The sequence below is a fragment of the Barbus barbus genome (assembly GCF_936440315.1).
Source record: "Barbus barbus genome assembly, chromosome: 3".
Lineage (NCBI taxonomy): Eukaryota > Metazoa > Chordata > Actinopteri > Cypriniformes > Cyprinidae > Barbus > Barbus barbus.
Genome location: NC_136731.1, coordinates 8,485,924 through 8,558,012, shown reverse-complemented (window position 1 = coordinate 8,558,012; position 72,089 = coordinate 8,485,924). Strand labels below are relative to the sequence as shown.

The 72,089-nt window shown below is 38.7% G+C and overlaps 1 protein-coding gene across 1 annotated transcript; it reads left to right on the top strand.

The window, feature by feature from the left end:
- The first annotated feature begins 29,767 nt into the window (after positions 1–29,767).
- Positions 29,768–54,043, top strand: LOC306855069 (stonustoxin subunit alpha-like). The gene is made up of 4 exons (XM_079393501.1): positions 29,768–29,861; positions 45,363–47,066; positions 50,553–50,585; positions 50,754–54,043. The coding sequence occupies exons 1-4, from the start codon at positions 29,771–29,773 to the stop codon at positions 51,263–51,265; spliced, it is 2,340 nt and encodes a 779-aa protein (XP_079249627.1). The 5' UTR covers positions 29,768–29,770; the 3' UTR covers positions 51,266–54,043.
- The last annotated feature ends 18,046 nt before the right edge of the window (positions 54,044–72,089 follow it).

The window sequence follows — 72,089 nt, the reverse complement described above, 5'->3', positions numbered from 1 at the left end:
AGCGCCCGGGGAGCAGTTGGGGGTTCGGTGCCTTGCTCAAGGGCACCTCAGTCGTGGTATTGAGGGTGGAGAGAGCGCAGGACATTCACTGCCCCCACCTACAATTCCTGCCGGCCGGAGACTCGAACCCGCAACCTTCGGATTACAAGTCCGACTCTCTAACCATTAGGCCACGACTTCCCACATGACTGCTTGTGAAGAGGCCGCTTGTGAACTCCCGCCCTGTCCTGTCACGGCCAAGGAGGCCGTCTGTGAACTCACGCCCTGTCCTGTCGCGGCCAAGGAGGCCGTCTTTGAACTCACGCCCTGTCCTGTCACGGCCAAGGAGGCCGTCTGTGAACTCACGCCCTGTCCTGTCGCGGCCAAGGAGGCCGTCTTTGAACTCCCGCCCTGTCCTGTCACGGCCAAGGAGGCCGTCTGTGAACTCACGCCCTGTCCTGTCGCGGCCAAGGAGGCCGTCTTTGAACTCACGCCCTGTCCTGTCACGGCCAAGGAGGCCGTCTGCGAATCCTCGTCCTGGCCAGTCACGGCTATGGAGGCCGTCTGTGAAGCTTCGTCCTGTCCTGCCACAGCCATAGAGACCGTCCATGAACTCTCGACCTGCTCGGTCACGGCTCCTGTGACCATGGGGACTCTCTCTGTGGTGTCTGTCACTGTTCTCCCCAGATCCCTGATCCTGTCATGGCTTCCTGACCAGTCCGCTCTGCCGTGGAGATACTCTGCCCTGTCTACGCCACACTGGTGGGCTCCGGCTCCGTCTACTCCGCCGTGGTGGTCAGTTGTCTGGCTCTGGGGGTCTCCTGCTCCGCCCAGGTGGACTCTGGTCCCGTCCTGCCCTGCAACGAAGACTCTCCCAGTGTTGTCTGTCTCTTCTCTCTCTGTGTTGTCTGTCCTTGTTCTCCCCAGATCCCAGTCTCTGTCATGGGTTCCTGCCCTGTCTGCCTCCCTGTGGTGGTCTTCTGCTCGGATCTGGTGGTTGTCTGCCCCGCCGTGGTGGTCTTCTGCTCCGGTCTGGTGGTCCTCTGCTCCGCTGTGGTCTTCTGCTCTGGTCTGGTGTTCCTCTGCTCCGGTCTGGTGGTCCTCTGCTCCGCTGTGGTCTTCTGCTCGGGTCTGGTGGTTGTCTGCCCCGCCGTGGTGGTCTTATGCTCGGGTCTGGTGGTCTTCTGCTCCGTCCTGGTGGGCTCTGGTCTCGCCTGCTCCGCCCTGGTGGGCTCCCGTGCCGTCTGCTCCGCCCTGGTGGGCTCCCGTGCCATCTGCTCCGCCCTGGTGGGCTCCCGTGCCATCTGCTCCGCCCTGGTGGGCTCCCGTGCCGTCTGCTCCGCCCTGGTGGGCCTCTGCTCTGTCGGTCCTGACCTGGCCTCTGGCTCCGCCCTGGTTTCCTGCTCTGCCGGTTCTGCCTCTGTCCCCGGTCTTCCCACTTCCTCAAGGACCTGGCCCTCCGTTCCCTCCCCCTGTTCCGCCTCCGCTCCACCGCCCTTCCGGACAATCACCACCAGATGTCACTCACTCACCACATTGACTCTCACACCACACTTCTCTGGACTGCAATACCCATCATCCAGTGCACGGATCACAGCTGTCACCATTCACTCATCACACTGAGCACACACATCTGATTCTCATTATTACACACACTATATAAGCCTGGGACTTGCTCTTGCTCGCTGCCGAGTATTGATCTGCATTTAGTGCTCTCCTAGCGCTAGCTGCTTTACCGTGCCTTTCCGTGTTTCTGTTCATTTCTGTAATTGTTAGCGTTTATCACTCGCATGGCGATAGCTACTCTACGGAACCCTAGTCCTAGTCTTGCCTAGGCTGTTTACCTGTGTTTTTGATACCTGCCTTTGTTTCCTGGATTTACCCCTTTGCCTTGCCGTTTGGACTCTGTTCGCTCCCCGTTTGGATTATTGCTCTCGTCTCTGGATTATCTCTCTGCCTTGCCCCTTAGGATACTGTTTGTTGATCGTTGACCCACGCTTGCTCCACGGACTGCTTTGTCTTGCCCTTGCCATACCTGTTTGCCACTATCTGACCCTGTCTGTTTACTGACCATGTTTTAGAATAAAGCTTTGCATATGGATCCGCACGTCTCACGTCTCGTCAGCCCCGTAACAAAAACATTGTAACAATGTTTCAAGATAACAAAGAAAGAACATTCTCTCAGCCACATTAGCAAAACATAAGAACATCATTGAGGCTAGAGGTGGTGGAATATTTTTAAAAAACGTTCTTGTAATGTGACGTATTCACAAAGCTAGAACATTTGACCTGCAACATTTTAAGGATGTTGTTGAGGTAACTGATTATATAATGTCATCAATAAAACATTGGCACATTGTTTCAAGATGACAAAGGAAGAACATTCTCTTAGCCACATTAGGAGAACTTTATACAGTGCATCCGGAAAGTTTTCACAGCGCTTTACTTTTTCCACATTTTGTTACGTTACAGCCTTATTCCAAAATGGATCAAATTCATTATTTTCCTCAATTCTACAAACAATACCACATGATGACAACGTGAAAGAAGTTTTTGAAATCTTTGCAAATGTAAAAAAAAAAAAAGGTACATAAGTATTCACAGCCTTTTCTCAATACTTTGTTAAAGCACCTTTGATGATGATGCTACACGCTCGACACCTATTTTTGGACAGTTTCTCCCATTCTTCTTTGCAGGACCTCTCAAGCTCCATCAGGTTGGATGTGCACTGTTGGTGCACAGCCATTTTCAGATCTCTCTAGAGATGTTCAATCGGGTTCAAGTCTGGGCTCTGGTTGGGCCACTCAAGGAATTCACAGAGTTGTCCTGTAGCCACTCCTTTGTTATATTGGCTGTGTGCTTAGGGTCGTTGTCCTGTTGGAAGATGAACCGTCGCCCCAGTCTTAGGTCCAGGTTTTCATCAAGGATGTCTCTGTACATTGCTGCATTCATCTTTCCCTCGATCCTGACTAGTTTCCCAGTTCCTGCTGCTGAAAAACATCCCCACAGCATGGTGCTGCCACCATGCTTCACTTTAGGGATGGTATTGGACAGGTGATGAGCGGTGCCTGGTTTCCTCCAGACATGACACTTGCCAAATAGTTCAACATTCGTTTCATCAGACAAGAGAATTTTGTTTCTCATGGTCTGAGAGTCCTTCAGGTGCCTTTTGGCAAACTCCAGGCAGGCCGTCATGTGCCTTTCACTGAGGAGTGGTTTCTGTCTGGCCACTCTACCATACAGGCCTGATTGGTGGAGTGTTGCAGAGATGGTTGTTCTTCTGGAAGGTTCTCATCTCTCCACAGAGAAACGCTGGAGTTCTGTCAGAGTGACCATCAGGTTCTTGGTCACCTCCCTGCCTAAAAGGCCCTTCTCCCCCGATCTTTCAGTTTGGCCAGGCAGCCCGCTCTAGCAATCCTGTCTACAGACAATTCCGTGGACTTCATTGCTTGGTTTGTGCTCTGACATGCACTGTTAACTATGGGACCTTATATAGACAGGTGTGTGCCTTTCCAAATCATGTCCAATCAACTGAATTTACCACAGGTGGACTCCAATCAAGTTGTAGAAACATCTCAAGGAGGATCAGTGGAAACAGGAGGCACCTGAGCTCAATTTTGAGTGTCATGGCAAAGGCTGTGAATACTTATGTACATGTGATTTTTATTTTTTTATAAATTTGCAAAGATTTCAAACAAACTTCTTTCACGTTGTCATTATGGGGTATGTTTGTAGAATTTTTAGGAAAATAATGAATTTAATCAATTTTGGAATAAGGCCGTAACATAACAAAATGTGGAAAAAGTGAAGCGCTGTGAATACTTTCCCGATGCATTGTAAGGATGTCATTGAGGCCGGAGGTGATGGATTTTTTTTTTGTAGAGCTTTTCTTTAATGTGACGTATTAACAAAGCTAGAATATTTTATTTGCAAAATTCTGAGGATATTTTGAGGATGTTGTTGAGGTAACATTATACAATTTTCTCAATAAAACACTGGCACAATGTTTCAAGATAACAAAGGAATAACATTCCCTCAGCCGCATTAGGAGAATGTTATAAGGATGTCATTGAGGCCGGAGGTGATGGAATGTTTTTTATAAAACATTCTTGTAATGTGATGTAATAACAAAGCTGCAACATTTCACCTGCAACATTTTGAGGATGTTTTTTTGAGGTAACAGATTGTACAATGTTGTCAATAAAACATTGGCACAATGTTTCAAGACAACAAAGGAAGAGCATTCTCTCAGACACATTAGGAAAACTTTATAAGAACGTCATTGTAACAGCACGGCCAGGCTCCCCCATCACTCAACTCCCAAGATCTGCCTCACCTGACTTCTAATCATGCACACCTGCACCTCGTCATCACCCTCATCACGGACACTTCATAAGCACTCACCCCAGTCACCACAGTTGTCCGATCTCGTTGCTACCTACCGGACTCTACTCAGAAGCTCTCCAGTTGATGAGTATAATCTCTGATTACTTACCTTGTGTACTAACCTCCTGTTCTCCGTCCCGTCCTCTTCTCTGTCTTCAGACCCGTCTGTGTGTGATCTACAAGTCTGAGATCTGACTCCTCTCCGGCCACGTTCCACCCGCCTGCAAAGCAAGAAGACACTATTAGCGCTGTCATCCGACACCCGCAAGATTCACTACAAAGAAGCTACTCACCTTGTCTCACGATCACCAGCACCCTAGTCCTGTAAATAAAGACACTTTTATTGCACCTACCTTTGAGTCCGTCTGCATCTGTGACAGTCATAGAGTGATGGAATGTTTTTTTAAAAACGTTCTTGTAACATGTCGTAGTAATAAAGCTAGAACATTTTACCTGCAACATTTTGAGGATGTTGTTGAGGTAACAGTTTATACAATATTGTCAATAAAACATTAGAACAATGTTTTAAGATATCAAAGGAAGAACATTCTCTCAGCCACGTTAGAAAAACGTTATAAGTATGTAATTGAGGCCTGAGCTGGTGTAATATTTTTTTTTTATAAAACGTTTGGGAATGTTCTTGTGTTTACAAAGCTACACTCTAAAAAATATGGTTCTTTAAAGGTTCTTTACAGCTAGAAACAGCTCTTTTTATAACCATACTTTAACTGCTGAGACGGTTCTTTGCTTTAAAGTTTAGGGTTCTTTTTTCCCACCATTTGTTTTTCAAATCTGTAACTATCAAAGCTGCTACTGGTTTTCTGGAGCTCAAGACAGACTTTCAACACACTCTTAAGAGGTAAATGATTAATTTCTTAAAATTTCTATACATTTTACCTTTCAAATTGTAACTAGTTTCATGCCAATCATGTCTTTTTCTCTTTTTAGTTGAACAGAAAATGTATGTGACCAGCTCTGTTCAGTTAAAGATACTTTCTTTCTCTTCACTATGTAAATCGGCCTAACAGAAATGTTGAAATAATGATCCATTAATGATTTGAATTACTTTATACATATACACCCAGTCATAAATAACATTCAAGTTATCCCAAGACCTTATATCAAATTTTCTTTTAACATTATAAAGGGCTCACATACTGTCCATTTTTTCTAATTGTTTTACATAAATAACTGGACACATTATAACTCTAAACTCAGCTGTGCATTCCAGAAGCCGTCACATCCTACCATCATCATCATCATCATCAGCAAAGAGAAACATAAAGATGGACATTGTGAAGATATTTCACTTGAACTTGGTCTTCATTAATTCCATATTATGTTCAGTGTCAACTGATATTTATGAATGTTTCAGCTAATAACAGTTGTTTGAGCACTGTCATTTTCCCCTCACTTTTCCATAAAAAAAAATATTGACATATGCTGTTTGTTTGTTTATTTATTTATTTATGTAAAACCTAAATAGAAGCCACAAGATATGATAAAATCAGGTAGATATAGGGGTGAAAATTAATATATAAAATAATGTAAATACAAATATTAATAATTTAAATATATTTACTGATATTAATTGGAAATAAATTGTAACACCAGGTCTTATAAAACTTGTCAAAGCACAGTTCTTTACGGAACCTTATTAAAAATGAGTTCTATTTAGAACCAAAGAGGGTTCTGCTATGTTAAAAGTCAAAGAACCCAATTTGGTTTAGTTTAGAACATTTTACTGGCAACATTTTGAGGATGTTGTTGAGAAAACAGATTATACAATGTTCGCAATAAAATATTGGCACAATGTTCCATAATAATAGAGGAAGAATATTCTCTCAGCCACATTAAGAAAATGTTATGAGGATATCACTGAGGCCTGAGATGACAAAATATTCTTGAAAAAAACTTTCTTGTAATGTGACGTGTTAACAAAGCTAGAACATTACACATGCAACATTTTGAGCATGTTTTGAGGATGTTGTTGAGATAAAAGGTTGTACAATGATCATTTATAAAACATTGGCACAATGTTCCATAATAACAAAGGAGGAACATTATCAAAGTAACATTTGTAAAATGTTTTAAGGACATTGTGAGGACTAAGACGACAAAATGTTTTTAATAAAACATACCTGTTAAGTGATGTTTTAACAAAAGTAGAACATTTTGCCTGAAACATTTTGAGGATGTTTTAGGGATGTTGAACAGAATGTAGAATGATCTTTTATAAATCATTGGCACAATTACAAAGGAGTCATAACAACATTCATAAAATGTTTTGAGGATATTATTGCCTGAGATGACAAAATCTCATGATATGTGTTAACAAAAGCTCACAATATTTGGTCTCGTATTGGTGGCTTGTTAAAACCAATAAATCCTAATGGAACGTGTCCCAAAACACACTACAGAAAACCATTTTTGTGATCAAATTCATCAAAGATGCATTAAAATGGCTTCTGCCTTGAGTGGTCAGCAGAAGTCAGCTGATTACAAAAGGAAGAACAAGTCTGGCATTTGGCTGCAGTTCTGAACTGTTGCAAATGTGTTTAAGGGAGACCGGGGAGTGTTGTAACATGGGGTTAGTTGAAACACTGTCAGTCTGACAAGTCAGAAAGGAGCTGTGGTGATGTCATCAATATCATACACTTTTTTAATGTTACAGGAGAAGTGGCATGTGAACGTGAGCAACATTATAGATTTTTTTTTTCTTTCAGGAAAGAAAGTTTTTTTTTCCTTTTTTCATTAAGATGATTTTTTGCCTGGCAATCATTATGTTGTAGATACAATTATTTGACTTACAAAACTTAAAGTAGCTGTTTAGTTTAATTTGATACTTTGCATTCATGCTAACTTAAAACCCAAATGATAAAACAGTTAGCTATGTTATGACTGCTTGGGGTGGGGATAGTTGTAACAGTTCATTAAAAATGTTACAACCAATTCCTTATGATTCCAATGAGTCCATTTATCCAGTCACGTCCTCTGTTGAGGCAATGTCATGTGAGGTTTTTGTTGCACATCAAGGGATTTATATAAAATATGTTTCCATCATAGTTTATGTGCTTATCTTCTTACTGGATAAAAACACTATCCGCCTCAAATGAGCATATACATTTGTTTGTTTGTTTTTTTGTGCATGTTTAGAATTTATGCACATCTTGACATTTCCATCCAGCATTTTTTTTTTCATATGACATTCCAAAATTCACATAAAGTAGGTAGATGGCAACACAGCTAGTGACTGCAGCACACACACACACACACACACACACACACACACACACACACACACACACAAACAAACACACAGTTTGTTTCTGTGCTAAATTTAAAGTCCTAAAAGGAATACACTCAATACAGTATAATGTTTTTGTCACTTTAAATGATTCACTTTATTCAGAACTGATTATTCTTTGTTCTTCAATCAAGTTTTTACATAAACTGGAAGTGTGGGTCTTATTTCAGCAAATTACTTAACACTGTTACATCTATCCCCAGCCTGTGTTACAACTCACCCCAGCAGAGGGGTAGGTTGTAACAACGGAACTCTTTGTATTTGACATTAACGCACACAATCTGGGATTATGCAGTACACATGCAAGTAAGTTTTATTTGTAGTAGACAAATGGGCTACGATATATCAAAGTTTGAGAGATCTAGCACAAACAACCACTGAGTTACTGATGCTCAAACAAAAAGTGTTACTTTTACTGGATCAGAGGTAGCTGACAACACTTCAAAGGTGATAATTCTTCTTGGAAAGTTTCATATACATAAAGCAAAACTTACGTCTATTAGTCCCTCTTTTAAGTTTTTTTGTAAAGAACTTAATATATTTTATGACTCACTGACTTCAGTTACAACAAGAAATGTACAAAAACATCTCTCATATTAAAAAATGTTATTTGTAAAATGTAATGCTTTATCTTACATGATGTATATTTGTTATAGGTTTTTTTATTTTTTTTATGTGTGTGAGTTATGTTTGAAGTTAGTATTTCTGTATAAGTGATTTTGAAAGAGAGAGAGAGAGAAAAAAAGGTGTTACTTTCATCCCCTACAGGAGACGAGAAGCGCTGATTGGGCCACGGTAGATTGCCGTTTAAAACCACCAATCACTGCGTACTTTTCTCGTGACGTAAGAACATTTGAAATCGACGAGCCGCCCGAACGGTTGTTGAAGATATTGGAGTAAAATGTTCGTGGTCGGGATGGTGTTATCTGACGGAACTAAGTGAGTACGGACTCGGAGTCTTTCACATTCAACCGCGGCGGAATCGGACACAGAGGTGCTGGAGGATGTTTTACTCGCTGGTGAGTTACAGTGTGTGGACCACACAACAAACCTGTATCAGCGGAACTCTCCCTTCCACAATAATTACTGGACTGTACGTTTTTTAATGTATTTTTCAGTTTACGTATTTCTTTTTTATCCTTTACGTATTTACACAAACAAAAATCAGTTTCAATCGAGAATGACATGATTTTTTTTTATCTTTATACCTTTGTTTCACATGCACATTCAGTACTATGTGACAGTTGCATTAATTTGGGGTGTAATGCTGCTTTTGAATAACAACTAACGTTAGATTTGTTTTCATCCAGAACCCAAACTGCCTGCTTGAAGATGAACACTGATGAAGCAATAAAATATCTCCTTTTACAACAAAGGTACTGTAATCCGTTTCTACTTTCTTGGTGACATTAATATTGGTAACACTTTATTGTAGAGTTCAACTCTCACTTTTAACTAGTTGCTTATTAGCTTGCATATTACTAGTATATTATAAGCACATATTAATGCCTTATTCTGCATGACCTTATTCTACATCCATCCTACCCAATACCTAAATTTAAATGCTACAAAAACTACCTTACCAACTATTAATAAGCAGTAAATTGGGAGTTAATTAAGGCAAAAATTATAGTTAATAGAGAATATGTTCCCTATACTGTAGTGCAGTGGTTTTCAACCCTGTCCTGGAGGACCTCCAGCCCTGCATATTTTGTATGTCTCCCTTATCAGACACACCCGGTTTAGTTCTTGCAGTCTCTACTAACAAGATGATGAGTCGAATCAGGTGTGTTTGATGATGGAGACATACAAAATGTGCAGGGAAGGGGGTCCTCCAGGACAGGTTTGACAACTCCTGTTGTAGTTTTACAGTAATATTATGTTCTATGCATATGAATACTGTACATTTGCTACTTAAGTGTTCATTTGATTGGCTTTTGAACTTAAAAGTTAATAATCGTTCAGTAATTCATAATGGGGTAATGGGAAATAAGCATTAATTCTAAGACTGTTTTTGATTTGTTAGTTTAGCAAATATTGAATGTACTGGTAATAGCAGTCTTAGGTAAGGCTTTAAAGTATATCATTGTATATTGCATATTGTTAACCTATTTAAACTTAATATTATTATTATTATGTTTTCTTTAGAGACTGAAATTTTCAACTCTTAACTCCTCCTATAGAGCTTTAAAAGGATAGCTCATCCAAAAATGAAAATTCGGTCATTAATTACTCACCCTAATGTCGTTCCAAACCCGTAAGACCTTCGTTCATCTTTGGAACACACACGGAGGAGAAGAATTGTTGAATAAAAACGTTTTTTTTTTTTTTTTTTTTGGTGGGGGGGGTACAAAAAGTATTCTTGTAGCTTTGTAAAATTATGATTGAATCACTGACCATTTTAGCGACGTCCTTACTATGTTTCTGTGCCTTGACTGTAGTGGTAGTACCATTGCTGTCTATGGAGAATCAGAGAGCTCTCGGATTTCACCGGTGGCCGTGGGTTAAAATGATTCTTTTGATTTTATTACATTCAACGCAAACAGCTGTTGTTGAGGCTTAAAATGTGTAACGGCACTCATAAAGAAATTCACAGAAACAGAAACATACAGAGGTAAAAATTTAACATGTTTAATATATTTAAGTAACATACCATGACAAGGGAGCTATTTTGCTCAATATTTTCACGAGTGCAAATATTGCCTTGATTTTAGTTCAACAAACAAGTAAATTTTAGACACAATATTGACTGGTTTATTCTGTTTCACCAATGAAAATAGTTCCAAAGAAAGATGACAGCAGAAGTATTTCACATTCTCCAAGAAACACTCCGCATTGTTTTAGTACAGCGTTTTGAACCAACCAATCGGTTAAATTAATAAGCAAATTAACATCATCTACTTGCGGTTTAGTGTATTTAAAAGTATGCTTTTTCCTCAGCATATCTTTTTTCTATAGGCCTATTCAAAATGTTATTGCAGTTGTAATTTTGCACTGTAAATTTTATTTGATTGGCAACAGCCCTATAGTGCATTTTGATTTTCTGATATTTTTTTTGTTTAGTTAACTAATTATTAGACATTAAAGATGATGCATACATTTATTAATGTTAAAAAAAAATGGCCTTTATTAAGGTAAATGACATCCTGGGGTAAATATAAAAAAATAAGAAGATTTAAGCATGTAAAAGCTGATAGAGCACTGATGAAAATATAGCTTCTTATGTTTATACCACCAAAAATCTTGGTGATGCAGTGCTTTTGTGAGGATATTTTGTATGGGATATTGTCTGCTGATATGAAAAGTTCATTGTATGGTAATAATGGATAGCATTTTGATAGTGATAATATCCTCCTGATAACCAGGGGAAAAAGGTTTTGTGAAATTAGGCTTTTAGGGGACATTTTATGTGTTGTTCAAAAGACATGTATTGGCAAAAACAATTTTTGACGGAATCAATCAATCAATTTTTATGTTTCAGGATTTTTGTTAACCAAACTTTGTATAAAGATGATTCTCAACTGTTATGAAAGATAAAACATAATGAATTGATATACTATTATTTTATGCATTATGTGTGTAAAATAGCTATAAATAAATGAAAAAAGAAGTGGAGATAGTAGTAATAATGGGAGTAGTAATTAGCAACATTTTCATTAGAATATCTAATATTTCATGGGAATATTGATATTTAATTTCTTTCCCTGTTTATTTATACATGCTGTAAGTCTTTGTTCATTACAGTGAACAAAATGCTATGAATATCACACATGCATGTAATATAATGTGTATTTCCATCACAGGTTTAGTCTTAAATTTCACAAAAGGTGTTATTAAAAAGGTCTGTAGACACCCTGATATAATTCATGTATTAAATAAATTCAATGCACACAAACTGAAGTACAAACCCGATTCCAAAAAAGTTGGGACACTGTACAAATTGTGAATAAAAAGGAATGCAATAATTTACTCATAAACTTAATCTCATGAATTTATATTTTATTCATAATAGAATATAGATAACATATCAAATGTTGAAAGTGAGACATTTTGAAATGTCATGCCAAATATTGGCTCATTTTGGATTTCATGAGAGCTACACATTCCAAAAAAGTTGGGACAGGTAGCAATAAGAGGCCGGAAAAGTTAAATGTACATATAAGGAACTGCTTATTTGCAACTTATTAGGTCAATTGGCAACATGATTGGGTAATCACCAATTCCCCCAATGCTGCGGCGAAAAATAGTGGAGCAATATCAGAAAGGAGTTTCTCAGAGAAAAATTGCAAAGAGTTTGAAGTTATCATCATCTACATCATCTTTCACCCATAGAAAACATTTGGCGCATCATAAAGAGGAAGATGCGACAAAGAAGACCTAAGACAGTTGAGCAACTAGAAGCCTGTATTAGACAAGAATGGGACAACATTCCTGTTCCTAAACTTGAGCAACTTGTCTCCTCAGTCCCCAGACGTTTGCAGACTGTTATAAAAAGAAGAGTGGATGCCACACAGTGGTAAACATGGCCTTGTCCCAACTTGTTGATGCCATGAAATAATAATAATTTAAAATCAACTTATTTTTCCCTTAAAATTATACATTTTCTCAGTTTAATTAATAATCATTGCATTCTGTTTTTATTCACAATTTGTACAGTGTCCCAACTTTTTTGGAATCGGGTTTGTAGTTTAAGTCTTTGGTTCTTTTAATTGTGATGATTTAGGCTCACATTTAACAAAAACCCACCAATTCACAATTAATCTCAACAAATTAGAGTACTTCATAAGGCCAATAAAAAAAACTTTTTTAGTGAATGGTTGGCCTTCTGGAAAGTATGTTCTTTTACTGTATATGCACTCAATACTTGGTAGGGGCTCCTTTTGCTTTAATTACTGCTTCAGTTCGGCGTGGCAAGCCCAGGTTTCTTTGACAGTGGCCTTCAGCTCATCTGCATTGTTGGGTCTGGTGTCTCTCATCTTCCTCTTGACAATACCCCATAGATTCTCTATGGGGTTCAGGTCAGGCAAGTTTGCTGGCCAATCAAGCACAGTAACACCATGGTCATTGAACCAGCTTTTGGTACCTTTGGCAGTGTGGGCAGGTGCCAAGTCCTGCTGGAAAATGAAATCAGCATCTCCATAAAGCTTGACAGCAGAAGGAAGCATGAAGTGCTCTAAAATCTCCTGGTAGATGGCTGCGTCGACTGTGGACTTCAGAAAACACAATGGACCAACACCAGCAGACGACATGGCAGCCCAAATCATCACTGACTGTGGAAACTTCACACTGGACTTCAAGCAACATGGATTCTGTGCCTCTCCACTCTTCCTCCAGACTCTGGGACCTTGATTTACAAATGTGTAGGAACAACTCTTCGGCTTACGCACACATGTAACCACAGACAGCTTGGCGTCTGCTGGGATGCACTCACTTAAATCTCCAGGGACCAGGAAAACATATATTTTGGATTTTTAAGAGCCCTTTGTCATTTGGAGAAACTCCCCAGAAAACCCCCCCTAAATCTCTATCCATTAAGTCGCAGTAAAGGATGAAGTTTTTATGGGCGACTCGAAATAGACAATTTCCAGACTTTCCAAACCAAAGACCTTTACGACCTCGCAACTATCAGCACATTCCATGAAAATGCGCGCCGTTTCTCTGTTGCGCTCCCTAAAACAGACAAAGGAATTCAACTGGTCCATGGTGCTATCTAACAAAGAGAGCCACACCCTGAAGGATTTTGTTTTAAAGAACAAAGTTAAACAAATTATACCCTGAAACAAAACACTATAGACAATGTAGGTTATACATATATTAAAGGATGTGTTTGTTTGTGACATTTATAAGCTGTTGCATTATTTTTAATCCATGGTAAATCCAGAATGTATAAGTTACCTGATCACTAGATGTTTAGCTCACCTGCTATTTGTGTCGTTTAAAATTTGAGGATCTGTTTAGCAATGTATTTAACCTAGTAATATCCTCTGTGGTCACGTGTATTTTTGGTGCATATCAAAATATAAGTGTTTGGTTTCTTTAGAAAGCTAACCTTATGAAGAATATTATGGTTGAATGAAAATGATCCGCTTTATCAACCCGTGGTTAAAATAACGGATAGAAACTTGCTTGCAATAATTTGTTTTATGTGATGAATAACTGACCAGATAATGTATGCAAAACACGCAGCTACGCAGGGCGGGGCTCTGCCCACAGAGACTCTTTCGATTGGACCACGCGCCAAAAAGGGCGGACCTAAATCAGCTCGCTTAAAACGGATGCACGCCCATGAAGTTTGCGCGTGTTGGGAGTTTGAAAACAACAGGAGGACACGCACGCCAGCGAGTCTCTCGTTCTGCTCACGCTGCAAGCGCTTCAGGCCATAACATCACGGCGAAGCAAAGCAACTAACACAAAGACTCAGTTAAACTTTCAAAGAACTTTAATCCTAAACTTCATTACGTCAGAACGAGACAACCAACCACTGAAGAGTGCGCTAGTCACACGACCGACCGAACAGCCAATCCGAACACGGCCCGCAAAGAACTGAATTCACCTGAGGAAAAGAGTCTCTTTGAACCAAAGGAAAGACTGAGTTCGATCAAAACAACTGAAAGACCAAGTAAGGCAAATCTCTTTATTGACTGAAACCGGGATATCTCTCCGCTGAGGGTAAAGATAAAATACTTCTTTGTCTATGAGTTTCCTCAGGTCGAAAAGCTAGCATTCAAACCTAAGTCTCTCTCTCTCCTCAGATATAAACAACTCGCTCCCATTTGTGTGTATGTTAAATTGTCTGTTAATGTTGTGTTAGAATAGTGAATAAAACTTTGACCTTATTAAGAAATCTTTGTCTGTGTTATGTGATTTAACATGTCGTAACTATTTGCCAAAAGATCGCGTTTTTACCTAAAGCTCATAAACCTGAGAGCTAGCTTAAAACTGAGTTAACATGTTGTTTATTTTTATCGTTGGCCGCGAGTGAAATAAACAAAATTGTTAAAGAGATAACTTGCTGTTATTAATGCTTGCTGGACAAGTCGTTAACAAGGCATAAGTTGTACATTATGATTGATAACAATTAATCATATGAAGATCAACTCTTAAGAGTGATTCCCTAAAAGCTAAATAATAAAATAAATATATATATGTAGGATTCATTCCCTACAAATGAAATGCAAAATTTACTTTCATCTGCAAAGAGGACTTTGGAGCACTGAGCAACAGTCCAGTTGTTTTTCTCCACAGCCCAGGTAAGATGCTTCTGACGTTGTCTCTGGTTCAGAAGTGGCTTGGTAGCTCTTTTCCTGAAGACGTCTGAGCGTGGAGACTCTTGATGCACCGACTCCAGCTTCAGTCCACTCCTTGTGAAGCTCTCACAAGTGTTTGAATCAGCTTTGCTTGACAGTATTCTCAAACTTGCGGTCATCCCTGTTGCTTGTGCACCTTTTCCTACCCGATTTCTTCCTTCCAGTCAACTTTGCATTTAATATGCTTTGATACAGCACTCCTTGAACAGCCACACCTTTCAGTAATGACCCTCTGTGACTTACCCTCTTTGTGGAGGACGTCAATGTTCGTCTTCAAAGTCAGCAGTCTTCCCCATTATTGTGGTTTCAAAGAACAAGAGATACCCAGGATTTATACTGTAGGGATGGTCATTAACTGAAACTCAAATGTAAATATTCTAATATTTTGAGAAACTGATTTTTGACTTTCATCAGCTGTAAGCTCTAATCCTCAAAATTAATTTTTATATATATGAAAATATATGAAAGTTTCACTTTTTGAAATGTTACAAGAAAAAAATTAACTTTTTCACGACATTTTATTTTATTGAGATGCACCTGTACATCAGCTCAACATAGTCACCACTGATAAGATACTACTAAATATAATCAAAACTTAATTTTCTGCAAAGCTGCTTTGCAGCGATTTGTATCGCGAAAAGCTCTATACAAACAAACTTGAACTGAAAAATTCACACTTCAAATACAGTGCCACTTTATATCTGAAATCTGTAAGAAATGTAATGATCCATAGACAATATAAATGATGAAAATGAGCTGTTACGTCGGAGCAATAGCCTTGTGGCCCACGTTCTGACATATTACGTAGCTGTGTTTTAAATTATAGAAACAATATAGATACTCATAAGGGTTCATATCTATACTTTCAATAAATTAGTCTTTACATAGTTTCTGAATACTAATTAGGCTGGCTAATTTCTAAATCTTTCAATGTCAGTATTGTTTGTGATCTTAAGATGTAATGTGTATTTGTATTTTTTCTGTTTACACTGTTGTATGCTCCTCTGTTATAGGCCATGAGGAAGAACTCTATCATGCACACAGAGAATAGAGCTCAGTGCTGCTAACTGGGAGAGCAGCTGGAAAACTGGAGAAGAACAGTTGAACACCTATTAATACAGACGACTGTATTATTTTTCTGCAAGAACCACTCTGAGCAAACAACAGCCAGACGCTTGATTATGCACTGCACTTTACTGAGTTCTTCAACATGTGATGCTGAGCAGTTACTGCATGTAAAACTAGTAATAATTTATGTGGATGCCATTTATAAACCTGTTAGATTTTGATGTTTTATTTTTGAGATCAATAAAATTGTATGTTTTAACAATGTAATAGCTAAGCTTTTTGTGTGTGTGTGTGTGTGTGTGTGTGTGTGTGTGTGTGTGTGTGTGTTTAGGATTCTGGGAACAAATATAAAACTACCTGTTAAAACCTTTAGAAGAATGTTAGGGGTGTGTTATAATGTTCTAATAATGTTGTGACTAAACATTTACAGAAGGTCATCACGTAACTTTTTTTGAGTGTTTTTAGAGAATGTCATCCTACCTTTTAGAAGAATGTTCTAAGAACAAAAATAGAACTACCCACTAAAAACTTCATAAGAATGTTAGGGAATACTGTTTTAACAATGTTGTCACTAAACAATTTTAGAATGTTTTTAGAGAATGTTATCCTATCATTTGAGAGAACATTCTGGGAACTAAAATAAAACTACCTGCTAAAAACATTATAAGAATGTTAGGGAATAATGTTCTAATAATATTATCAATAAACATTTTTAGAATGTCTTTTGAAGAACGTTATACTGTCTTTTGAGAGAACGTTCTGGGAACCAAAATAAAACTACCTGCTAAAAACATTTTAATAATGTTAGGGAATGATGTTCTAACAATATTATCACTAAACAATTTTAGAATGTCTTGGAGAACGTTATACTGTCTTTTGAGAGAATGTTCTGGGAACCAAAATAAAACTACCTGCTAAAAACATTATAAGAATGTTAGGAAATTATGTGCTAATAATATTATCAATAAACATTTTTAGAATGTCTTTTGGAGAACGTTATACTACCATTAGAGAGAACATTTTGGGAACAAAAATAAAACTACCCACTAAAAACATTTTAATAATGTTAGGGAATGATGTTCTAACAATATTATCACTAAACAATTTCAGAATGTCTTTTGGAGAACGTTATACTGTCTTTTGAGAGAATGTTCTGGGAACCAAAATAAAACTACCCGCTAAAAACATTGTAAGAATGTTAGGAAATTATGTGCTAACAATGTTATCAATAAACATATTTAGAATGTTTTTTGGAGAACGTTATACTAACTTTTGAGAGAACATTTTGGGAACAAAAATAAAACTACCCGCTAAAAACATTGTAAGAATGTTAGGGAATTATGTTCTAACAATGTTATCAATAAACATTTTTAGAATGTTTTTAGAGAATGTTATCCTATCTTTTGAGAGAACGTTCTGGGAACCAAAATAAAACTACCCGCTAAAAATATTGATAGAACAATTAATGGTAATGTTCTTAGAACATTTTTAGAACAAAAAAATTCTAGCTGGGTTAACTGTATTTAGTGAAAACATTGGGATTCCCAATAAAAAACTCCTGCTGTCCTGTGATGGATATCTATGACCAACCGGGAGCTTGTCACATGTACTTCAGTCCATAATTACTGAGTGTTTCACTTATCTAAGTATCATTTCTTGACTTGTGTAAAATTCAAATATCACTGTAACATTTAACAAAGGCTTCTGTGTATATGAATAAATATGCAAAACAGCTTAGCATGTATGAGAGACAGTCGTGTTATCTGCTTAACAGTGCATTTATACATTAAAACTTTTTATTAAATCAATAATTAAACAATAATATCATCAATTTAAATGACCAACAACAATTTAAAAAGATTAACAATACTAATGTTGATATGACTAATATTATATTCACCTTAAAGCTACGTGGATATTATTTGCCTTTCTAAAAGGACTTTGCAGGCAGAGGAGCCCAGAACATGAAAGCAATAAACAGTTTCATGTTGAGTAATTTTCCTCCCAAAGAAAAGAGTTATAAAAATAATTAATGTGGCTTAATAAATTAAGAACGTAATATTAAAAGACAAAACTCAGTATACACCTTATTAATGTAGCAAACTAGATATACAAGTAAGCAGATGTGCCCAGAATATGAAAGCAACGCTCAAAGTTTTCACATTATGTATTTTCCTCCCATAAAAAAACATTATAAAGAAAAGTTTAACGTAAGTGGCTTATTGAAGACATTGATATGAAAAAGAACTATTAAACCATAACTCGTTTATTATTGAAAGGATTTTAGTATGTTATGTACGTACTGTATTTTCTGTTTGTTTTATACATACTGTAATATTTGTTTGTTATTATCGCAATAAAACAAAACTGTGATATGAAAAGGCCAAATTCGGTATGGTTTATAAAAATATATAGGCCTACTATGTATGTACAGGTAAGCAGATGAGCCCAGAACATGAATGCAACATGTTGAATTTCATTTTCTCTAATTGCAATATAAAAACATTTAATATGGTGCAATTAATGAATGGAGGAAGACAGTGATAAAGACCAAATAAATAAATAAAAACTAAATTCGGTATACATGTTAAGCATTTTACTCCCATAGAAAACCATTATAATGAAAATTTAAAAATTAAGAAATTATTTTAAAAAGCTAAACTCAGTCCACACCTTACAGTGATACTGTATAAAAAGGACAAATTCGGTATACAGGTAAAATATGCACTATGTGAAGGATTTCCTTCCTCTCCTTTTCATTTCGTTTGTAGCTCGGAGTTCCGTTCCATCTCTCACTGTATCCGCTCGCGCTCGGAGCCGCTGAGTCACGTGATGGCATGACAACCAAACACAGCGTAGCAGCAATGTTTGCATAAGAGATGTGAAAAGAGCGGCGTATGCACCCAGACATGTCTACACTGTGTTGTATGTATTAAGCAATGTTATTACGTGTATAGGAGAAAAAATTAACCTAAAGTATCGATCTTATCAGGCTAGTATCGATCCGATACCAATACCAACGTTGACATCGATACTATCGATATTAGGATCTATACGCCCACCCCTACTTAAAAGCGTTATATAAATAAAGGTGACTTGACAAGAAAAGGGGTGTAAAAAAATAACACAAATATGTGAATAACAGAAATATTTGTTAAAAATAAAATAACGTTGGTTAAGTTAGTGAGTAACACAAAGAGTCTGTGTGGAATTAAAAAAAGATGTGACAAAGAAGATGTGTTGTGAAAAAAAAATGTAAATTAAAAAATGTATAATAATAATTGAAAAACAATAGGGGAGGAGTCAGGCCCTGCTCAGGTATAAAAGCTACGCGCACACAGTGTCACAACCCACTCTGGAGCAGGGAAACGCGGAGGCGAGGAACTTCTTAAACTTCAGAATTTTATTAATAACTCTGGGATCACAGGAGACACGGAGATTACTCGCCTTGCGATGTCTCGCCTTGCTCTGTTCTGTGATGCGCGTTCGTGACGTCACGTAATACGCAATTATGTGGAAAAGGTCACGGTTGAGGTAGGCGGAAGTACCGAGTCAGTAGGCTTTTTAATATTAAAACACCCAGGATACACACACGAAATGGGCATTTTAAACGATAAACAAAGACATTTGAATATGTGTATATGGTCCTCCTTCCGCACATTTGTAAACGCTGACTCGGTACTTCCGCCTAAGTCAACCGTGACCTTTTCAACGTCATTGCGTATAACGTGACGTCACGAACGCGCATCACAGAACAGAGCAAGGCGAGCATTTGTGCTTATAAAACAAACTTTTTTATTTATTTTTGAAATTACCGATCGTTTCGCTAGATAAGACCCTTATTCATCGTCTGGTATCGTTTAAAGCCCTTTGAAGCTGCACTGAAACTGTCATTTGGACCTTGAACCGTTTGGGTCCCAATGAAGTCCATTTTATGGAGAAATGTTTTCATCAAAAACCTTAATTTCTTTTCGACTGAAGAAAGAAAGACATGGACATCTTGGATGACATGGGGGTGAGTAAATTATCAGCAAAAGTTTTTTTAAAAGTGAACTAATCCTTTAAGAACACAAGGAAATCACAGAGGAAGAACAGAAACAGGTGCGGAAAAATTAAACAGGGCTAGGGACTAATTAACTAATGATGACAGGGAACGAGGACAGGAACAGGAAGGCCAAATATAGACACGAGAGGAGGGGGAAACAAGACACAAGACTGACACACAGCTACTTAGTGAGAAGAGGACAAGCCATGGCCACATACATGGTGTTGAGACTTTATTAAAACATTTAGCACAAATTACACCTGAAGAAGACACGAAAAGCTGTCGAAACGTCACAACGAAAGGCTTGTGCTCATTTAAAATAATATCTTCTCACAAAACTGACCATAACCTAACCCACTAGAAGCCCCAGTGGCCAGAGACCTAGTGGCTAGAGCCCTTAATGGGATAATCAGACAGTCACTGTGGTGGTCAGATGAAAGTGGACCTGATTTGGTGAACATGGGTGGGATGAACAGTGTACAACCCAGACTGGGCCCTTGAGTCCAGTTTGGGATCTCTCCATAACCTAAACCAAACCCTAACATTATAGAAAGTACACATTGTTAAGCATTGTTACTCAATATTTATTTGTGTAATTTCACTGTTACATTTACACTTAGATCAAAGTGTAACCAAGAGAATAACAGGAAGAGATATATTAAAGACTGTTGACAATGCTGTTTTTTTTTTTTTTTTAATACGAGTTGGTTTTATTTATAGTGTTTTTCACTACACACATTGTTTTAAAGCAGCTTTACAGAAAATCATTGCAGTGCTAATGTCTTTGATTTCATGAGGTCTCATTGAGCAGTTAAAGAGTCATTAAGAAATCATGCCGATATATATTTGTCTGTAGACCCTCAATCAGCAAGGAACCAAAAAAATAAATAAGAAAGAAAAATAAAGAAACCACGCTTACTGGGGCAGCTGCAGTGCAATGCAGTAGTAATGCTAAAGATTGCACATAATCAGCTTCATGTTCTCTGCAATGTGTGGTGCAGATGACCCCATTAGACAGACACCTTGACTGTAACAGATTCATTTGTCAATTTACACAGTAGTCACTATAGCAGGAAAAGGTAAACTTTTACACACTTTTAAACTGTAAACAAAATGAATTACTACAATGGGTACATCAGAGAAGAACTAAAAGAAGCAGAAATTAGTTTTAAAAAGATTGAAGGTCAAAGTGGATATCTGTGCTCGTGTCACATTTCATAGAATAAAACGTGTGATACTAGAGGTGAGCAGGAGTCTGTTTGGTTTACTGCAGGCTTAATGCAGCTAAGTAAAAAAACTCCTGCTGTCCTGTGATGGATGTCTATGACCAACCGGGAGCTTGTCACATGTACTTAGGTCCATAATTACTTTGAGTGTTTCACTTATCTAAGTATCATTTCTTGACTTAGGTAAAAGACAAATATCACTGTAACATTTAAGAAAGGTTTCTGTGTATATGAATAAATATGCAAAACAGCTTAGCAAGTATGAGAGACAGTCGTGTTATCTGCTTAACAGTGTATTTAAAGCAGACGAGTTGCGGTCTGTTTAAACTCAAACTAATATGAACCATTCCTTCTGTATCTGCTCACCTGTGCTTTCAATGCTCAGGCGAAAGTGGTCACAAGCTTTGAAGAGTGTAAAAGGACCACAAGGGATGGATCAGAATGCCAAGAAAATCTGTCAGAAGTTGGAAAAGAGAACATTTTTCATGTATACAGTGTGTATACATTTGCCCTCCCCTGGTGAAAAAAACAAAACAAACTTTATTGTATTTCAAATATATTTACTTTTTAAAGGGACAGTTGACCCAAAAATTAAAATTCTGTCATTAATTACTCACCCTCATTCCAAACCTGTAAGACCTTCGTTCATCTTCGGAACACAAATTAAGATATTTTTTATGCATTCTGAGAGCTCTCTTACCCTCCATAGACAGCAATGTAATTAACACGATCAGGGTCCAGAAACGTAGTAAGGAGATCCGTAAAATAATCCATGTGACATCAGGGGCTCAACCGTAATTTTACGAAGCTACGAGAATACTTTTTGTGTGCAAAAGGAAAAAAAATAATGACATTATTCAACAATTTGTCTCCTCCGTATCCCTCTGGTGCCATTTTGGAGAGTATCCACTGAACATAAACAACATATGCTGTTCTATGTCAGCTGTGTCGCGCAGATACGTTGTTTACGCTTTGATCTGAATGTAGACAACCTATCTGCTTGACGCAGAGGAACGAAGGTCTTACGGGTTTGGAACGACATGAGAATGACAGAATTTTCTTTTTTGGGAGAACTATGCCTTTAATAGTAAGTTGCAAATATACTAACAAAGGATTGTACCATCTTTAACTGACAAGCTGCGGCCCATTTGAAATTCATCCATGAGCCGGATTTTGGACACCCCTGTTCTAAACTGTAAATGGTACACTTTTATTAATGAACACTCACAATAAAAACAAAAATTGTGCCTCTGTTAAATAAAGAAAATAAACAGCGCCACAAGTTCAAGGAAACTGAGACGAATGCAAATGCATCCTGTCACAAATCTAGCCTCTGTGGCTCCCTCTGATCGCCACCAGAGGGAACCATCACCGGAGTACTAACCGGTTCTTTCGGACTCAATTTCCCATGACCCCGTGCCTGAGACTGATCACCTGCATAGGTGATCAGTCATCCAGACTATTTAGCCAGTGCCTTCCATACCCTCGTTGCGAAGTCTTGTTTTGCTATTGCTGACATTTTCTAGCGTTTTCCCGTGTGTTTTCCTGTGGACTACCTGGATTGTGTATTCTCATCTGACCGTTTGCTGCCCGCCTTATTGACCCTGCCTGCATTTTGGATATACTCTGTCTGCCGCCTGCCTTGACCTTTTGCATTGACTCTGTTTATGAATCTTCCTTGCCTACATGGCCTGTCTGACCTCTTCTTTGTATTAATAAAAGCTGCACATGAATCTCAACGTCACTGACCCATCATTACAGAAGACTGATCCATCATCCCAGAAATTCATCCAGCAGTTTTCTACCACTTCACTACGGAGGTATCTGCTCAAGCATCAGCACTGGCTTCACATCAACAACAGCTTAGCTGACTTACCTCGCTCACGGAAGAGTTGGTAAAGACCCTGCAAGCTCTTCAAATTTCACCATCCACGATGAGTCCTCCTCTGCCAAATCCACCACCACAAGCTCCCGTTACCGCCAGCCCTCACTTGGCGTTTCCCGAAAAGTTTGATGGATCACCCACGAGGTGTAAGGGATTTTTGCTTCAATGCTCTGTTTGTTAACCAGCAACCCATGTTATATTCCACAGACGATAGTTGAATTGCCTTTGTTTGCTCTCTCCTAACCAGACGAGCGCTGGAATTGGCCACTGCTGTGTGGAGTGAGGAACGCGTTGTTTTCCCATCTTTCACCAGTTTTCTTCAGCACTTCAGGAAGGTTTTCGAACACCCCACTGGGGGCAAGGAGGTGGGCGAGCAGTTACTAGCTCTCCGTCAAGGAAGAGGTACAGCAGCAGATTATGCGCTATCCTTCCGCACGCTCTCTGCGCAGACAGGGTGGTCGGATGATCCTCTCAAACTCCTCTTCCGTAAGGGTATCAGTGCGGAACTGACTCTGCATTCTCAAAAACTCATAAGATTCCCCTTGTTCCTTGTGAATCTCGTTTGGCAGTGGCAGTGCTAGATGGACATCCTCTGGGCTCTGGCCGGATTCAGTTCACCACCGAGGATCTATCACAGTGCACCGGAGTCTTTCACACCGAGACCATCCGACTATTTGTCTTTCAATCACCTCGAACTCCTATCATCCTGGGACTCCGCTGGCTGGAGAAACACAATCCGACTATCTCCTGGTCCGATAAACAGATAATTCAGTGGTCTGAATCCTGCCGCCAACGCTGTCTAGATCTAACTCTTCAAAAAGAAAGTGAAAGAATGGCGCCTCTCCCTGCAAACAGACTTCTGTTGAGTACCACGATTTAATCAAGGCTTTCAGCAAGACCAACGCCTCACAACTACCTCCTCATCATTCAAGTGACTGTGCCATCGATCTGCAACCCGATTCACATCCACCCAGGGGCCGAGTTTTCCCTCTATCACAACCTGAGTCTGAAGCCATGAAATCATACATCGAGGAGGAGTTAGCTAAAGGCTTCATTCGACCATTCACATTACCTGCATGAGCCGGATTCTTCTTCGTCAAGAAGGATGGAGGACTCAGTCAGTGCGTTGACTACCGAGCTCTTAATGATCTTACTGTCAAGTTCTGTTACCCCCTATCACTAGTTCCAGTGGCCTTGGAACAACTTTGAACGGCCAAGTACTTCACCAAGCTCGATCTTCACAGTCCATACAATCTCATTCGCATCCGAGAGGGTGATGAGTGGAAAACGCCTTACTCCACTACATCGGGCACTATGAATATCTTGTGATGCCGTTCGGGCTGGTCAATAGTCCTTCTGTGTTCCAGGCATTCATTAATGATGTGTTCAGAGACATGCTAAATCGCTGGGTCATTGTGTATATCGACGACATAATGATCTATTCTGACTCCTATGAGGACCATGTCAAGCAAGTTCGTTCTGTTCTCCAACGTCTCCTCACCCATCAATTATATGCCAAGATCAAGAAATGTGAGTTTCACCAAACATCTGTATCATTTCTCGGATATGTGATCAGTTCAGGAGGCATAGCCATGGAGGACAAGAAAGTTCAGTCCGTAATAGACTGGCCACAACCTATCACTTAAAGGAGTTACAACGCTTCCTGGGCTTTGCCAATTTCTATCGGTGATTCATCCGCAGCTTCAGCACAATTGCAGCGCCCATGACAACTATGCTCAAGAGGGGGAGACAATGTCTCATGTGGACACAGGCATCCATTTCCGCCTTCCAAGAACTCAAGGAATGATTCACCATGGCTCCAATCCTGCATCACCCCAATCCTGAATGGGAATTTATTGTGGCGGTGGATGCTTCCAGTACTGGTATTGGCGCTGTTCTCTCTCAACGACATGATAATCCTCCTAAATTATACCCTTGTCCATTCCACTCCCACAAACTCACCCCTACCAAACAGAATTATGATGTGGGCAATCAAGAACTACTAGCCATGAAGGCAGCTTTTGAGGAGTGGCATCATTGGCTCTAAGGAGCTAAACATCCCTTTACAGTGTTGACCGATCATCGCAACCTGGAGTATCTGAAGTCCGCCAAGAGACTCAACCACAGGCAGGCAAGATGGGCTTTATTCTTCACACGGTTTGATTTTTCTGTGACATATCACCCAGGCATGCAGAACACCAAGGCTGACGCCCTGTCCAGACTACATGAATCATCCATACTACCACTCACCAACGAATCCATTATCTCCCCTACTGTTATTCTAGTGGAGTTTTGGCAGGTGGAGGGTCGGTGGCCTAAGCTTCGGTGATCTCTGTCATGATCATGACAGAGATCACCGAAGCTTAGGCCACCGACCCTCCACCTGCCAAAACTCCACCCAACCATACGTATGTACCACTTGCCCCACCTGTAATGTATCCAAACCCTCTCACCAACTACCTGCCGGCCTCTTACAACCTCTACCCATTCCACAACGCCCCTGGTCTCACATAGCCATTGACTTCATCACTGATTTACCGCTATCAGGCGGTCATACCACTATTCTCAAAGTGGTTGATCATTTCTCCAAAGCATGTCGCTTTATACCTCTGCCCAAACTAGCCATTGCCCTCGAGACAGCAGAATCCTTATGCAACTACGTATTCAGATTCTATGGCCTACCTGAGGATATAGTCTCCGATCGAGGACCTCAATTCACCTCCCGAATCTGGTCTGCCTTCTGTCAAAAACGCAATATCAATTTCAGCCTCACCTCCGGTTACCGTCCTCAGTCCAATGGTCAAGTGGAACACTTAAATCAGGAACTCACCCGTTTCTTCCGCTCATAGTGTCATCGAAATCAGGCCGACTAGAGCCTGATTTTTAATGATATGCTATTTACATTAAGTGCAAATAGCTATAGATTATTTTTACACTGTTAAAATAGCAAGATTTTCTGCTATTATATTACTTATAGTGCAAATAGTGGCAATTCTTTGCACCTCAGTATTGTAGTACATTATAAAACAGTACGCAATAATAAAGTATTGAGTGTAAATTATATGTAGCGCCCTCTAGCGTGTCTAGCTATTAGTGTGGAGTGCGCTCCCCGAATTCCTATGTAGCGAGAGATCTCTCTCTCTAATATTAATTAATGCTTTACTATAATTCCCTGATTATTATTTAGTTGTTAGCGGTTACCTTAATAGTAATTTTTAACTGAATGCAAAATGGCAATAACGTGTCTGTATAGCTAAATGAAAGTGAAACACTAATTGTATGCAGCTATCACTACTATAAGCGCAATAAGCATCAATTGAAATGTCACTTATAGGCTATCTTAATCAGCGCTAATAAACACTTTCACTTTAAACCAGGCTACTGTTAACTCAATAATATTATCTGACTTTAAGTAGGCCTATCAAAATTATCAATATCACAAACCCAATGTAATGAAAATCTTCAACAGAAATACGTTTACACCATTTACTGAAAATATAGTATTTACATATACACGGTTCAAATATCAAAAGTAAAATTCAAATGAAACACAATTCAGTCCAATGACCAGTTATACCAACCCACTCAATTCCCCAAAATTAAAGCTAAGCCGGCAAATGACTAAGTGGCCACTCAATGAAATAAAATAAATACCCAAACAGTCAGAGGAGGACACGTTGCAGGCCTGTAGCGTGGCTTGGGGAGCGGAGAGACCTTAAAAGCACAATGGTTGCTTCGCGCAGTGGCGCAGCAAACAAAAAAATGGCTGTAGTAGTGCTGGTCGTCGTCGCGTTGCGGCAACGCGGTACTGGCGATGCTGGTGGTTGAAAACGTCGTCCGACAGCTAAGCAGGGAATGGCTCTGTAGATAAGTGTTTTTCAGACGATGCATAAAGGGCAACCGAGCCGGCTACTCACTGGCAAAGTCCTTGCAGCTAAATCGTGCTGACTAGCCGTCCACTCTGTCTCCTTGTTGAAAACTCTAACCGAGTTTTTATAAACCATCAACCATTACACTGTAAACTTAGTCAAATGTCTGTAACTCACTCTTCGTGCAGTCTACAATTACATTTACTATACACGCATTAACTTTTGGTGTTTACCAATTTCTAACGTGGCAGTCACAGCGCAATTCTCAGTCATGTCTTCCTCTCTCCTTTTTTTCCGGTCTCGTTCTCCCAACGTTATCTTTTTGCTTCCTCGCGACCTCTCACCCTGACCCCCGATTGGATCTTTCTTCTAGGTAAGTGAATTTTAACTTAACTTATTTTCTAACACACATAAACATTATTTAAACATTTTTTTAACAAACATGAAATGTACATTTAAAAGAAAATAACCAAAATAAAAATAGTGCTTTTTTAGGAAATACCCCAAAATTCCCATAGGGCTACATCTAGTTTTAATTCAAATTATTATATGGATGCCATCTTATTGGGACCATAAAGCCCTCCCTACCCTAACCCTACACTGTAAAAAATGATCGTGATTTTAACGGTAAAAAACTGTGAAAATGCTACGGTAAAAACCTGTTACATGGTTAACGGAAAGTTCCTGTAAAATATACAGGGAAAAACCGTAAACTGACGTTCCCAGAATTCCCTGCATTCCATTTCAAATTCTGTTTGAATTTGACCGTTTTTTTTTCTTTGAAATAACTGTTTCTTTTTAGTTTTTTCTTATCGGTTATGTTTATTAGGGTTGTATGTTACATCTAATGTTGTTAAATTAATGTTTATAGCATATTTCAGTTTAATGAATTTAATTTAGTGCTTGTGTGAATGACACTGTGCACCTTCTATATATTCTATTGTTTAAAAGTTGCTTGTGATGGGCTTTGGCTCATCATGTGACTTTCTCATCATCACCTGCATTTGGTGGATATCAGTGTATTTCAAAGGAACAAAACAGATTTCAGTACTTTAATAGGTTGGTATATTAAGATTATATCAGTTAAAGAAATTACGGTATTTAATTGTAAATTTAAGTTAAAACCTAAAACGTTGCTACCGTAGTTTTTACGGTAGAATTCTGGTAACCACAGCTGCCAGTTTTTTACCGTAAATTTCACGGAATTTTTTTTACAGTGTACCCGATACTTTATTTTCAACTTTTTTATTATTTCCTTCATTTTTATTGAAAATAAATGCCTTTCCGATGCGATATTTGAAAAGGGAGAAAAAAAGTTAGGCAAAAGGCGGGTTCGAACTCAGGTCAATCGCATTGAAAAGCATATGCCTTACCATCTACACCACTGAAACTGATGTTAAATGAGCGTCTTTTTTCAGTGTTGACTAACCCAATCACATGAAGGTGGGCGGAGTTAGTGTAAATAGCCTCTGCCAACAAGGTGGGCTATTTGCACTTAGTCTAAATAGACACTCCGTAAATAAATAGAACAAAGATACAAATGAAATTATGCTTTAGGTTTTTTGGTAACATTTTATAATAACTGCACGCTATGAATCATTAGGTAAGCATTAGTAAATAGTCAGTTCATCCTTTATAAAGCATTGTCCCAACAGTAATAGTCATTAGTAAGCAGTTTATAAATACAACTATAAATGCCTTGTTCTTGATTTATAAGCATACAGTATCTGTTACAAAGGAGATGAAAAGGCTGTTATCTTCCTAACAGAAAAAATAAACAACACAGAAATATTTATTTCAAGATGCAAAAAAAATGAAACTATGCAACTGTACACTTGAATTTTAATTTAAAAAAAAATTATATGAAATTGCAGAGGTATATTTTTCTTTTCTTTTTTAATCAAGTATCCCTCTGTGTCGTGTTTGTTTAAATTTCTCTGTTTAGAAGATAAATGAACCTTTAAAGACTGTATACTTTGAGTTTAGCCCACGTCTCCTTGTTTTTCGTTCCGCCACAGTTGGCAACCATGACATTATCATTTTAATACGATAATTACCTTCTTGTTTGGCATTGTGCCATGTAACTAGATGTATTTCTGTGGAAGTTTTTCTTCCAGTGAAAAATCTTTCATGGAACATTTCCTGATAAGAGTGTTATAAATATAAGAACAGAAATCCAGCTGGCTTCAGACTTCAGTCGAAGACATTACCAGACAACTTCATTTCTTACCATACCATAGACAGCTTGGAAACTCCAGGTAAGACATGACTTAAAACGACACAAACAGATAGTGTTATGATAGTGTGCAGAGCCACCAACAGATTATTAGCTGTTTAAATGTCAGTGGTATTGCAGAGGCAGATTCAAAATGTATTAGGTAAAAGAAATATCTTAAGACTAATCAGATGCAAATGTCATGTAGAAATCTTTAAATGGATGGAGTTAATGCATTCAGTGAAAGAAAGAGATATGACTTTATTTGTTTTCATTGGATTTTTAAACCGAATTAGATGACATTGGACACCATTTTGTGAAACATTGTGTGAACTAATAATCATATTTTTGTATACTTGTTAGACTTTAACTACCTTTTTAGAATGCTTGACTAACAAGTTTTTAACAAGAATTCTAGAATGATAAAATTATTATATAATTATTATTGTCATTGTTCTTGATGTTTTTATTTTCACTACAGACATGGCATCAGAACCCATTGAACTGGCAGCCCTTGGAAGACCTCTGTTTCCTGGTATGCTGTATGACTGCCGCACGGATTCCTTCATTCCAGGTGCTTTACCTACTTAAAAAAGGAGCTTTTTGTTTCCCGTTTTCAACTAATTATGAATCCACAAAAAGTATGGAAATGTTATAATACTTTTCATTAATAGTTATATTAACTGAAGATAATCCTTAACAGCTCATTAGTTAATATATATTCAAATACCTAAAGGTATGAGATAATGTGCTACATAATGATAAACAAATCATTAGTTCATGTAAATTAAAATGCTTAAAAATATTATTATACTTTTAATTAATTTATGATTATGCACTTCACAAAAATCTGCAAATGATTTTACAGATGTTATACACTAATTAATAGCTCAAACTTATTCAAATGATTGATATGTTATCTAATGCAGTGGTGTTCAACATTTTTTGTCAGCCAAACCCCTTTGGCCTAAATTATTTTCTGGAAGTACCCCCTGAGATTGTAAGTATATATTTCAATGATTTAATGACACATTGGGAAAGGACAGCGAGTCAGGACTCAAACTTTGGTCGCCCAAAGCGCAACTGCACTATATGTTGGTGTAATGAGTCTATTGGCACGGACATATCACAGTACCGTTAAAATGTGCTGGAAATGTTCAGAAAGTAGTCATACACACACTAAAATAATTTTACCAAGTTTTATATTGAAAACCAACTGATTTTAAACAAAACAAAAAATGGCTGGGTGAAAACAGAACATTTTCAAATGTTCAAGTTTTGACAAAAAAAAAAAATAGTTGAGATTTTTTAGAATACACATTAGCTTATTTTCCATTTACCAGTTAAGATTACAACAAAAATTTGGTCCAATTTGTAGCATATCAGAAAGAATTAGTCAAGAACAGTGTTGACACAACAAAAAGAGCCAAATTTCACAAAGAGGCCCAGGATAACAAGACAATGTCATAAACCTATCCAGGATTCTGGCACAATGAGTCTGAAGCAAATCTAGCTACAGTAGGTATTCAATCAAAATGCCAATTACCGCCGCGTGTACCGCTAACTCGCCGCGTGTGTGAAACTCGTTCACAAAAACACCACTAGGTGGCGCAAAGGGATAGTTGACACCACTGCTCAATAACGCAGGAATTGTGACTCTTGTTTTTGTTTTTTTTGATTGCCTTGCTCTCAGTTGTTGAAGCCATAAAACTTCCAAATCTTCATTACTTATCTTGCTGGATCTGTCCACTTCTTTTGATATGGTTAACCACCAGATCCTCCTGTCAACCCTATTGGCAAAGGACATCTCAGGAACTGCACTCCAGTGGTTTGAGTCTTACCTCTCAGATAGGTCCTTCTAGGTATCTTAGAGGGGTGAGGTGTCCAAGTTGCAACATCTAGCTTCTCCTCAGGGCTCAGTTCCTGGACCACTTCTCTTTTCTGTCTACATGGCATCACTATGTTCTGCCATTCAGAAACATGGCTTTTCATATCAATACTATGCTGATGACATTCAACTCTACCTCTCATTCCATCCTGATGATCCGACGATAACTGCTCACATCTCAGCATGTCTAACAGACATTTCTTGCTGGATGAAGGACTATCACCTTGAACTCAACCTTGCCAAGACAGAACTGCTTGTTGTTTCAACGAACCCATCAATTCACTTCACCATCCAGTTAGGCTCATCAACCATAACTCCTTCAAAAACAGCCAGAAACATTGGAGTTGTGATTATGATCAGCTGAGTTTCTCCGACCACATTGCTAAAACTGCCCGGTCCTGCAGATTTGACTTATACAACATTAGGAAGATCAGGCCCTTTCTCTCAGAACATGCAACACAACATCTTGTTCAAGCTCTTGCTCTGTCCAGACTGGACTATTGCAATGCTCTCTTGGCAGGTCTTCCAGCCAGTTCTATCAAACCTCGACAATTAATCCAAAATGTGGCTGCAAGATTAATCTTTAATGATCCGAAAAGAACGCACATCACACCACTGTTCATCAATTTGCACTGGCTACCAATAGCTGTTCACATAAAATTCAAGGCATTGATGTTTGCGAACAAAACACTTTACCTAAATTCACTACTTCAGACTTATGTGCCCTCTAGAAGCTTGCGTTCTGCAAGTGAATGGGGCATTATTGTACAATCCCAAAAAGGCACTAAATCCTTTTCACAGACTTTTACATTAACTGTCCCCTCCTGGCAGAATGACCTTCCCAACTCAATTCGAGCAGCAGTCCTTAGCCATCTTCAAGATGGCTTTTTTTTTACTTAAAAAAAAAAACTTGACCCTCTAACACTTGCACACTCTGTTCGTTTTCTAACGGCTTGTTTTCTTTCTTTTTTTAAAGGCCTCTAAAATTTGCTTACTCTATTATTTTCCTATTCTATCTTCTTGTTTTCTTATTGTATGTATATGAATGCATATATATTAGGGGTGGAACGGTACACAGATCGGTTCGGTATGTACCTCGGTTCGGGGGTCACGGATCAAATATAAAAAAAAAACTATGCTTGTGTAGCAGGGTGGTTGAATCCATCTATGGGAATGTCATACACCTGCGCTTAGTTTAATTCCCCTCCCCTTTTTCGTTGGATATAAGGGATATGTTATGGCCACTTGGCACGCGTCTCGGTACTGCCCTTGTGACATCATCCGTAGTTGCTGCAGGTATGTGACTCGTTCGGGGGTGAACCGGTGCTTCTCGGGCTGTACAGGCGGTTGATGAGAATTTCTTTCGCTGTTAGGTTTAGACGGTAAGCTGGTTTCCCCGCGCCTGCTGCGTGCTGGCTCCCGACTCCTCACAGGTATGAGTATCCGTTTTTATATAACCAGGAGAAATTGACCACGGTTGGTTATTTACTATTTGTTTCGTTTTGGTGGCATTGATAGTATGTCACTTATGTTCCTGACTGAGCTGCTGTATTGCAATGTGGTGCGCGACTATGAAGTGGTTTGTGTGCAGTGAGCATCCCGCGGTATGTAGGATCGTAGTTTTGTGTGTTAGTAACTTGTTTTCTCTTTTTTAACACATTATCTTTGTGCTCGGCAGGTTCCCCTGCATAACTGAGGGTCTCTTGGGCTATTTGTGGGAATTGAGCGTCAACATTGAACTGTGACTGTGTATAATTGCGACTATGTCGTTGTTTTGCCTCGACTTTTATTATGACCGCAACCATTAACTGCTATGGTTTTGTCGCACGTTGCTATCGAGGATTGTGCCTTCGTCTGACTGTACGGGCTGGCAGACTAACGTTACCTTCTTTGGCCGCCGCCTGTTTGAATGCCGTTGGTCTGTAAGCTTCTTGTATGTTTAATTTTGGGTAACGTTTTGTTTGATTATTTGGTTTTCTTTTGTTCATTTTCTGTTTAATGTTTTGTCACTGCAAACCTGAGTGAATTTGTTTTTTTAATGTTAACTTGTCTTCATGTAGTATTGAGAGTCCTAATTTTGTTAAGTAGTTTAGACTCTTAAATTATTTAATATTATTTCTGCTTCGATTTAGATTTATGTGTTTGTGTTCTTTTTTTTCCCTTCCTTTGTTGCAGGAGCCGTGGGGGTTTCTGGAGGGTGAAGGCAACGCTGCCATTCGTGTGGTGTTCACACCTAGTGCTGTGTGTCTTCTGGCATCTAACCTTCACGTGTGCGTTTTGGTAGTTGTAGTGGTTTATTCAGGGGGGGTTTTCCAATGTGGCAGCTGGCCCGTCCCTCCAGATACCTCTGCTCTTGGATAATTTGTTTCCTTTAAATTTGAGTTTGTTATTCACTGTTTCCTTTAATTTTGAGTTTGTTTACTTATTGTGTGTATGAGTAGATGCAAATTGATGGTGTTCCCCATTACTAAAATGTTAATGTAGGAGGTTTTAACTTTGAATCTTTTTTTAGTTATATATTTGACATTGATTAAAATAACCTTTTTTTCTATTTATACGTATACGACTCATGTTTCCTCACCCACTCACTTACAACGAATCTGTGTGCCCTTAGGGCTATCATTTCCCTGGTTTTCCAGGGTGGCGTAGTCGATCATATATTGCCATTTCTGGTGTCTCTAGTTGAGAATGAGGTATCCACCCCTCAATTTCCTCTACTCTTTGGTACCACAACGCTACACTTGTTTTTTTTTCATTTATTTTGAACAGAAAGCAGTGCTAATTACATTTTTTCCACCTAGATGTGAAAATACTAAATATTATTACATTATCTTATACATATAAAATTTGTTTTGTTTTCATTGTGTGTGTACACAAATACAAGCAGATCTTTATACAGTGATGCATTATTAATAAGACAATAATTGTTTAAAGTTGATTCTGCTGGTATAAGGAAACAGTTGAAGTGATCGTGCCGGAGTGCACACACACACACAAAACATCAGTTACAGCATTGCTAACTTGACAGCGCAGTTGGTACTTTATCAAAATAAAAAACAGTGAACCAAACATCATTGCGCCCGCCTCTGTGTCACCATTGGACCACGACTGAAGTACAAAGCCTATATTTACATGATAAATAATAATTTAGCATTCAGATAAGTTACATAGCAAATATGGAAATATTATGGAATATTTTGATTCATGCCGAATGAGAGAGGTAGTATACACGAGCACAAAGCCCCATTTCGCAAACAGTTGAGTGTGCAACCCTTTAAAGTATACTCCTTTGTCAGTCTATGTGAGAGATGCGTTCAGAATCAGCACATGGTCACTGTCTGGTGGGCTTGGCTTTGTTTTCAAGTGTGCAACACATGGCATTCGCTGTTCTTCTGCTGGCGGTTATCAAACAGCGTTGGATTACTGTGGGATTCTTCTGGATTGAGGGTGAATTGCTTGTATTCGTTGTAATTGTGCGTTCACACCAGATGCAAATAAAGCGTTAAGCGCAAGTGACTTACATGTTAAGTCAATGCAAAGACGCGAATAGACATCCTGCGGCACGATTCGTGCGAATGAATCACACGAGTTTAAAAATCTGAAATTTGGTGGAAATTCGCGCCGCGTTAACCAATTAGGAGCTTGCTCTAGTAGTGACGTGCTTAGCCATTTCGCAACGAGACCCTGACACAATCACAAAATAATTTGACTGTGAAAATACCCACAAAAGATTATTTAAACAGCTGTTTCTGTGTTAAATGAGAAAGTCAAGTAGACATTACAAATTGTAATCTCTTTAGAAATATTTAATTTGATTCAACATAACATTTATTACACATAAACATAGAGCAGCTTAGACTATGGAACATAAAAGACGATAATTTGAGAAAGATCTTTCATTGTATGAACAAAAAACAGTATTTTTTTAATACAATGAAAGTCCTTGGTAAACAAAACGGCTTTGTTTCCAACAGTCTTCTAAATAAGAAACTAAATATGCCAGCAAGGTGGCGGTAAATGTCTTTATCAATCATTCATTCGAACAGGTGATTCATTCAGGAATTAAGTAAACGGCTCTTTTTATGAAAGGTCTTTGAATCGTTGGTTCACACGATTCGTTCAAAACGCAGATTCATTCAGAAACTAAATACCACTGTGTTGCTTGGAGACACACAACAGTTATGCTGTGGCTTTAAAGGTAGTTATGTTATCTGCAAAATTGAGCAAAAACACATAATATCCTGTTAACACATCATCAACTTCTTATTTACTGAACTGTTGTATAAAATCACATTTATACTTGTGCAAATCAGGACAAAAGTGCCACTCATGTGATATTATGGCAAGCTGTTTTGACTTTTATTCCTTCTCAGGATATGAATTCTTGATATCAACAATTCAATTTTCACTAGTTAAAATGCTAATTCTTGATATTAAGAATTAAATTGATGATATCTGTAATTGTATTTTCACTAGTTAAATGTCACCATAGGCTGCCATTCAAAATCAATTGTTGATATCAAGAATTAATTTCTTACTAGTTGAAATTCCAATTTCACATCAGAAATACAATTCTTACTAGTAAAAATGTCTATTCTTGATACCAACAATTTAATTCTTGATATCAAAAATGTAATTATCGATATCAACAATTTAATTGTCACTAGTGACAATGTTCATTTCTGATATCTGAAAATGTATTTCTGATATCAACAATTTAATTCTTGATATCAGAAATTAACACTGTCACTAGTGGAAATGTAATTGTTGATATCAAAAATAACCATTGTTATTCTTAGAAATCCAATTCCTGATATCAAGATTTAGTATTTTAACTAATGAAAACTGAGTTGTTGATATCAAGAATTCATATTCTGAGAAGGAATAAAAGTCAAAATGGCTTGCCATAGTGATATTGCTGCTCGTGTGATATCGCTGATATGATATAAATATGAGACAAAAAGATATGAGAGATATGAGACATACTGGGGCATTTTTTGCCCCAATATCTTGAATTTTAATTGTGGTTTTTTTTATAATTAATGATTTATTTATTTATAGTTTATTTAAATAGGGACGGATACAAAAAAACATGTATAAAACTTAAACAGTCATCTGATGTATGCATCATAGTGTTTTTAGCTTGTAGGAAACTTTTTCCTCGTCGAAGCAGAGACCAGGAGACGTTGGGATATCTTTCAAGCAAAAGTTACTCTTTATTGAGAACTCACTGCATCACTGTAGTCATCCAAGTCTGACTATATCTCAGCACAGTAGAGTTTCTACCTTTCAAGGGGGAGGGATACATAGAGGTGGAGACAATCTAAACAAAGCATGCAAATGCAGAACATAAATCAGCCCATTACCAGAATTTTCCTAGCCCTAACTTCATCAGCATAACAGTGTCATTCAAATGCATAGGTGCTAATCCAATCAGCCTGACAGTATCGCCCATACCTTCACATTATCATAGAGACAAAGGCACAGATGTGCCTTGAGCATTTACCTGTAACTTAGGACCCTGTCAAATTGTCAGGAAGTGCATAAAGACAAAAGGTTAATGTCTCAGACACCAGGGCTGCCTGACTTGATCTTCTTAGAATGTCACCATAAAACACGTTTCAGTTTATATACTATTACTCTGGAACCTAGATTTATAATTTTATAAATTTGTAATCCAACAAGCTGAAGCTAATTCACGACACTAGTAGGGCTTTAGGTTAAAAATAAAAATACAAATTAGCATTATTAAAAATAAGATAGAAATAAATTAAAATGAAATACAAAAAAAAACCCGGACAGTTAACACGTTAAACTGACAGCCCTAATATATATAATATAATATATATTAGGGCTGTCAGTTTAACGCGTTAACTTGATTAATTAGTGTCAAAATTAGTGTGTTAACACAGGCAATTATTTTTTTCAGTTTAACGTGTTAAAATTATTTAACGCCGTTAACGCAGGGCCGGGGCCTAGGGTTGGCCACTCCACTCATAACTGCTGTTTCTGTCAGTTTTTTTTCTTGACAACAAGTGCATTTATTCAGTCGCAGAACGTCTTTAGGAGCACATAAAACAGGAGACGTTTCAGACGCACGCTTCAACTTCACTTCAGCGTCAGGCACAGTACTGTGCTCGCATAGCGTGCCCTTTAATACACGCACAAAGGTGCTGGCGCGCGCATATCCTGTATTATTTCATATCAAATCGCGAAAGAAACTACGAGCATGCAATGTCGTGATCAGTTAAGACATGAAGTCACCAAAAAGGCAATTAAAGTTGCCATAAAACTGTGCATGCATGTTATATGTTATATATGAGTTACATTAACATGTCGTAGGAGAAAATATGATGCGTGTCAGATCCGCTTCATGTTCGGTAGCAGCAGCTCTTAAAGAAATAGAAGCCAAAACAACCTCATAACCACCTGCTGTGATGTGTGTTCATCAAGAACAAAAGAAAAAAAGAGGAAATCAATAACTTTTATAGTTTTAAGGATTCATCTGTATTTAGTTTAGAATTTAGTGTTTGATAACTTTATTTAATTTCTGTATATTTCTGCTGAGGGGCACAGGTAGATAAATACAACATTTACTATAATGGGTTTATGTGAAGATTGTTTTAATATAATGTTAAGGTGAATGGCTATAGTCAGTGGTTAAATATTAGGGGGAAACATTTTTAATAGGGAAGTCAGTATTAATTGGTATCAGTGATACTGGCCTTCAGTCATAAAAATAAAGATGCCATTAAACAAATATTAAAAATATACTGTCTTTATGTTGTCTTTACATTAATATAAAATTTTATTTAATATTAAAAGTTTGTTTACATAATACGTGTGTGTACTGTGTATATTTATTATGTATATATAATGTGTGTGTGTATATATATATATATATATATATATATATATACACACACACACACATGGTTGTATATATTTAAGAAAAATGTTATATTTGTATATTAAATATATGTATATAATATAAATATATACATGTAAATATTTTCTAAATATATACTGCATGTGTGTGTATTTATATATACATAATAAATATACACAGTACACACGCATATATTATGTAAACAAAAACTTTTATTTTGGAGCGATTAATCCTTTGACAGCACTAATATATATATATAATTATATAACCAAGACTTGTCATGGCACTTGCATATTATTGCTCTTTTGTTTGTTTTGATTTGTAATTCGCTCTGGATAAAAGCATCTGCTAAATGACAAAATTTCTCTTTGGCTCTCAACGAAGGCGGACGCATTTTTCTCTCCCTCTCCTCCCCCTTACCTTCCCTGCTTTGCTCTCTCGTCTCGTCTATTGTCTAATATTTGAGAGACTCTTTCTGCACTGCTCTCCAAACTGAAAAATCATGGATTTGATCAACTGGTCTCTCAACGCAATTGACGCCATCTTCTCGAAGAGAAGCTTGGGATCGGGGGAACCTGACTGCCGGGTCGGCACAGTGGCTCGGTGGTTAGCACTGTTTGTTATCTCGCAGCAAGGAGGTACCCGGTTAAAGCTCCGGCAGGGACAGGAGGCCTTTCTGTGTGGAGTTTGCATGTTCTCCCTGTGTCTGCGTGGGTTTACGCCGGGGACTCCGGTTTCCTCCCACAGCCCAAAGACATGTAGGTTAGGTTAGGTTACTTGAAGACTCTAAATTGTCCCCGGACATGTGTGTAAAGACAAGACTTGTGTCTGGATCGACTTGTGTATGGATTAACTGGTTCTCGCCATGAATATAGCCATAGATGCTGGAATGGCGTTAAGAAGGAAATAAATAAACAAACAAACATTGAGCATGCTAAACGCAACAATGGTAACAATAAAATTGTATTTGTTTTTATTAATTGTAACATTAACAATTTTATTTGCTCTTTTTGTGTTGTGCTACTACTGACACAAAACAGCAAGTAAAATTGGTGTCAAAAAACAACAGTAAAACGAACAAAATTAAAACAAATATAAGAATAAAACACTATATACATCAATTATACATTGATTCTTATTAAAGCAAGTTATTTGGTATTCAGCTCAAGAAAGAAATTAATACAGGTTTTGGACAACATGTGAGTGAGTAAATAATGACAGAAATTAAATTTTGGGGTAAACTATGGTTACTATGGTCTAAAGTGGACTATTCTGATAGTCCACTTTAGACATTCTACTAACTATAAGTAACTTTGTAACTACATGTCTACTAACTCTCAGTAGGGTAGGTTTAGGGTTAGTAGAATAAGTTGACATACTCGTAAATATTTTCATAGTCAGTATGTTGTACAGGGTTCCCACTCTTTCATGAACACCAGATTCAAGGACTTTTTTAAGCACCATTTATTTTATATCAAGCACCTATCAAATTCACACGCCAGCATATATGCATATGTAGTGTCATGAAAGACCTTACAGTACTAAACATTTCACTTACACTTAACATTTACATTAAAAATGTCAGAGTAATAATGTTTTGAATGTGTAGTTTTCATAAATGTAGAACATTTTGAGCAGGCGCATTCAAAGGAATTTAATGAAATCCATTGAAGTCAATACTGGTAATATTCAAATACAATTTCTAAAATATTGATAAAATATGCATGAAGCTGGTTTTTGCTGTAGTTCTTGTACAAGATTTAAATTTGAAAGAATTTAGCAATGACGTTACTCTAATAAACAAACAAGTCAACATTATTTTGTAAATCAATTATTATTGTAAATCCCATTTTTTCATCTTTGACCTAGAGGAATGCAGCTGCTCAAAACTTCAATATTTAATTTTTTTTAAATATGTCATGAACATTTTAAACCTTGTACATGTGCAAATCTGCAAAAAAAAAAAAAAAAAAAAAAAAAAAAATATATATATATATATATATATATAAGAAAAGAAATTAAAAAACGTATCGGTCCATAAAGCCTATAAAAAAATTTGTCTTCATGTATTTCACAACACTTCAGCATTTCATTTTTTATTAAGTGAAGGTCATTTTTTAGGATTTTTAGCAAAGTCTCTGAGAACCTGACACCTTGTAATTCTGGAGACTCCAGGAAGGTTGCAGTTCTGGAAAATGATGGTGCTGGAGACTAAATGGTTTTCCCGATGGTTTTACACCTAATTCTTCACATTAATTCTTAATTAATATGCTGTTAACATGGGTCTTTTCTTCTCCACCTGTTTTTTTTCTGACCCTGCTGACCCAATGAGCATTTCGCTGACCAATAGTCATGCCAAACTTTGCAATTTCTGTATTGCATTATTTTTTATTATTTCTCATGGGGATTTAATAATTTTAGACTTTTCAGTTAAATCTCTTTTTTGGCTCATTTCATCTGTAAAAGAAAACCTGCCTAATAATTCTGCACACATGAATATGAGGAGTTTTTCACTTCCAGCCTTCATGGACAATTATAGATCACTTATAAATGATTAAATACAAAATCAATAGTAGCTATTAAGATAGATGTGGTTTGGAATTGGTAAAATGTTTCGAAATCGAAAGTGGAAGTGAACTGCGAGCGCTCATTCAAATGTGATTTCAATACCACACATATTGATAGTGCGAAAATTATATACAGTTTTAGAATGTTTGCGGGAGCGGGACACACCCGTTGCAGGAGTGGGCGGTAATGGCCAGAAATTCAGCAGGAGCGGGCTTGAGAAAACTGTCCCGCGCAGGGCTCTAGGCTGCGCATCAACACACACAAGGGCTCGCAAAATGTCAAAATCCCTGGTAGCCCTTCGGGCAGGTACTCTTCAGATTTTGGTAGCCCGGAAATTAATTTAACTGGCCCAAATAAAATAAAGACCATAAATGTCAATCAAAAACATTTTCAATACACAAATATCAACGAATATCAGGGAAAGAGTTTTATTTTACTATTTACAAGGTATCTGCAGAATTCTTAAAAATCTATTTAAAGCAATTTGAAAAATTTGAAAATCTTTTGGGCGGACATTTCAGGCACCTGAGCAAAAGCATTCTTTATACCAGACCTGTACAGCACGCACAAAAAAGTGTGTAACTAAATGTGCTACTTATATTCGCTTTGACCCTTGATGTAACTAAATGTACATTTTAGGTTACCCGAGAATACATTTTTACTGTACAATACACTGCAGTTCAAAAGTTTGGATCAATAAAGTTTTTTTTTTTTTTAAGTTTCTTATGCTCATCAAGGCTGTATCTATTTGATTAAAAATACTGAATATTATTTCACAAAATAATATTGTGAAATATATATTCAGTATTTTTATTTTAAGCAGTATTTCACTATCACTGTTTTTTCTGTATTTTTTAAATAAATACAGCCTTGATGAGCAAGAGACTCAAAGTCAAAAATTCTTCTATAGTTGTCTAAACATCATTATGAAGTACAGTTTGTACAATACTCTTGTGTGACTGAACATGTTTCAGAGTTTTGTTACCCATCCTCCGCTATTTCCAGCACTTAATCAAGCCACTCTTCTTTAATACATGAGGATGTTTTATTTCAGATGTCATTGCGTTTGCATTTTCTCTCGTGTTGAAGCAACCATTGAAGTATTCAGCTTCTACAGCGACTCATTTGGTGCACATCGTTCTCTTTCTATGAAACCGGTTCCAACTCTGTCGTGACATCAGCTCTATAGCAGTTTGTCCGAGCATTGCTATTCTTTCCCTTTTACTGTCGGCATTCAATCAAATGGCTTCCCAACTCATTTTTGTGTGCGCGAGGCACATTATTTCTTCTGCGCTCAGCTTAGATGGAACACTGCGTGGGAGCCCTGTATTTAAGGTAGCCCGTCGGGCAGGGCAGTGATACATTTTGGTAGCCCGACTGGAAAACACAATAGCCCCGGGACATCGGGCTAGCGATTTTGCGAGCCCTGCACATGCTAAGTTTTTTTTTCACGCTACACCATCTCCACCCCAATCATTAGTGCCATTTCATCCGGTCTTTGACAGCACATATAGGACAGTTTTTGAAATGGCGCCATAAGCTAAATTTATTTCAAATTTAATTCAAGCACTTTCAATAACCTATGTTTGTTTTCAAGTACTTTCCAGGCCTTGAATCCATATGTCTAAAATTCAAGTACTTTCAAGAAGCGTGGGAACCCTGGTTGTATGTTGTGCATCCATCAAAATAAAGTGTTAGCAGATATTAAGCAGACAGTGAAGCAGAGAGTCTACTAATACTCTAATGACTGCTAGTTGACACGTAGTTGCAAAGTTACTTACTGTTAGTAGAACGTCTAAAGTGGACTATCAAAATAAATTGTTACCTAAACTATCCCTTTAATGACAATTGGCAGCATGTTTAGTACTGTTGCTTTTGCACACATCTAATATACAGGCACGCATCTGTTTTTCTCTTAACGGTTTACTTTCACTTTAAACATAACCAACTGTGTTTATATGTAAACCTTGTGTCTTTTGACAGTACTAGTGCAATCAGACGCAAAAGATAACTTAGTCCAGTAATCAGGCCCTGTTTGATAGGCTTTTTAGTGTACGTGCTCAGAAAAAGCACACATCAGAACAGCACGAGAATGAAATGTTTAACCAGTGAGGCTTTAAAACACATGCAAATATTATTATTGCCTTCATTAAACCAGGAAAGGAACTCACTGAGATTAAAAATCTATTTTCCAGGAGTGTCCTGGCCAAGATAGGCGGCCCAGTTATACAAATACACATACAACAAAAAAACAGTACATAACAATAAAATATTACAGTAAATATTAATATTACGTACATATTACATACACACCGTGATGAAGGCATGTGGGGGCGTTTGAATGAGCTGTTTTAGGGGGGCATGGACGAGTCTTAACTTTGATAAAGAATATCTCTTTGGTTTTGAGACTTCAGTCTTTGCAACTTCAGGGATCTTATCTATGCACAAACATCTTGTAAGACTCCAAAGAGAAAGGAAAACATGAAATGACATCATATGACCCCTGTAAACCACATTCATCGCAGGGTATTTCATGAAAATGCAATTGAATATTTTTCTGCCATGGCACAGTTTTGATAAACAGAAAAAAAAGAAAAGAAAATCCCACAGCATACCACTAAGCAATATATTGAAATATATATATTTTTTAGAAATAATTTAACACTGCGTCCTCAGAGTTGGTATTGCGTCTTTATCAGACACTTGCACTTAACATTTTATGAAAATCAAGCTCAAATGGAGTTAACAAGGTTCTTGACCAGCGAATGACGGAGATCTGTGTTTGTCTGTCATTAGAACGGCCGTATCTGAGGCAGTAAGCACATTGCATTACGCTTCATCAACTTACAGGTTATAATGTTTATTGTAGCTATATGGGCACTTAGTTTTTTCTGTTGTTGTTTAATACAAAGTCTCATGATATAAACAATGAAGTGCTATGCACAGGATATTTAAAATGCACAAAAGTATATTGGCTACAACTAGACGGCAAATGCTAACTCTCTGCTCTTCAACCACACAAAAAACATTAGCCTTTATAGACATAGTGTTTCTTGAGTAAAGAAAACACTGTACTTATTCAAACATCAGTTATTTATTTACCCTTGCATTGTGAACAAGCGTAGATCTGTCTCCAGGCTGTGCACGACACAGTCCTCCACCATTAATGTGAGTACCATGGTGCATGGTGCACACATGCATCGTAATACTGTTATTAATGGCACTAGGGTGACACAGAGGAGAAGAGTTATCTTTGTTTACTTTGCAAAAAATATCCTTGTAGCTTCGTAAAGTTACGGTTGAACCACTGATGTCATATGGACTATTTTAACGATGTCCTTACTACCTTTCTGTGCCTTGACCATGTTAGTACCCTTGCTGTCTATGGAGGGTCAGAGAGCTCTCGGGTTTCATCAAAAATATCTTGATTTGTGTGCTGAAGATGAACAAAGGTCTTACAGGTTTGGAACGACATGAGAGTGAATAATTAATGACAGAGTTTTCATTTTGGGTGAACGAACGCTTTAAAGGTGCAATGTGTAATATTTAGGATGATCTATATACAGAAATGCAATATAATATAGATAACTACGTTTTCAGAGGAGTATAAAGACCTTACATAATGAACCGTTATGTTTTTATTACCTTAGAATGAGCAATTTCGATCTACATACACCACGGGTCCCTTTACATGGAAGTCGCCAATACAGTGGCCCTTAACGGACAAACTCAACCACTAGATGGCGAAAATCTACACACTGCACCTTTAAGCATATTCTGCCCAAACTGTCAAACTGACGCCATCAGAGAAGGAATGTAATTCCAGAGCGGAAGCAAATTATCAGATTTTGATTAAAGATTACTAAAAAAAATTTTTTTTCAGTGGATTAACTTGCACAGAATAATTGTTCACTTTAGGACTAGCAATTTGTGCTAATAAAATAAATATTTTAAATTGAGATTTTATGCAGACTTTAAGCAATAAGGTTACGTGAGAGAAAGCCATGCTGTTCCTTAACCAAACAGCTGTATCTCACTCTACTACCTACCTACGTATTATCCCCAAACGGAAAACAGCCTATAGGGCCCCCTAGAGCACAAAAACACACACAAAAACATAATAACCATACTGTGGTCGGTTACAAGCTATATGACTATGGGGAAGTCGAGGCCTAATGGTTAGAGAGTCGGACTCATAATCCAAAAATTGCGGGTTCGAGTCTCGGGCCGGCAGGGATTGTAGGTGGGGGGAGTGAATGTCCAGCGCTCTCTCCACCCTCAATACCACGACTGAGGTGCCCTTGAGCAAGACACCGAACCCCCAACTGCTCCCCGGGCGCCGCAGCATAAATGGCTGCCCACTGCTCCGGGTGTGTGTTCACGGTGTGTGTGTGTTCACTGCTGTGTGTGTGCACGTTGGATGGGTTAAATGCAGAGCACGAATTCCGAGTATGGGTCACCATACTTGGCAGTATGTCACTTCACTCACTTAACTAATGATCTGTTAAGCATTATATAATGTTTGTTAATAACTTTTTTAATGTTATTATAAAGTGCAAGTTATTATAAAGTGTTACTAAAATACTTATGTAACCAATTTGAGACACAATAACATTAAGCACACAAATATTAGTTCAAAATTGTCTAACAGATACAGGATGCATTTTTACTTCAGTTGTACATTGTGTGCATTGTACGTACATAGCTGTTAAAACCATTTCTCATTTCAGGTGTTACTCTGTGGGATAAGAAATCACTGAGGGAAGATTTGGACAGTCGTCCTCAGCCCATGACTGGTTTGAAGTTCAGTAGCTCTGACTCTCTCTCTAGTAAGTCCAGTCTTCTAGATGTAAGCGCTTCACTGAAGGCCAGCTTCTTGGGGGGGCTGGTGGAGGTGGGAGGATCTGCCAAGTACCTGCGTGACACCAAATCCTCCAACCAGCAGTCCAGAGTAACAATGCATTACAGCGAAAACTCAAGATTCGATCAACTCACTATGACTCAGCTGGGCCAGATCACTTACCCTCAGGTGTTTGAGAAGAAAACTGCAACTCACGTGGTCACCGCTGTGCTGTACGGAGCTCAAGCCTTCATGGTGTTTGATCGCACATTTGCAGAAGATAAAAACAAGCAGGAGATTGAGGGAGAACTGAATGTCATGGTCAAGAAGATCCCTGGATTTTTCATTGAGGGAAAAGGAGCTTTAAAAATGACAGATGAGGATAATAAAAAGGCTGAGAATATCAGCTGCACATTTCATGGTGATGTCCGTCTTGAGCAGAATCCCACCACGTACCTGGAGGCCCTGGAGGTGTACAAGAAGCTCCCCACTCTGCTGAAGGAAAATCCACAGAATGCAGTGCCAATAAAAGTCTGGCTCTATCCTCTAACTTTACTGGATACAAATGCAGCTCGATTGGAGAGAGAAATCAGCACGCGCTTGATTTCCAGCACTGAAGATATGATGGAGGAGCTGGGGGAGGTAGAGAGGACATGCAATGATCTGTCCAGAAGAGCAGAGGAAAATGTTTTCAGTGACATCAAAAAAAGGCTGCACTCATTTCAGGATTCATTTAGCATTTACAAGATGATGCTCCAGAAAGAACTGGCCAGGCTCTTGCCTGCCATTCGAGGAGGAGGTACGGTGGAACAATCCCTGGAAAAAATCCTGAAGATACACAGCAGCTCCCCTTTTAATTCTGACTTGCTTAACCAATGGTTAGATGATGCAAAGTCCGAGCTTTACTTATTGTATAATCCCAGCAAGACACTGAATGAGATCAACATTGCAGATTCAGACAGGCTCAACGGCATCCTTCTTGATCCAGATATTAATGTCATCGTGTGCTTGGCCTTCACATCTCTAAAATATAAAGACCCATATCTCTCAACTCTGACAGAGTTTCTAAAATCTAACAAGTTTACAGAGCTAGATGAAAAAATAAATCTGCCTTCTGTGACATCAGACATCAGAAAGTGGTTCAAAGATCCTGAAGTCATTGCAAAGATGAGAGAGAACTTATTGGTCTTCAAGAAATTTTCAGAGGCCAATAAAAATGAGAAGAATATCCGATTCATTATTTCTGCCATCTCCAATCCCTCCATTCCAGGGTCCTCCATCTATTTATATGAAAATGGGAAACTGACCGACACAAATTTCCAGCCCGTGTCTAAGCCAACCCCACCAATAGTAAAGAATGTCCTGGCGCAAACTCTGTCCCTGAAATTGCAGAAGTCCCCAACTGGAGAAAAAGTGAAGTACAGAGTGGAGTACAAGCAAGCTGAGGAACAGTGGCTTGTCTTAGACACAGCTGATGAAGAGCTCACGCTGACTGAACTGGTATCTGGAAAGCAGTACCTGATCCGCTACAGGATAGTGAGTAAAGTGGGAGTGAGTGAAGCCAGTGAGACTGTCAGCCTTACACTCTCTTCAGGTAAGTGTCATTTGCACATTTTTATGAATACTGTCTTTCCTCTAAACAACAATCAGCATTTAGAATTATGTTTGTGACTGTATTGCATGTATTCTTTTCTTATGCTGTGGAGTATCTTTCTCTGAATCTGTATGGACATTGACTTTTGAATTGAATTTTTGTTCCACTGTTCTCACCACCACCACTTAACAATCTAACAGAGGCTCAACTGCCAGACATTAGTATAAGTGAGTGCCCTCTCTCTGGTTCTTTCCTATCTGACCAGCCTGGTCCATGTTCATACGTAGGTATTAATGCGTAACATTTACAATCACAAAACATACTTTTTGTGTTTTTATTGATGCTAAAACTTACAATTTAGATGTATTTCAACATTTAAAACGTACAAATCGATACGTATTTTTAGCTAAAAAAACGTAAAAATGTACGTATCTTTTATATCATTAAGATATTCGTAGAAATGCATTTTTATAATTTTATTAATAAGCGATTTAGATTTTTAGACCCCTTAACCTACTCCCAAATCTAAACCTACCCATTTTATAGCGAATATAAAAGGATATAAAACACAATTGAGCAAAATATGCAGGAAAATAACCATTTTAGTAACAATATAGCATTAAAAATGTTTTTATAGTTGCTAATCCCAATCCTACATCTACATGTATAAGAAAAAGATATCAGACAGACAAATGCAATTACAATCATTTATTTATTGCAAAAATCTCAAAAGCACTACCAAAAGTAATCCAAATGAAGATGCGTTGCAGCCGCAGTCCTCTCTGGCGGAATACAGCAGGTTTGTGTGAGCTGCAGAGCAGAATTTGTGTTATAATCGCTGAAAATATTATCCAGATAATTTTCCTGATCCCCTTGATCTCAGTGAACTTGTGAAGGCGTGCACGTGCTCACCAGAAACACACGCCTCACCAGAAACAGGGCATGTCGCAATCTGTGACGAATGCAGGCGAGGGCCAATGAGCGTTCGATTATTCTGCCAAAAAGCCTGTCATTTGAAGCGGCAACATTTGAATTTGTAACGGACGCGTCAATGCACCGCAAAAACTAGGGAGCATCCGCGCTCACTATGCTCCCTAAGTGGAAATAATGTCTCATTTCTGAAGCATGAAACATAAACCACACGAGTCAACTTGCCAAGCCACGAGTCAAAAGATTTTAAATGACAAACCGTTTTTTTCAACATAATTCGTCAAGCGGTGACGTTCTACAATTTTGTCCGTTGACGCTGTACGTAATCATGCCGCTGGAATTCGAGTGATCACTGTCCCAATGTGCAGTGAGTCAGGGAACTTACCAGCTGATTCACGAGCTTGGGAGCTAGGGATCTGATTGAGACGCACCCTTGGATTTGGGTCTGTTCCTCGCAGTCGTATGGATCCTGAAGATCTGGATTACAGCGCACAAATAAAATTGTTTCATTCCATAATTATGTTGCAGCTTTGGTGTTTTTTATAGTTTTGTTGTCAGTCACAGCATGTCGGAGAAAACGCCTTTTGTGGCCCATGGCAAACAAAGTAATCATTACATGACAAGTAAAGGTTAAATTATTTCAAATGTTATTTATTTTAAGGTTTAAAGTGAAGTCTTGTTTAACATTATGTAGGCCTATTATTGGAAACGAGCTGGCAGCAGAAATCACACAACAAAACAAAATGTTAGAATTTCATATTAAGGAAACGAGTAAACAATTTAATGATGCAATTTTAAAAGGTAATTGATATGACAACTAACAATAAAATGAATGTCGCGATTTAAATATTCAAAAGGATTAATTTTTGGATGTCGTCAATACGTCAGTTTTGTACGTTTAAATGCTGAAAATACGTGAGATTTGATTATTTTATTTTTTCCCCACTTTTATTTATAGGATTTTCCACAAATTGCAAAATATCAAACACTTTAGAATACTGTTGTACATTTTGAACTATGTAGAGAAAGAAAGAAGATAAGCAGGGATCCAAGATGATTTGAACAATTATTCACCCCAAAAATATATATTCTAAAAGAAAACATAATAATAATAATAATGACAGAAAGAGACTGAGTGAGATTAAATGAGTGTGAGACTGTTTTCCTCAACTAAGTGGAAACAAATAATTTCCAGATAGATCAAGTGCTCTTGTTCATTTTTTGTACTATTTTTGTTGAAGTTTGAATTTTGAAATAGATTGTGGGAAACAAAATGCTTTCTCTGTGTTTGACTATTTGCATAGCCTTATGGTAAATTAACCATGCTTTTACTACAAATAAAATAAATCAAATTACCATGTGTTTGTAAATCACTTGCATATGTGACTAAATCTTCACACTGGGTGACTAAATTATGTCTAACATCAACCATTGGCTAATAACCTAGATTTTACTCGCCAGTGTGTGATTTGGAGGTTAAGTATGAGTTTAACACAGATATATTTTCACTCATTGCTAGGATAACCAGGGCAGTTACTATGCAGTCGCTAACAATCACTGTTCTAGCTGGTTGCTAGGATTAATATGGATGGTTGATAGGTGGCTTCTAGAGTGTTCTGGATGGTTACTACCGTGTTGCTAAGGTGTTGCTAGGGTGTTCTTGATAGTTGCTGAGTGGTTGCTAACACATTAAACATTAAGCAAGCATGATTAACATGTTAGCATCATGATTATGATTGATTGGATTTCCGGTCTAGCGAGTGTGTGCAGAGATACTTCCGGTTATGCTAAATGTCTGTGCCGAGAACCGAAGAAATCCAAATATTACCTTCTATATAAGATCTACACTGCTATTATTACTATACTATAAATGTTAACTGAGCCAGTGCATTTGATAGTTTGGGTCCGACACTGATCCCTACTGTTCACAAAATTAATTTTCCCTGAGATCCCTGTATACTGACTGTCGCTGTGCCGCATAATCAACAGAAGAATGAAGCAATCTTTTTATTGTGTACTTTATTGTGAATGTTAATCATTATTGTGTACCCACACAGAGATACACAATAATGTAGATAGGATGTTTTCTCTTGTCTTTGATATACCACTATCCACTATTTAATTTGAAAAACATTAATTATATCTATCTTGCAAAGTTTTGTATTTAAGTTTCCCTTACAGTAAATGAGAACGTTGCAAGACTGGAAGCACGTATGCACACACTCGCTTCACTGAAGCTCACCGGCGCCATCTTGTGCACCGAGCCCATTAGTATGTAGTTAGCATGATGCTAACATGATTCGCATTGCTTTAGTCACCGTTATTTATAGAGCGCTTTTTTCTCTCTTTCTCTTTATCACTTTCTTAGCATGATGCTAGCATGTTTTAGAATATTGCTAGTCTGTTTAAAGCATTTGATGGCATTTTATCTTTATAATCCTTCATTTAAGCCAAAATCATAGCTAAAGATATTTGATGAATCGCACTGCACTGTGAGTGTGTGTGTGTGTCTGTGTTTGTTTACTGACTGAATGTGACTGTTCATTGATTTCACAGTCAACAAATGGACCAGGAACGACTTCCTACAATGTAAGTCACTAAGAAAACAAGCGGAAAAAACTTTAATCATATAAATGATGATTTGAATAATGACACACACACAACTCTGTCTCTCTCACGTCACACACACACACACACACACACACTCAGCTGTAGTGATTGTTGTTGTGTTATAAATGTCTCCGTTCTTGTGTTCAGATGCCTGTTCTCTCACACTGGATCCCAACACTGCACACACTCAACTCTTTCTGTCTGAGGAGAACAGAAAGGTGACACGTGGGTATCAGTGGTATCCTGATCATCCAGACAGATATGATCATTGGGAGCAGGTGTTGTGTAGAGAGAGTGTGAGTCGACACTGTTACTGGGAGATTGAGTGGAGTGGAGAACTGGATATAGCAGTGTCGTATAAGAGCATCAGGAGGAAGGGAAAGGGTGTCGAGTGTTTGTTTGGACGTAATAATCAGTCCTGGAGTTTCATCTGCAATCCTGACGGTTACTATTTCAGACACAATGACATACAGAATGTTCTCTCTGTGAAGTCCATCAGCAGCAAAGTAGGAGTGTATGTGGATCACAGAGCAGGAACGCTGTCCTTCTACAGCGTCTCTGACACAATGAGGCTCATCCACACAGTCCAGACCACATTCACTCAGCCCCTCTATCCGGGGTTTTGGATTGCTCCTGGATCATCAGTGAAATTGTGCTGATGAATCAGAATTGATAGTTTTCACGTGACATCACACCCTCATAGGAACGCCCACCTGGAGGGCAAAACCAAGCTTTGCTCCACTGACCGCCAGCTATTTTTACGCAGATTGCATCAAGTAATAATGCAGATATTAAAAGGCGAGATTCAGTGGATGATGTATATTTTGTACAGGCAAGAAGATGAAGCCAGAATATAAACGCAATGTGCAAAGTTTCACATTAAATGGCTTCCCATAGAAAACCATTAGAAGGAAAACACTGAACTCTTAAGCGGACTGCGTTCATGTTCCCGGCCTCATCTGCTTGCCTGTGTAAACTATGCATCATTAATATGGTGAATACGGAATTTCATCTTTTAATATTACTGTTTTAAATATATTAAGGCATTTTAAGTGTTTTTACAATGTTTTGTCGCATTGTTTATGATTGAAATATTGCCGCGGGTGCTTAATATGGATTGCAAATGGCCAAAACTTGCATTTTGTTCAGAAATACCTTTTTATTCTTTTGAGAGGTGATCTAAATATTTGTGGCTGGGAAACAGAACTGCTGCACATGCGTGTCAGTTTTTCATCTATGGATGTTTTGCCCTCCAGGTCTTTGAGCCGGTCACGTGACTGAAAACTATCAATCGGTGCGTTCGACTTCATGCAGCACTTCGCAGACCGATCGGCGGCTGACTTGAAGCAGTGCATGCTGGTTAGAATATTTGTAACATGCGATATTTGTCAAATGCACAGACGTTTCAGAAATGTTTTCATTAGCAACAGAAACACTTTTTATATACTGCTTAATACAGGGCCATCTGTTCAAGAATAAAGTTCAACATAAACATATACTATTTAAATACCAATAAAGTGGGGGTATATTTGCTTTTATCAGTGTTTTTTTATTAAATGTGACTCAATATAGCATTGCGACTACAGGAAAAAAGCTTTTACTGCTCTAAAAACAGATTTATGAGCAGTATTGGATTTGAAGATGTTAGAAACACGCATCATTGTTGTCATGTGGTGATTTTATTTTTTTTATTAATGAAAATAATTTTTTTTACAAACAAAGCAGGCTTTAAATTAACAAAATTAAGGCATAAAAACACAGTTGTAGATACAAGGCAGACATAACTAAGTTATATACATTGTACATCATTAACATCAATAATTAAATATGATTTAGTAATTAAAATAAAAAATATTAAACAATAACAAACAAATAAATCAAATCAAGATAAATAAATACAAAAGGGGTTACAAGATATTATCACTAAAGTCACTAAATTGGTTGAAGAAATGAGCTAATGTAATAGCTTTATTGCTTGAAAGTGTATGTAGCAATAATTCTAAGTTAATTTATGAAATGAGGGAAAGAAGGGGTGCTTTTCAAAAATCTACATTTATGAATAAAGAATTTACCACAACAAATAAGGTTATTAATTAAATGGTGTTGCATACAATCTTTTTTAAATACTCCAAACTTAATTGGTTTATAGTTAAGAAGGTTAATATGGATATTAACATAAGACGATCTGTTATTCAAGTGAGACCAAAACAGCTTTGAATGAATACAGTTGAAGAAAATATGCTCAGTGGTTTCAATGTCATTTTCACAAAATTGACAAGTTCAATATCAAATATATCAAAAATATCAAATTTTTATCTAAGGAATTCTTTCGATGGCTATATCATTCATTTATTTTAAATTAAAGCTCTTTTACTTTTGGGAAGATTGGAAAAGAGAGGTAGCCTATTCTAATTTTTTAATTCCTTTGAGTCAAAATCTTTAAAAATATGGTGACGTCTTGAGTCAATTTGGATTATGTCTATTAATGAAAATACTTCTTATAAATTTGTTGGTACATTTTTGATCTCTAATAGACAACGTATCCAATCTCAGACGTAAGAGAAAAAGCCACAGAATAATGAGAAAGAGTTCCTTTGAGCAACAATACTATACTTTTAGGAATGGCATTTACAACTGTATAAAACTCTGTAGGATGACATACAAATCCATGTTTCAGGCAAAAATCATTGTAACTTAGAATGTCACCATGGTTATCCAGCATATCCAATAAAGAAAGAATATTATATTTAAACCAACTCTCATAAAATAAAGACTTATTACGATGTAAAATAAAATGATTGTTCCAAATAGAAGTCCTGTGAGGACTGATATTGTGAGAAAAAGCTAGTTTGCAACACAACAAAACCTGTTGATGAAAAAGAGACAATTTGAGAGGTAGCTTAGACAATTCAAAATCACATTTGATTAAAAATTCGAGACCACCTATTTTCCCAAACACTGAAGAATGTTGTCATGTGGTGAATGGCCTATCGTGAAACAGCTGTGTCGTCACTCTGGAGAGACTGTGCTGGCTGAGTGAGCCTCTCGCGGTATTTTGATGCCACACGTGACAGTGACGTGGCGTCGGTTCAAGTCGGACAAATTTTCTAACCGGCATGCACTGCTTCAAGTCAGCCGCGGTTTTCATGGTGCTGCATGAAGTCGAACACGCCTATCTGTATCCGAAATCGCCCTCTATACCCTGATTCACTATTCCCTACATAAAGAAATCCTCATATAGACAATATTCATGTTATCATTCATCTGATTTCTCTCTATTGTTTTTGTGCACAAATGATAAAACATAATAAATAATCTTTAGATCAGACATTAATTGATTAATATGTAATAACTATTGCTAGTTTATCACTGTAAAGATGCTTTGAATCAATCTGTACTGTACAAAGCATTGAATAAATAAAGATGATGAATACGTGAAATGTCTGAATGCTTTATGAATCATAAATATAATCGATTCCTCACGAGACTGAAATCAGCTTCAGTTTCTGACATTATCAAATATGACTGGATTTAATCAAATATAGTTACTGTAACTATAGTAAAGCCATATTAAAATTATTATGAGATCTCCTTCAGTGAAAGATGACAGAATATTTACTCTTTAAATTATTTTATATCTACTAAAAATGTACTTCCTCTGAGTGATGTTTAATGACAGCATGTAAAAATGTGTTTAAATATGTACAAACTTTGCTGAACTGATTTGAACAAGTGCAATAAATAATGCAAATATTACTTTAGCAGAAGTATTCATCTACACTAGACTCCTCTTTATTGATACAACTATTATTTGAATTATAACAAATTAGTAAAGAATGTTAAAATTGCAATAATCATATTGTGCTATTTAATAATAATTATAATAACCAAAATATTAATTTGATTTTATTATTGTTGTAATTATAACAAATAATAAAAAATAATGCCACAATTGCAATAATCCCACTGTACTGTAAAATAAAAAGTCAGTATTGAGCAATAATAATAATAATAGTGTTATTTTATTATTTAACCTCTTAACTGTCACCCCCCCCTTTTTGAATTTTTTTTGAAAGTGCACTATTTAAAGTTAAATTGTAATAATTCATGAATGCTTTTGAATACAGACGTAAGATTGGTCTCCTTTTAAAGACGACAATCAGCAGATTATTGCAGAAGTGAAATATTTTCAAAAAACGAAAGTAAAAAAAAGTTATAAAAGTTTAAATTTACTGTAAATAACATGTACGATAATATTATTATTATATATTATATAAAATAAATATTTTACAAAATATATTTTAATCCAGATTTGGCATAAAATTAAAGCCATATGTCTAAATATGTTGTGTTCCAAATTTGAAGTTGATATAAAAAAAATGTAGGTTACTATGCAATTTTGTTTAGGCGTTATACCACAACCAGCCACCGGGTGCCATTCAAACCCCATTGAAGTTTTTTTATGCACTTTTCTGTAACAAATGGATCAATTTCTCTCTCACTCTTACTCCTATGACAAAATAAACTCCAAATATGGAATCCTGAGACTCAGACCTTTCCGATGATATGTATTTTGTCAAGATTATAAAAGGTTTTGATTCTATAAGACCGTAATACATTTAGTCACCACTAAGGGGGAGGAGCCCGCTAAAAGATTTTAAAGTACCATTGCTATGGTGACGCAATATCCGATTTCAAAACGGTTTTCACAGGATGAATTTTGAGATTTTAAGCTTTCAAATGATATATAATATATGATGATTACTAAAACATGTGACAGGAAAAAAAGGAAACGAATAGAATTTTTGTGTCAAAGGTCAGCGCTCCTATTATGGTGTATATGTTTTGAGGTGCGCTCTTGTCATAAATTAATCTATTACTGCTCCTACATAATTTTTTATAACAAACAGTGGTGAAATATCTATTTAGGAGTCTTGGACCTTTCCAATGATATATAGTTTGTCATGATTAGATTAGGATTTAATGGTAATATATTGAAGTAAAGTTAGGTGTCCCGTATACGGGACGGTGACAGTAAAGGAAAACATTTTACTATTACTAAATACTATTGCAGTATTTGTATTGTAAAATAAAATTGTTTAATAATAATGTTTATAACAGGAATAATAGGTTTTATTAATATTTAAACAACAGATCAACACAAATGGTCAATAATAATGTTATTTTATTAATTAAATAACAAATAAAAACATTTTACTATTACTAAATACTATTGCAGTATTTGTACTGTAAAATGAAGAGTATTTAATAATAATGATGATGATAATAATAATAGATTTTATTAATATTTAAATTTCAAGTAGTGCCGTACTAAGTTAATGTCTTAAACTACTTTTTTTTTTTTTGCCGTGTTAATAAATAGTGTTTTCACTATACTTTACATATTAATATCCATTGCAGAGTTGATGTTATATGGCCCGTTCAGTGAATCGCTGGACAATTCAGCTGATCATCCGTAAAGTAAAGTAAAGTAAAGTAAAGTAAAGAGACTTTATTGTCATTGTAGTTATACAACGAAATTTGTTTGGTAGCTCACAGAGGCCAGCAGCAGTAAAACAAGAAAGCAGCACACAGAACATAGTAAATGTAGTAAAAGTATAAAATTACTGTATAAAATAAAATAAAAAGGCACTTAGTATAAATATAGACAAGATAAATTTAAGGATAGAAGTGTAACAGTATTTACAGTATAGTAGTTGAGTGCAGACATGAATGTCCCATAGAGTGTCTAGATAATAAAATATAACACTATTTACAATGTGGTAATTTAGTGCAAACATTAATGTCCAATAAGTGTCTTTGTGCATTAGCAGCAAACAAGAGGAAGGGAGAAGAGAGGAAGGGTTAACTATTTGTGTGTTGGGGGGGTGGCACAGGCTACAGCTCTGGGGAAAAAGCTGTTCTTTAGTCTGTTTGTGCGGGTTCTGATTGTCCTATATCTTTTCCCTGATGGGAGGGGTACACAAAGTCTGTGTCCTGGATGAGTTGGGTCCTTGATGATGTTGCTAGCTCGCTTCTGTAGACGGCTAGCATAGATCATGTCAAGGTTCGGGAGTTTGATTCCTATGATCCTCTGAACAGTTTTGACGGTCCGGGTCAAAGCTCGGCGGTTTTCTGCAGTGCAGCTGGAGTACCACACTGTGATGCAGTGACAGAGGATGCTCTCTATTGTGCTCTTGTAAAAGTTTACTAAGAGCTGGGTTGGCACTTTTGTTTTTTTGAGTTTTCTTAAGAAAAAAAGTCTCTGTTGAGCTTTCTTCGCTAAGTGGGATGTGTTAATGGTCCATGTGAGATCTTTTGTTATGTGTAGACCCAGGAATTTGATGTCATTCACCCTCTCAACTTCCTCACCATTTATGTAGAGGGGGGGTGGTGTTGTTTTCTTGACTCTCCTGTAGTCTACAACGATCTCCTTTGTTTTGGCAGTGTTCAGTAAACAGTTTCTGTCAAAATTCCCTATAAATATGGATTGAGTCTTACCTCTCAGATAGGTTCTTCAAGGTCTCTTGGAGTGGTGAGGTCTCCAAGTCGCAACATCTAACTACTGGGGCGCCTCAGGGCTCAGTTCTTGGACCACTTACTTATCTTCTCTGTCTACATGGCATCACAAGGTTCTGTCATTCAGAAACATGGCTTTTCATATCACTGCTATGCTGATGACACTCAACTCTACTTTTCATTCCATCCTGATGATCCGACGATAGCTGCTCGCATCTCAGCTTGTCTAACAGACATTTCTTGCTGGATGAAGGTCCATCACCTTCAACTCAACACAGCAAAAAGCCCAGTGTTAAATGAACTCTCCCAGGAGTTTATTTGAGTCCACACACTGTCAAATAAACACTGATGCAGTGTTAAAGTTAACGAGATAATTAGGTGATTAATTAAGTGATTATTGACCATTATTGAAGACACCTGATGTTAACAAGCATAATAAGTTACTAAATGTTAAGACTAGGGGTGCTTCTCAATATCCCTCCTCGTCTCCTCTCTCCTCCGTCCTGCATCCTATGACCCGGAAACCGATCGAGCTCAGCTATCTTGAAGGACATCTCAATTCTCTAATTGCACCGCGAGGAGGCGAGGATCAAGGAGGGAGGAGGCTTCATGAGGAGCGATCAGCGAGGATACACAGGTGTATCCTATGCGGAAGTCTTTTATCGACTTAACGTGACGCACGTATAAATTCTCCTCCCCCTTCACATCTGCTCCAAGTGCTAACCATGGCAGAAAATTCAAACACACATAAATGTGAGTATTAAGCATGAATGTGGGTTATTTTTTGACAGTGCCTTTAATTTCTATGTATAATGTGTACTTTTCAGCACAGTTTTAATTATGTTTATTACGTTTCTTGATTTTACTGGCTTGCTTTTAATTGTTTTTAATTGTTTAATTAATGCCTCTTATATTGATAAATGGGGAATAGAGAATGATTTTAATTTAGGCCTGTAGTTAATTCTTTTTAATGTGTTGAGTATTTGTAGTTTATGCCTGCAGGGATTAATATGCAACACATTAACATTTCGAACTGCTTGATGTTGGATAGGAGATGAGGAGACCGAAAACTTAATTAAATTCCGTATGGAGCTTGATTCCGACTTCACTGGGAAGAGGAACAGTGCCAAAAAAGCCTGGATGTGAGTTATTTTCCAGTATGCATAGAAAAATATGCTTTGTCTTCACTTTGTTTGATAAATGCAGTGAGGTTTTAGATAATATTTATAATAATATTGTTACACTATCTTTGTCTGTGTTTGAGTAAATAATTTGTTGATTTTTATTGTGTAGTATAGTTCTTCAGAGGATTGGTTTAGATGGAAAAGTTACACCAAGTCAGATTTCCAAAAAATGGGACAATCTAAAAAGAAAATATAAGGCATGTACAAAATAAATGCATGTATTTATTTCATTTGGTGTGAATTTTCTTCTTGCTAGTATAATAGAGAATAGATTCATTTTATTTTAGGAGCTCCGCTGTCCTCCTACGGGAACTGGGACAGATGGTGGGGAGGCCACAGCAGCCACATGGCCGTGGTTTTCTGCCATGCATGAGGCTATTGGGGGGAGGCCATCTATTGAGCCTCCCATCCTGATAGACTCATGCGATGCAGAAGTCACTGGCTGTTCTGCTGTGTCCAAAGACCCTGGCTTGTCACCATCCGCATCTGTGGAGGAAAGGGAGGAGGAGGACACAACGTCCTATGCATCGTCTGGCAGAGGCAACTTCCAGGAGGAAAGGCCCTGTACTTCTTCGGGTCCCCCGCCACCTAAAAAGAAAAGATCCAACAGAGTGCTGGATTTTCTAGAGAAGGAGACTGAAAAAGAGGATGAACGTTTTCAGGCCACGCACAAATTAATGCAATCTACTTCAAATAGATTCCTTGACCTCTTTGAACAATTGATTAAGAAAAGTTGAACACTATCTCTGTTTGTCGTTTTTGCTTTGAGAATTTTTGTTGTGGCATTATATGCCTTAATAGATGTTTTATGGTAAACACAGTTGCCAGATGAGTACAAAACAAAAAGATTGGCTTAATTGGAAAACATATTTATTTACATTAAACTATTTTATCTATTGATAATGTGGGTATTGCAAATAATTTAATGCATGAGGCTAGAGACATGGGGAACTTTTTTTTATTTTTAATAATCTGAACTTAAACATTGTGTGTAGTAACATCTGTCTTTCTACAAATAATCATGCTCATTTAACTCCACTGGATACACTTGAGGAGCTGACAGTTTTGCTGCCAGTTTATCACGCCAGGCATTTCCACCACATACCCCTCTCACTGGACAGGGTGGAGGTAAACCAACATCATCCACAACTTCAGGGCCTTCAATTATGTCTCCTGTTGTCAGGCAAATGTTATGCAGAACTGCACACGCCATTATAACTGTTGGGGCAAAGGTGTGGTCCACCTCAAGAGACTTGAAAAGCAGGGACCTCCAACGTGTTTTCATCATACCAAAGACCCGCTCAATTATGGAGCGAGCCTTGGCGTGGTAGTGATTGAAGCGGGCCTGCACTCTCCCTTGCACTGGCTCCCGGTACGGAGTAATGATGGCCACAGGATGGGTGATGCAGGGGTAGCCTCCATCCCCCAAAAGGAAGTATCCTTGTGGAGGATACAATGCCTCTTTATATATCTTGCTGTTTCTCAGGACTCTAGTGTCATGGCCAGAACCAGGATATCCCACAAAAACATTAAGGAACCGGCCCTTCCCATCGCATACTGCCTGCATCTGAATGGATGGGAAGAGTTTTCTGTTGATGTAGTCCTGGCCAGTGGGTCCAGCTGGGGTCTTGATGCGGACATGACATCCATCTATAGCACCCACACACTTGGAGAAGATGGGGCTGTTGGCCAAATTTTCAAAACCAAGGACAACCTCATCAAGGTCTTGTGCATCTGGCAACTGTATGACCTGCTGGTGCAGGGCTGCAATCTTTATGGTTCCTGTGTGAACCAGCCTGCAAACAGAGGATACTGGCACCTGAAAGGCCCGGGACACCACACTGTATGACAGACCATGTGCTAGCCAGTACACAGTTATCAGTATGGTTATGTGGTGTCCCCAACCATGTGCTTCATCTTGTGGCAGCATCCTTATCAAAGCTTCCAGTCGAAAGTCCTCCTTGAGGTTCTGCCTACCATCGAAGTATAATTTTAGCAGTGGTATGGTGGCATTTATTTCAGCATATATCGGAGTAGCTGTTCTTTTAACCTGTAATTAAAAATAGCATGTAAATATGTTTATTTTATGTATAAGCACATAGCACTGATCAGTTTAAATTAAGAAATGATACAAAACAAAGAAGGCTGTGAATCTGAATTCAAATATTAACCCCACAACATATCTGCACATAGTATTTTTAACAATACCTCAGCCAGGAGTAGGACACAATGACGCAATCGTGGTTTCCATCTGCTTGAGCGACGCTGTTCATGTTGTGCAATTTGGTGAAGAATGTGGTGTAATGATAGGGCACAGGATATACCTACTATCGTTTTCATCGTAATTGTAGATGGAAATGTGTAATGCAGATTGGTTTATATACAGAAAACACACCTGACTCTTATATAAGTCCAATGATGATGTGATGTAATTAACAATAATTCTATTAGGCTAACAAGTAGTGTTGTAAACAATTGATCCATGTTTGCATATGCAAAAAAATAAAAATGTAAATAAAAATAATAATATATATATATATATATATATGTGTGTGTATTGTGCATGAATTCATAGTTACATAAACCCAGACCTTTTGCAAACTTTTATTGGTATTTTGCTTTAGTAAAAATGGTGTTCTTGCCACAGTTTATTAATTAGTATTATTATAATTATCATTATTGTTTACATGTACAAGACACAAATGTATGTAAAATCACAACTCTAGTACAGTTGCAGAATTATATCAAAGCACCACAATTAAACATACTGTCATACTATAGCCTACTACAAATAAAATACATTTAATAACTGTGAATAATTCATTGTTAATAATAACTGGTAATATAAAAAAATAAGAACAAATGTGGTCTTTTGTGGAGGTTGAAACGGTTACAATATAAATAATAATTATCTCTAATGTTCAAGAATCCCGATATGCAAGCTAAATCCAGCGGTGTAGAGTCATCATTACTTGACGACGCTTTGAAGTGACGCTAAAGGGAGCGAGGATATATCATTTCACTTGCTTCCATTCCTCCGTCCTCGCGTCTTTTCCCTGTGTCCTTCCCTCGCATCCTGAAGAGGTGGAGCTAAGACACGAGGAAAGGAAGCGAGGAAAGGAAACGAGGATGCACAAATAAGAAATGAGAAGCACCCATTGTGTGTTACCGACCGTGGATTCCAATTCTTTTTTCAGGCCGAGGGTTTGAAAGTCTGATCTGGTGATGCATGTTACTCCATCTTTCACAATCAGCTCATTCCCGGGCTTCCTCTGATCCAGGACATAGTTCTGAAATTTTTGCATTTTTGAAAGAAAACACTAAAATTATGCATGACAAAATAATGCAAAACAAAGATTGTGAGATACATATGAAAAGGTGTTCGATATAAAGTTCATGTGTACCAACCGCTCCTGAAGAGGATGATGTCCCAGAGTCCAGCATGATCGAGAAGGCTTGAGGTTTACTGGTAGAATCAACTCTTGACAGTGCTCACCACATTGGTTTTCAGGTTCTGTTGCTGAAATTAGATAAATGTTGTTGAAGACATTGTTAACTCATTTGATTAAGTATACATTTATCAGTGTACATTAATACATACTTGATGCATGTCATTGAGTACTCAATTACAATTTAGGAACATAATGAATTTACTTTTTATAAACAAACAGTTTAACCTTGTACATAAGTTTTTCAGATAACAAAACATCTGTAAAGAACCCAATTTTGCATGTGTGTGGTCTAAAAATATATATATTTTAAAATATACTTATACACATACTTAGTCTCCACTTTTTTAAGTATCGTGTTTGTTTTTGTCTAATGTTGCAGGAACAAAAAGATAATTATTAAAATAATTAATAAAACATTTATGATATATAACAATAAATAATTGTATACATACCCTTTCCATCATGGGTGTGGCTTAAACTTAGGCTGGCCTGTTTGTTTAGACCGGTTTTTGAATCTGTTTGTTGAGAACCTTTGAACAAAGTCAACAAATTATGATTCATAAAGAAATAGTAACACAGGCTTTATATTTGTTTGAAATGTGATAAATTCCAAGATATATTTTGTGTTTTGTGTTTCAGTGTGTGATAGGTCACACTCATGAAATGTTTTGGGTGCTACAATGTATCATGTAAACCAGTGAAGATCAATTATTCTGTATGTGTGAACCCTAATGGGCTATGAGTAATACATTGACGTGTGAAGTAACAACCGTTTTAAGTTCTGTGATTTTGCCCGGTGATATTTTCCTAATTTGTGTAATCTTTTATTATTTATGATATGTGCATTTTAAGCTACAAAACCATGAAATCAAACAGTATATTACAACTAGAATGTAAAAACATGAGATTGCAAGTGACTTACCGGTACATAGAACTGCCTGGCCATAGTCATTGAATTCAGTGTCAGTCACAAATGTCTTTCTGGCTCTTTTGATGAATTCATTGTTAGTCCTTTCATTGCGGTGGTGTACAATGCTTCTCAAAAGGAATATATTTGTTGCTGGTGCTGCATTATTCAGGAAATAATTGTTTTTCCTCATTTGCGAAAAAAATTGTTCCACAACTTGGCTATTTATCTTCCCAGCAAGCTCAGGAACCAGAGAAATCTTCCTCAAGATGTCCCTTGGGTCTTTGGTGTTGGACTCATGAAACGTGTCGTACAACACAAAGTGGTCAGCAGATCCAGTAATAGGATGACCATTTTCATCTGGTGTTTCTTTCTTTTCACGGAGCCATGAGAGATGGGAAAATATCTTGCCCTCTCTGGCCATGGATATGTTTTCCGTTGTTGGCTCAAGCAATCTTCCCTCAAAAGGCTGAAAGGGAACAATGTCTGGGGCCCTAGTCACATTTGTATGTGCAACCAAACCTCTCGCAAAATCATAAATACATATATTAGGAAGATGTTTCCATGACAGAAGTAAATCTGCATACATAGTCTCGTGGGCTCTCAGCTCGAATCAGGAATTTTAGGCTGTACATAACACCACAAGGGCACATTATGGCACACCAACCACCTACATGAATACAGGAGAAAAAAAACTGATGAGCAATACAAACCATGTAGACTTGAAATGCATATATTTACACTTTCCAAAACACTGACCTGACGCACCCCATATTTCAAACAAATGCATGTGAAACTAAACAAAAATATATAATTAAAATACATTATACAAAACAAATATACCTTTTGGTTCATGAGCTCCTCCATCAGTCTATCTTCTGTAACATGGTAGACTTGGGACTCTTCAGACACCTTAGCAGTCTTAATCTTTTCAAATTCTGTGTTGAGCACCTCATTGGAGGACCTTGTTTTGTGCCCAATCCAAGGAGCCCAGAAATGGTAGGAGGGCAGTACCTTGAATGGATTCTGATTATTACCTTTGGACACACAAGGTTAGTATAAATAAATATTTCAGTTTTGTTTTTTAAAAAGCTTGTCATTTGAATTGAAAAAAATTTCAATTAGAACTAAATACGAAGAAATATGGGATTGAATCCACAATTACTTGACACAAATCCCCGTCCAATCATCTCCAGGGACACTGCATTCCAAAATGCCTCAATGTTTACCATTCCTTTGAAATCCTTCGGTGTCTCTTCAATGTCACTCACTATAAGAAACACAATGAAATATAAAAAAATGTGCACTGAATGGTTTAGATATTTGTCAAGTGTGTCATATTTGCAAAAGTTACCAGCCATGGAAAAAACTCCTTTCTTGTGTAGATCCATAATAACAACAGGTGGATGGTCGCCACATGAAGCACACGAGAAGTTGTATGTGTTGTCACAGAGGGCCTCAAAATGTAGGTATGCATGAAGACATGTGTCTGACGAAGGATACTTCACATCGTTAAGATTCTCCAGACTGTCAATAACTCGACTCACTGCAGAATGGGTCTAAATGTATAGCATAGAAATCAAATCAACAATGGTGGCGAGTCTTCCAATAATTACCTGAAGTGAACTCCTCAAAAAGAGACACAAATTGAGACTTATCAGAACATGGACATTGAAGTTGCGTAGTTGATCTTTAAATTCTTGATATCGGTACATGGCACCACACTTGATGCACTTCTTGCAGAATGTAGATACGTCTGAAAAATATATTACATTTCAGAAAATACTTTAAATCAGACAACATACAATCACGTTCCAAAAGTAAGAATTGCAGTGAATACACCATTAGTGTCATTAATAAATTACTAATATTACCTTCTACTACGCCATTCATTGTAACAATTCTAGCTTTTGAGATGATAAGAATTGGGTCAGAGAGTGGGGTCTTGTCATGACAGAAGGTACAGAACATCTCATCTGGAACCAGCAGTTTCGGAAAAGCGTTGTCATGGACTTGACAGCAAAGCTCTCTTGGAAGAATGGCTGGGATCTTCTTCTGTTCATAGAGGTATGTAACCATGTTTTTTAGCATTGTTCCATTTGGGGGGTAGTGTGTACCACCATCAGGCAAGTCATCATCATTGTCTGGAGTAGTCTGGTCCACTTCAATGCAGGTTTCTGTGCTCTTTTTGCTTCTGAAGAGTTCGGGGTACTTTTGAAATAGGTGCCACTTAGCAATGTACTTATGTGGACACGAACGTCGGGATTGAATGCAAGGGCAATGCCAAGAGTTTGTTCTAGCATTATACACCACCATCACTCTTCTTAAATGTGAGTAATAAGAAACCTTTGGTTCAAACACAGAAACATAATGCTTGAAAGTAGGCACACCAACTGTGGTCTCAACAGACAAAGGGACCGATTGAGATGTTGCCAGACTTTGAAGCTTAAGGCACTCTGCCTTTCTGTCTCCTCTAAACCATTTCTTTGCAACCATCTCTGACAAAACATCTTCTTTTAGGTGCTCACTTTCAGCGGTTGATGAACAGTAGTCGACTGACCTGACATGTGAGCACTGAAAGGAGACCACCTTTGAGCGTTGCGAAAATTCATGGTTAGACTGGCATTGAGGTGATTCACAGTATACTTGTTGCGTGTTACCCCAGATCTTTCTTTTGACATGAAATGGCACACTTGATCCGTGCATGGTTTTAACCACAGCAAATATCCCATTTAGATAATCCAGGCACTGGCTTGGCAGGTGCGAGTTTGAGGTGACATCCAGAGTGTTGACACCTGAATGCTTACGTAATATGTGCTTGGACAAATTTTTTTTGTTCATACACATGTTGCATTTGGGGCAAATTACTGTTTGCTGTCTTCGAGTTTTTATGCTTAACAATGTGCTGTTCCATCCTCTTCTCCGGTAAGTGGTTTTCTGACCTCTCCTTTGGTGAGTGATGTCTCAGCCTCTTTCCTGATAAGCGCTGTTCCATCGTCATCTCCAGTGAGTGATGTTTCAGCCTCTTTCCTGGTAAGCGCTGTTCCATCGTCATCTCCAGTGAGTGATGTCTCAGCCTCTTTCCTGGTAAGCGCTGTTCCATCGTCATCTCCAGTGAGTGATGTTTCAGCCTCTTTCCTGGTAAGCGCTGTTCCATCGTCATCTCCAGTGAGTGATGTCTCAGCCTCTTTCCTGGTAAGCGCTGTTCCATCGTCATCTCCAGTGAGTGATGTCTCAGCCTCTTTCCTGGTAAGCGCTGTTCCATCGTCATCTCCAGTGAGTGATGTTTCAGCCTCTTTCCTGGTAAGCGCTGTTCCATCGTCATCTCCAGTGAGTGATGTCTCAGCCTCTTTCCTGGTAAGCGCTGTTCCATCGTCATCTCCAGTGAGTGATGTCTCAGCCTCTTTCCTGGTAAGCGCTGTTCCATCGTCATCTCCAGTGAGAGATGTCTCAGCCTCTTTCCTGGTAAGCGCTGTTCCATCGTCATCTCCAGTGAGAGATGTCTCAGCCTCTTTCCTGGTAAGCGCTGTTCCATCGTCATCTCCAGTGAGAGATGTCTCAGTCTCTTTCCCGGTAAGCGCTGTTCCATCGTCATCTCCAGTGAGAGATGTCTCAGCCTCGATCCTGGTAAGCGCTGTTCCATCGTCATCTCCAGTGAGAGATGTCTCAGCCTCGATCCTGGTAAGCGCTGTTCCATCGTCATCTCCAGTGAGAGATGTCTCAGCCTCTTTCCTGGTAAGCGCTGTCAGGGTATATCCTGGTAGTAATGTTTGGAGCTCTTTGCCAGGTGCTATACAATGGCTTTTACTTAAATGATTGATTAACCTATTCTTATGGGGAAAAAAAGATTTACAAACACAATGAAAGTGAGCCTGTGCCTTGCAACCAAGGTTGCACTTGTACATGCAATAGCCTGTGGAAACAAACACAAAAAAACATTAACTACAGATTCAAACAATATACAAATGGTGTGTCATATTGAGAAAATGTACCCACCTTTGTATTTTACAGATCTCGCAAGGTGAGCCTTTAAATGAATGATTACACGGTATCGGTCTGTGGGTTTAAAAATGTTTGAATTGCACAGCGGGCAGTGATACCGGCTGCAGCACTCTGTGCATTTCTGTATTGGTGGTAGCTCCTTTACGCACACTAATGTGATTTGCCTAAAAGAAGAGGGTAGTATTAATAGATTGTTTACGTAATAAGTATAGTGACACATATGAAATACCGGTAGTACCTTATAATTCATAAGAGTTTACAAAAATCCAATTAATAACTTTAAAAAAAAAAAAAAAAAGGAATTGAACAATGTAGGTGAAAAGTTGTGTGTGGTAGATGGACTGTAAAAAATAGTGTGGTAACAAAAACCAAAAAAACTTATATAAATGTTAACATTCTCCTATACAAAATATGTAAAATGGTAAATGGACTGCATTTAGGCTATATAGCGCTTTCAACATCATCATAAACATATTAAACATCAGGCATTTACACGTGCATAGGGAAAAGTACTAACGTTACTTCAACAAAAAACAAAAAAACATAGCTAGCTAGCTAGCAAACTCTCGTGTGCATAGACAACCTAGCATTTTAGACTATTCTCTGCCAAGACTGTTCTATGAGATCTCGTTAACTGGGTACAATCTTCACACATCCAAGTGAAAAAAAACGTATTTACAATATTAAATCATACCACTTAAAGAACGATTTAATTGGAAAATCAATTGTAGCAACCTAGCTCTAGAATTGAGGCACACCAGAGTTCACTAATACCTTTAAAAAACACGACACAGTACCTTGAAAACACGACGATTTTTTTAACTAGCTAGTTTGTGCATTTGAATTCTGACATGACCTATAAATCATCGACAGTTTATTATTTTTTCTTACCGCTGACATCTGCATGGCGCGTCAAAATTGAAAAGTGAATGACGATACGGAAATGACGTCAATTTGACGCTACGGAAATGACGTCAATTTGACGATACGGAAATGACGTCTGCTGTCCATCCACTGGTGTCTAGCAAGAAGTGAGTCTGCGGGGCTGCAGCTGGATGCCCCTCCTGGCTTTCGCTGTTCTTCTGCTGGCCATTATCAAACAGTGCTGCATTACTGCGGGCGCCCCCTTCTAGATTGGGGGTGAATTGCCTGTATACATCGTAAAGGCCTCATGCACCGAACCGAGATGTCCGTACCAGTGGTGTAGTCCTAAAGAAAAAAGTGGTTTACTATTACCCAGTCCCCCCCCCTACCACAAACACCACCACCGATATATATATATATATATATATTGTGGCGCGGGGTGGAAGAATCACACGACAAGGAGAGCTCAAATAGATACCCCGGAGGGTGGATTTTATTAGTAGGTGAATTGATGGATGGTGAAGGTCGGTGATGAGGTGCTCTCGGTGCTCTTGGTGCTCTTCTGTGGCGTGGTGGACCGGCGCGGTGCAGGGTGCAGGCTGGGTCGCTCAAACGCTTGTTTCTGAAAGAGAGAGTCGAGAGAGTGTTCATTAGTCCTTCTTCTTGGAGAGGTTTCTCCCTGTCTCCTGGCCTCACGCGGCTTATCTGGCCGCGGGCTAATGGGGAACAGGTGCGGCCGCTTCAGCCTTGATGAGCGGGTGCAGGTGTTCCTGGTGCGTTTCCAGGGCAACGCTGATGAGAGCTCGGGACGCTCGTCACACTTCCCCCCCCTAAGCGTTGTCCTGGTACTGGCCTCCTTGGCGACGTCCAACAACCCTCGGGGCTGTCTGCCGAAAAGGAGCTCGAACGGGGTAAAGCCGGTGGATGCCTGCGGAACTTCACGTATCCCGAAGAGGACGTAGGGCAACATCAAATCCCAATCTCGTCGGTCCTCGGCGGCCACTCTCTTCAGCATCTGTTTGAGGGTTTGATTAAATCGCTCGACGAGACCATCCGTCTGGGGGTGGTATACGGAAGTCCGCAGCTGCTTTACCCGGAGCAGACGGCATAGGTCAGCCATTAGCCGGGACATGAACGGGGTTCCCTGGTCGGTCAGGATTTCGGCTGGCAGGCCAACCCGGCTGAAGAAGAGGAAGAGTTCCTGCGCAATGTTCTTCGCCGTGGCCTTCCTCAGGGGAACAGCTTCCGGGTAGCGGGTGGCATAGTCAACGATCACCAGAATGTGCTCATGGCCCCGGGCCGACTTGGGTAACGGCCCCACCAGATCCATCCCGATGCGCTCGAAGGGCACCTCTATGATGGGTAGAGGTATGAGCGGTGAGGGGGGAGGCTTTGTGGGAGACGTCTTCTGACAGACGGCACACGCTTGGCAGAAGCGTTTGACTTCGGCCTCCAGGCCAGGCCAGTTGAAGCGGTCCCGTATCCGTTGCGCGGTGTTCTGGGCCCCCAGATGGCCCGCTGTGGGGTGGGCGTGGGCTAGCTGGAGGACAGCTTCCGTCTTGGAGTGTGGCACCACGAGAAGTTTCTTCTTCTCCCCCCTCCGCTCGGCGACACAATAGAGCAGCCCGTTCTCCACAATAAAGTGGGAGAGAGGATGCGGCTTTGGCTGGCGGTCTTTCCCCTCTAGCACGCGGACCTGATCCCAACAATGTTTAAGCCGCTCATCCTCCCGTTGGGCCTGTCCAAACGAGCCCCCTCCCACGACCTGCTGGTACACATCAAAAAACAGGTTAGAATTTTGGGAGGGGGACTCACCTTCTCTCCCACTGTCGGTTGTGAGGAGAACGGGGCGGCGATGAGGTCCAGATCGCCGTCCGCGGCGGCCCCCTTTTTGGCTGACAGGCCGTGCAGTGGCTGCCAAGAGGGCATCCAGCCCCGGCCAGTCTCGTCCCAAGAGCACGTCAACGGGCAGTCGCCGCACTATGCCCACTTCGACGGGCCAGGAACCGGGGCTGGCAGAGATGGTTACACGGCGAGTGGGCACCTCCCGTGTGTCCCCATGAACACACGCAATCGGGAGCCAGGTTTTAGTCTCATTGCGGGGGGGCAATATTTTGGCGTGGACGAGACTGACCGCGCTGCCAGAGTCAAGCAGTGCTTTGTGCGGCCGGCCATTTATCTTGATTTGTGCTTCTGGAGCCCCGCATGGAAGTTCCTGGTGCATTGCACAGCCTGCCAACCACGGTTGAGCCTTAGGGGAAGAAGGTGCCGTGGGCATGGATTCGTCGGGTGGTTCTGGGGCCGCCGCTCTGCCCATTGGTCGCGAGGCGCCCTCCGGCGCGCGCTGCTCCTGGACCACCCTCCGGGAAAAAGGCAGCACTCGCTCCCCGCCGTCGCGGCGTTGGGCCGCCTCTGCCAGCTCGATCGCCTCCACAAGCTCCGACGTGGTGGTGGGGTTCCGCATTCCTACCGCCTGACGGAACGCTCGGGGTAAGGCGCGCAGGAGGCGATCGATGATGACGCGCTCCGCTACCTGAGCCGCCGTTGGGGCTCCCTCCATGAGCCAGTGGTGGGCGAGACGCGTGAGTTCGGCCGCTTGGGTCCGAGCCGATCGTCTGGGCTGGTAGACCCAATCATGAAATTGCTGCGCGGCGCACACCGGGGATAATCCCACGCGAGCCAGGATCTCCCGCTTGACTTCCTCGTAGTCAGCGGCGCGCTCGACGGGGAGACTGAAGAACGCGCGCTGGGCTTCTCCAGTGAGAAGAGGTGCCAACGCGCTCGCCCACTCCTCTGGATCCCACCGTTCAGACCTGGCCGTGGTTTCGAACAAATGGAGGAAGGCCTCCACGTCATCCTGCGCTGTCATTTTGGGAATGAGTTGCGTGGCTTGTCTCCGTGGCTCAGGCAGCGGGATACGCTGGCGGGCGGCCGAGCGAAGATCGGCGAGCTCCTGGTCAACCTGGCCCTGCCGACCGGCAAGATGTTCTACGATTTGCTGTTGGCGCAGGCTGACCTCAGTGAGCTGCCGAAGTAGCTCCTCCATGCTTGGGGGAGGAGTGGCTGCCTAGCAAACAGAAACAGAAAAAAGAAAAAGGATGAGTGCTGAGATCACTTGCCGGTGCGAAACTTCCACTTTTATGCCCGCATTCTCCACCAGTGTGGCGCGGGGTGGAAGAATCACACGACAAGGAGAGCTCAAATAGATACCCCGGAGGGTGGATTTTATTAGTAGGTGAATTGATGGATGGTGAAGGTCGGTGATGAGGTGCTCTCGGTGCTCTTGGTGCTCTTCTGTGGCGTGGTGGACCGGCGCGGTGCAGGGTGCAGGCTGGGTCGCTCAAACGCTTGTTTCTGAAAGAGAGAGTCGAGAGAGTGTTCATTAGTCCTTCTTCTTGGAGAGGTTTCTCCCTGTCTCCTGGCCTCACGCGGCTTATCTGGCCGCGGGCTAATGGGGAACAGGTGCGGCCGCTTCAGCCTTGATGAGCGGGTGCAGGTGTTCCTGGTGCGTTTCCAGGGCAACGCTGATGAGAGCTCGGGACGCTCGTCACAATATATATATATATATATATATGTGTGTATATACTATATATATATATATATATTGTTGTGTTTTTTTACTGATTAAAAGTTGATCACCTAACTTCACATCATTATTTCAATCCCCTAATGATACATAATAGACGTCTCTATATTTACCTGGGGATTGAGCGATGTCCGAAGGTGTTCCAAGTCCTTTCTCCTGGTGTCCGATCTAGCTTAGTCGAGTTCGTACCTCTTGAAGCTCGTATTTAGGATTAATAACAGCCTGGTGGAAATTCCATCAAATCACAAACTCCCTCTTGCACCATCTAAATACACCCCAATTTGGAATAACCCAGATTTTACAGCTAACAAGAAGCCACTCAATTTACGCACATGGGCAGAAAATGGAATCACACAACTTCAGCATATCTTTCATAATAATAACCTGGCACCATTCTCCCACTTGGTCCAGAGATACGGCATTGGGAGCAATTGTTTTTTGGAATACTCACAAATCAAATCATCAATTCAATCAAAAATGGACACTAGGACAATTAATCTAGACCTCCCCCTCCCAATATCAGCGCTAATTAATATATCTTCTTCAAAAAACTACTCTCCAAAATATACAGAATTATATAAAAATCAGACAATACATTAGGTCTACCAAATGTTAAATGGGAATCAGATTTATCTATTGCCCCCATGCCGCCTTCTGGAAACAAATCTGCAAAAATATTTACTTCCTGACGAAAAATGCCAACCTTCAACTGATACAATATAAAGTACTTCATAGATTTCACCTTACTGGACAAAAATTATTTAAAATGGGTTTTACTTCAGAAACATGCCCACATTGCACACAAAACACCCCAGACACCTATCTTCACGCCTTGTGGCATTGCACCCCATGTTACTGAGTCACTATCCAACCGTAGGGGATGTCACATCCCTTTGTCTCCCTCCCTCTGTATATTAAGGACCTATTGAATTCAGGTTAGGTAATCTTATCTAATCAGGCTAGATAATC

What these genes read in the sequence shown, in the direction of transcription:
- LOC306855069 (XM_079393501.1), top strand. Translation starts at nt 29,771, where the DNA reads ATGGCATCAGAACCCATTGAACTGGCAGCCCTTGGAAGACCTCTGTTT. An exon ending in CACGGATTCCTTCATTCCAG is followed by an intron (nt 29,862 to 45,362) that starts GTGCTTTACCTA and finishes TTCTCATTTCAG; the next exon opens with GTGTTACTCTGTGGGATAAG. An exon ending in CAGGAACGACTTCCTACAAT is followed by an intron (nt 50,586 to 50,753) that starts GTAAGTCACTAA and finishes TCTTGTGTTCAG; the next exon opens with ATGCCTGTTCTCTCACACTG.